General features: G+C 40.6%; 1 protein-coding gene across 4 annotated transcripts; it reads right to left on the bottom strand.

Annotated features, from left to right (window-relative positions):
- Positions 1-3,444: 3,444 nt before the first annotated feature.
- slc41a3.L (solute carrier family 41 member 3 L homeolog) lies at positions 3,445-56,044 on the bottom strand. 4 transcript variants are annotated; one of them, XM_018256688.2, is made up of 11 exons: positions 55,932-56,044; positions 46,181-46,506; positions 24,176-24,283; positions 20,704-20,775; positions 19,642-19,786; positions 16,661-16,807; positions 13,889-14,033; positions 13,087-13,166; positions 7,381-7,515; positions 4,432-4,580; positions 3,445-3,884 (listed from the first exon to the last, which is right to left on the bottom strand). In XM_018256688.2, the coding sequence occupies exons 2-11, from the start codon at positions 46,472-46,474 to the stop codon at positions 3,699-3,701; spliced, it is 1,461 nt and encodes a 486-aa protein (XP_018112177.1). In that variant the 5' UTR covers positions 46,475-46,506; positions 55,932-56,044; the 3' UTR covers positions 3,445-3,698.
- Between the last annotated feature and the right edge of the window lie 2,679 nt (positions 56,045-58,723).

The raw sequence follows: 58,723 nt of genomic DNA, 5'->3' as shown, positions 1-58,723 counted from the left end.
GTTTAATAGTGGATAACAGATAACACCATTATGTTCTACAGAGCTTATCTGCTGTGTAACCTGAGCCTTTTCTCCTTTGAATGGCTGCCCCATTGCTACACAGCAGCTTATTTATATAAACAATAGTAGTGTTTCTGAAGCAAACACACCAGTTTTACCAGTGCAGGGCAACACTGCATTATATTTTTATTACTTTAAAACAATTACATTTTTTGATGTTACTGTTACTTTAATGTAAGAAAACCATGGCAGCCGCTCTGGTCAATCTTAACCTTGTCAATTGGCAAGCCGCCATTGGCATTTCCAGGGCACTTTCTTAACATTATCCCTTTTACATTCCTTTATCTAAAGGTGCAGTTGTTTCTGTAGCTTTTAGTTGGATGGTAGCGACTGGCATTGATATGGTGGATAAAGTACCCCCTCTTGTAAAATATAAGGATATTATAAGTTAACGAGGAGTTTCATGACCATATAAAAACACAAGGCCGAAGGCCGAGTGTTTTTATACAGGTCATGGAACTCAGAGGTAACTTCTAATATCCTCATATTTTGCAGCAGGGGTACTTTATTTATTATAATACACAAGTTTCAGTGAGTCATGTGACGAAATGACATCAGAACTCACCGTTTATAAGGATATAATATACAAGATATTCATGGCTTTTGTGTATTATATTGTTATTAAGCAGGCTGGTCAACCTAATAACTCTCCAGAACATCCTCATCCCCCCTTATTACATGCCAGCAATGCTCCATCTAAGAATGGAGAGCAAAGACTTGCACGTTCCCCTATGAATGTGGTGTAGTTTGTATGAGGGCAAAGGCTGGGGTGGCACTTAAGGTGGCCATAGATGCACCAATAATATCATACAATATTCAGTGCGTGTATGGTGAGAGACAAGCTGACCGATATTGGCAGAAAACTTTGATATCGGTCGGCATGTCAGTTCGGCTGGCTGGAAAATTTTGAATGGACGTCTTTATTGGGAATCCGAACATCGGCCATTGTTAGTGCTGAATCGGCAGATACATAGAATTTCTACCTGTATATCTGACGATTCAGCTCTACACTTGTGTATTGAAACGAACGATCTTTCCTGGAAAGACCTTTTCCAGGAAAGATCTTAATTGTTAGGTCTATGGTCACCTAGTCGCCCTCAGGTCCGGACTGGCAATCTGTGAGTTCTGGCAAATGCCAGAGGGGCTGCTATAAGATCCCATAGAAAGTCAGTATTTAGTGGGCTGGTGGGGGCTGTTTGGGCCTCTATGTGGGCTGATTGGGCCTCTGTGTACCTGAAATGCCAGGGCCTATTTTAATTCTCACACCAGACCTGAGTCGTCCCCCCATCTCACACTCTAACTGGAACATCATTCAGACATGCAAGTTAGGGAGCGCTGGCAGGCACAGGCTGTAAAGGATCCAAGTGGTAGGGACAGGGCTGCCTGGCATTACTACCCTCTGCTCCATAGCTGTGCCCCCAATGCAAGTGCTTGGTGAATGAACAGTTATTTGCCCCTCAGTGATTTTGCACGAACACCCAAGGTAATGCAAGTAATGATCCTTAATGTCTTTTGCTGCAACATCCCTCTAATTCTAATGCCTGTACAGTTGTTCTGCTTTATTGTTTGAGTGAGACGCTGCATTGGCTACAAGGACTGTCCGTGATTTTGCACTCATTAGTCTCGTATCTGCCCTGTCCATGAAAGTGATATAAATATTGTTTTTGAAACCCATTATATGACATTGATACAGTATGAGAAGCATTTTTCTTTGCATTTAGAGCCCACTCTTCCCAACCCCACTTTCCCTTGCTGAGCTGCCCGTCTCTCGATGCTAAGTGTCTGCAATGTGTAATAAGTTCTCTGCCAACCAGGAGTACAGTAAATAGGCGCGAGTGAGGAATAAGTCTCTATTGAGACTGGAACAGATACGTCTCTTCTTCTGAGCGCTGCCTGTCCGGCCAGTGTTTACCTGCGAGAAATCGTGCAGAAATGTTGCCAAGAGTCTCAAAGGGACAGTGGTACAGTTGCTCAGAAATGATAATGGGTTTTGCAGGATCAATAGGGGCTCACAGCTCCAAAATCCTGCTGGAACGGCACTACTTGTATATCCTTTCATACATACTGGATGTCTGCGCTCACTGGGTGCCTACGCTCACACATACTGGGTGCCTATGCTCACACATACTGGGTGCCTACACTCACACATACTATATGCCTACACTCACACGTACTATATGCCTATGCTCACACGTACTATATGCCTATGCTCACACGTACTATATGCCTATGCTCACACAGACTAGGTGCTTACACTCTTGCATACTGGGTGCCTGGGCTCACACAGACTGAGCTGGGAGTGAGCTGGATCCGGGCCCAGTGTAGGACAGTTCATGATTCAGTGTGGCGCTGCTGCTGCCAGACATTGTGGCTGTTAGTGACTGGGCACTTGTGGGAGTACAGAGGTGCTGCTGGAGAAGGGGGAGCTGGATTCTACAGGGACCAGAGAAATTCCAGTCTCACGATGGAGGGAGAAAAAGTAAATAAGAATTGATGCCAAAGCTAATTGGGAACTGCGGTGAAATTCTGCCCCGTGGGGTCATTTACCTCTGCAGTGATTAAAATGTGATGTGTTTTTGCCCAGTGCTTTCACCAGAATTTCAGCCAGGGAAGCGGAGCCTGACACAGTTGCAGCGATGCATCAACATTTATGCAACTGCACTCACACTTTGACACAAATCGCATGCAATTGTGCGCTGCACCTGTTATTCTCTAGTACTCAACGTACTAGTGATTCACCCTCCTCCCCGTGCCCTGCTCCGGAGCTCGGAAAGGTAAGCGCCGATTGCGATGGGAGCAGCATCAGAAAGGCCACCTCAGGGCGCCAAGGACCCTGGAACAGCCCTGCATATGCAAAGAAGATGGGACACACAGGGCCTGATTTACATAGCGGCACCCCTAGGCCCTCTGTCACTAATCACCCCATCGCCTCCTCAAACTTTTATCACTGGGACTGGAGCTATGGGGATTGGCTCTCAGGAAGTTTAAAAAACGATTGTATCTCCAGCGCATCCCCAGTGTTTCTGAACCAATGTGAGTATGTTTGGGCAGCATGCCGCCCCCTAAAATCCTGCCGCCCTAGGCCCGGGCCTTGGTGGCCTTTCCACAAACGCGGGCCTACGGACACAGTCCTACCAATATTGATGTTATCAGGTCCGGACTGAGAATTAAAATAGGCCCTGGCATTTCAGGTACACAGAGGCCCAATCAGCCCAAAAAGAGGCCCAAACAGCTCCCACCAGCCCACTAAATACTGACTTTCTATAGGACCTTATAGCAGCCCCTCTGGCATTTGCCAGAACCCACAGATTGCCAGTCCGGGCCTGGATGTTATATATCTATTTCACACAGAATGTAGAGTCACTCCAGCACTGACGTCACACCTTCAGAATTCCTGGTATTTTATTGTAAACAAACGGCATTAGATTTATATACAAATATAATCTTTTCATCATAAATCCAGTGCAGTTTCCCTGTTTGCTGAGACTTGATTCTACTGATAAATATTCTTAAGTAAAAATCAGATGTGTTATTCATCGTGGCTGATAGAGTGCAGCTCATAGAACAAGCTGGGTCTATCCAGTTAAAACCCATGGATCAAAGTGCTGGTACGGTTCTGCCCAACCTTCAATTGTCCCTTAGTTTCCGAGCTCGCTCTCTGTGCCGGTCAGGAGCCAGACCATACGGAAACACACGGCCAGGAAGCCGGTCCCCAGCAGGTCCCCAAGAGCGGTGAGGTAGGGGATGGAGAAATTGTCAGGGTCCAGTCCTCTTCTCCACATGAAGCGCACAATGAGATCTGCAATGTACAACAGGATACACACCTGCAATGGGACGGACGTGTTAGTGGCAGAAAGAATCCAACAATGGGCAGCGTCATATCTCAGTTCTTGGGTGCCACAGGGGGTAACACTATGGGGGTTATTTATTAAACTCTGAATGCCAAAAACAGGAAAAAGATCTTGTTTTTTAGTAGAAAATCTGAATTTTTAGTGGGAAAAAACCCCACAAATTTTGTCCTGTTTCATTTAATCTTTCTCTGCATCAGGGCTGGGCTGGGTGCTGTTTGGATGTTACTATACAGACCTTGGGATTTGTTTGTGAAGCTTGTTTCACAGTCATTCCAAGAAACATTATTTCATTTTCTGTAAAGACTCCAAGTACTTAATTGTATTAGACAGCCAGGTCTGCAAAGGAAATCCAAACTGCTGCCCAGTGCAGGGACGGCACCAAAGGGCATTACTGGCAATCCACGAGACTTTCCTCTTTTCTACAAAACTGTCCGTGCTTATGGGAAACTAAGATTTGGGCTATTGTGGCCTTCACATTCACCCCTTTGCTATTATTCATTCACACAGAGACCACTGTTACCTGTAGCAGAGCAGCAGTCAAGTAAAAGGTGATGAAGAAAACGTTGAGAGAAGCGTGGCCTCCCTGTAAGAGGTGGATTGCGTAGAGGAAAACCAGGTGGCCGGGCACTACCAGTAGGAAGAGAACTCGGGCAGACTTGGAATTAATACCTGTAACAAACATAAGGGTTAAGCAAGTCGTGTAGAAGACAACAGTGTAAAGGTTAACCAGCCCGAGATAAGAAGACAAGGAATACTGCAAGCTAGCAAGAAAATGAAAGCAGGGCTGGAAAATGTTTTTTCCAAAAAAGTGAATGTGAGAACTAAACCCTAAAATGAATATGGCTAAAAAATGCCATATTTTATATACTGAACTTATTGCACGAGGCTAAAGTTTCAGCTTGTCAATAGCAGCAATGATCCAGGACTTCAAACTTGTCACAGGGGGTCACCATCTTGGAAAGTGTCTGTGACACTCACATGCTCAGTGGGCTCTGAGCAGCTGTTGAGAAGCTAAGCTTAGGGGTCGTCACTAATTATCCAGCAGAAAATGAGGTTGTTCTGTAATATAAGCTGATGCTACAGGGCTGATTATTAAATTCTGATGCTAATTGCACTGGTTTCTTTACATACCAATTTATAATGAGTTTCAATGGGTGCATTTCCCTGATTTTAAGTAAAGTTTTCCGGGATCAAAACTTTGTCCTGATGTACCCAAAAACTGCTTTTTTTTCCTCTATGAATGTTATTATTTGTGAAATAAAGAGGTTTAAAATACTAACCAGATGTATATTCTGCCATGGTTCTGCCTGTAAATAGTCATTTGCAATGAGTCTGCCCCTTATACAGTCCTGCACCAATCACTTATTGCTTTAGGTTGTGTATGTGACTGACTTGCCCACGCCCCCCATAGTGTAACATTAACACTGCAATGCTTAACCCTTGTTATTCACACAGTAAATATTGTATCTCACAGTAAATGGATTCCTGTGCTTATATCCTTTCAGCACTTAAAGAAAAAGTTACTTTAACACATTTCCCTGATTTTACATTTTCCCGGATTTTACATAATTTTTTCCTGGTCCCCTGAAAAAGATAAAATGGGGGTTATACTGTTTATGCTTTATTCCTGATAATTTTTATTTAATTTGACTTACAAGTGTACTAGATGGGGCTGGGACACAGAGGTCCTGGTGTACAGTAAAGCTGACGTTTCCTTATTACTTGGAGGCAGGTACTATAGCTTTGGCCAAGACTATTAGCAGTTGGGTGATTTTTGAGAAATGCTAACTGCCCAGTGATTTCTCTGCTCTCTCATATGGTTTTTAAAGAAGCAAGGGATATCCCCAGCATCTGTAGGACCGAACCTTACCGACATCCCTAGCTGAAATAAATCCCCACTCAAAAAAAAAAAGAAAAAGAGAACTGCGAGTGGGTTCTGTTCCACTGAAGCAGATCTCACTTCCTTTTTTATCCTTTGCATTTGAACGGCAACATGACAGTTACAATAAAGGAAGGTGCACAACAGAGACTTACTAATAGCAAAACTTCAGCTACAGGCTAGATGGGCTCCCTACTATTAATGCCACATAAGTGGCTTCCTCCTAGGTTATTACTCAAGGTCAGACAGGCAGCTAAAAAATACATTTTAGCTCATATCCTAGTGCTTATATTGGCCTCTTGTGCTGCAACCATAATAGTGTAGGGACCCTGAGTTTTAGGTATAGTAACTCAGTCTTCCTTTGTATTTGAACACCTAGGTAGCCCTTTAAGTGTACCCAGGCAGCTATGTCTCCCCTTCCTGGGCCTGCTGGGATTTACTTTAGGCACTAGGTGGCGGCATGGAAAAGTATAAAGGGGTTTAGCACCATGTGCTCGGGGGTCTTCCTGGGACCTCACCTCTCTGTGACGTTGACACAGGTCCAGAGTTGAGACCTAAGCTGTGTGCCAAGACACAAGACCCCAGGCTGAGAATCCTTCTGAGCAGTACTTAAATCTCAAGAGAGAATTACCCAGGACTGTGGAAATTTGTATGCTGTTTATTTACCCTTGAGAGGTATTGTGATTTCTGCGTTTGACTTTGTGGTGCCTGAAGCGACTGAGAATATTTCTACTATATTGTTCCGGTTAATACACCTGCTAATTTGCTGCAAGAATTAGATTAGATTGGATTCTTTCTACCTGGAACAACCCATGGTACTGGGAGTTGCTGGGAGTCACTTAAGTACCAGTAGGTCAGTGGCACAGTACTGGCAGCCATAGCCTGGTCACACACTGCAACAATACACAGCTAAAGCACACTCAAGGGTGGGCTACAAGAGCAATCAGCTGTAATGCTCATATTCTGTAGCTAGACATTAGCTTGGAGCATGGTGTAGAGTCCTGCGCGGGTCCTACCTGCAATCCGCAACACGGACCCACAACCCGCATTCTTACCCGCTTGGAACTGCTACCCGACCCTACCCGCAAGTACCTTATCCGCAACCCGGACCCGCGACCCGCTGATCAACAAGAATCAGGAAGTGCTGTCATTGTAAACCGGAAGTGACATCATCGGAAGTAGACGTGATTAGAAAAAAAAGGAGTAAATCAGGAAGTGCTGTCATTGTAAACCGGAAGTGACATTTTCGGAAGTAGACGTGACCAGAAGAAAGGAGTGAATATCGATAGTGAGAAGACCCGCGGCCCGACCCGCAACCCGCAGAACCGCGGGTATACCCGCACCTGGAACTTCTAAACGCAACCCGCAGGGTACCGCAAGTTTTTGCAGGTAACCCACGGGTACCCGACCCACTGCAGGACTCTAGCATGGTGGACACTGATTTGCTGGCCACACACACTCCAACCTAAGTCTTCAAACTGACACTTTAGTCTTATTTGCAGGGTCCTGCGCCTTGCCTATGGCTCAGCTATTAGACAAATGCAGGTTTTTATACATCTCAGTTACTGCCTGGATCTACATGAATCTTACCTGAAGAGAAGAAGGTGGTACATGGGTTGGGCCAGTGCTGCCTCATTTTGTAGGGCAGAACACCTGGCATACTCCAGAAGTGCAGAAAGGTGGAGATCCGGCTTGCCTGTATAGCTACCAGGTTTCCAGCCACACCTGTGGGTTCCAAGATCAGAGTTAAAATACATTTGAAATAATAATAATAGTAATAATAATGTAGAGAGAACAGAATTGATCCAGTAGAGTATGGCAAGTGCACAATTGTATGTTTGTGTGTATGTGTTGCCTCTATCATCTTTAGCATTTAGCACAGTTCTAGCAGTATACAGGTACACTAGGGAGACACAGCAAGGGTATTTTGCTTATTTTCATTTTGCTTACTTATTTTCTTTATTTTTTAGCTGATTCCCATTTATACACTTTTCTTTTCCATTTCAATATCCACTTCTGCCATCCAAGTCACACATGTACAGACATATTTAGGCTCAACCAAACAAATACACCTGGAGAAATGATTCTCTCTTCTCAGACACTAAGCCATCATTGTATCATCAGAGCCCAGCTGTCTCCTATAATATAAGGCTTGCGAGCCAACTTACGCTAATTTTTTAATAACGGCTCTCATTTAAAGGGATAGACATCCTACTTACCCTATGTTTAAATCAGTTTCTAACCAGCTGATAAAATGATTTTATAGGAATTGTTCAGTATAAAAGTAAAACTGGGTAAATAGATAGGCTGTGCAAAATAAGAAATTTTTTAAATATAGTTAGTGAGACAAAAATGTAATGTATAAAGGCTGGAGTGACTGGATGTGTAACATAATAGCCAGAACACTACTTCCTGCTTTTCAGCTCTCTTGGTTTGCACTGATTGGTTACTTTCTTTTTCTGACTTGAGTTTTTTCTTGGTTTTAAAAACCATTATAATCACTAAATATGACCGTTACTAAATGGGCCTCTATGACTGCCCATATTGTGTATAATTTATATAGTAGATTTCTTTATTAAAAACCAAAATGGTAAAATGGCGAGGTGAAAATGGTAATGTCAGACTACTTAGTGGGGGGCACCAACTGAAGCATTTGCCTAGGGTGCCAAAATATCTTGGCCCGGCCCTGATTAGAAATATTGTTTATTTTGCACAGCCTATCTATGAATCCAGTTTTTATTTTTACACTGAAATATGTTTGGGAAGATTCTCATTCATCCATGGTCCAAGTTCCAATCTGGCTAATACAATCAACACCTAACTTCATGCCATCCTTGCGGATTGTGATTAACAGATTGTGTTGATTGGAGCAACATTCCAGAGGATATATTCCCGAAAAAAGATCCTATTTACAAGTTATTCGAAATTGAAAAAGCCAGTTGGATGACTGGTGAAATGTCTCCAAGAAAAAAACACAGCAAGTCTACGTGATTTGACTTATTTCTACAGATTTACACTGAAATGTTCCTAAAACATAACATAAAACATAAACATATAATATTTTAACAATGTGACCCAGTAACGGCCCAAAAAACAATTTTTCTTCAGCACACCATTTACTGTTTCATGCACCTGAGGAAGGGGTTTTCCCCCGAAAGCTTGTGTGTGAATTCCGCTGGAATAAAATGTTTTAAAGGCAAAGCCTGAGGTTGGTGTGCTACATATCCTATTATTCAAGAACCCAGTAACGGCCTACATTGTGCCCCAGATATTTGGACCCAATGAGACAGAGATAAGCCTTGCTAGTGCCAACAACCCAAAAATAAAACGTATAATATAACATGTGTTGGCGACCAGGCCTGATGTACCAGGGAAGCTAAAAGAGCAGAACAGAAGAAAGTAATTATTGGGAAGGCAATAAAACCCGGTGATAGAAAAGAGAAATAAATTAGAATACAAACTGCATATTTAGTAGTGTAATATTTGCATCTATAACTACCACAAAGGGTGCACAAGGGACAAATCATGCGGAAATCATCCACCCTGAGCTCTTTGCACAATTATATGAATATACAGAGAGACACCTTTAAATCTAGAAAGTATTTGCACATCCATTTATGATACAGAATTTACACACGAGGAATGTATCCTGAAGCTAGGAATTATGGGAGGTGCTATATAGGTATGGGACCTGTTATCCAGAATGCTTGGGACCTGGGATTTTCTGGATATCTTCATACCTTAAGTCTACTAGAAAATCATGTAAATACTAAATTAAGCCAATAGGCAGGTTTTGCTTCCAATAAGGATGAATAATATCTTAGTTTGGATCAAGTACAGGCTACTGTTTTATTATTACAGTGAGAATTGATAATTATTTGCTTTTAATGGAGTCTATGGGAGACAGCCTTCCCTTAATTCTGAGCTTTCTGGATAACCGGTTTCCAGATAACGGATTCCATACCTGTACTACTATGTTCATACAGTTTTATGAAGTGCTACTTGTATACGCAGCACTGTACATTCTTACAATACAATGAGAGAACAGGCAGGGAGGAAAAAACAATGCTATAATGAAGAATGAATGTATATAGTGAATAAAGTACCCCCTTGTGTAAAATATAAGGATATTACAGAGGAGTTTCATGACCATATAAAAACACGAAGCCGAATGCCGAGTGATTTTATACAGGTCATGGAACTCCGAGGTGACTTCTAATATCCTCATATTTTGCAACAAGGGGCACTTTATTTATTATAATACACAAAAAATTACATCAGAACTCACCGTTTATAAGGATATAATTAACAGGAAATTCGTGGCTTTTCACAAAAGCCATGGATTTCCTGTAAATTATATCCTTATAAACGGTGAGTTCTGATGTCATTTCTGTCACATGACTCACTAAAACTTTTGAATTATAATAAATAAAGTGCCCCCTATTGCAAAATATGAGGATATTAGAAGTAACTTCGGAGTTCCATGACCTGTATAAAAACACTCCGCCTTCGGCCTTGTGCTTTTATATGGTCATGAAACTCCTCTGTAACTTATAATATCCTTATATTTTACAAGAGGGGGTACTTTATTCACTATATAATACACAAAAGCCATGAATATCTTGTAAATCATATCCTTATAAATGGTGACTAGTGATGTCATCAGTTATAAACGGTGAGTAGTGATGTCATTTTCATCACATGACTTACTGAAATTTGTGTATAATAATAAATAAAGTACCCCTTTTTGGAAAATATGAGGATATTAGAAGTAACCTCGGAGTTCCATGACCTGTATAAAAACACTCTGCCTTCGGCCTTGTACTTATATGGTCATAAAACTCCTTGGTGACTTATAATATCCTTATATTTTACAATAGGGGGTACTTTATTCACTATATAATACACAAAAGCCATGAATATCTTGTAAATTATATCCTTATAAACGGTGAGTTCTGATGTCATCAGTTATAAACGGTGAGTTCTGATGTCATTTCTGTCACATGATTAACCAAAATGTGTGTATTATAATAAATAAAGTACCCCAGTTGCAAAATATGAGGATATTAGAAGTTACCTCGGAGTTCCATGACCTATATAAAAACACTCGGCCTTCGGCCTCGTGTTTTTATATGGTCATGAAACTCCTCGGTAACTTATAATATCCTTATATTTTACAAGAGGGGGTACTTTATTCACTATATATTACTCGTGGTTCTACTAAGGACTCAATGGCTTACTCAGGGATGTAATTATGACCCAATTACTTACTCACGGCTCTACAAATTCCTTCCTTATTGCTCGACTCTCCATCATATTGCATATTAGTTATTTTGCAGATTATACCAGCAGATTATACCAGATTTGCTTCCTGCAGAAGCGTGGGGCAGCCGTGTGATCCAGTGATTCTCCCACCCACTAGGGGAACTTCAGAACGACCTCCAGGCTGATGCTGGTTTCTGGGTCCCCATGCATACAGAGCAGACTAAAGAGGTGCATTAGCGTTTGCTAGGAGCGTGTCCGGCTTTCATTAATAAGCACTGAGCAGTTTGTGAGCATTTTATTTACCGAGTATGAAGAAGTAAGCACATGAAGTAATGTGTTAATAATACACAAGAGCCATGATTATCCTGTAAATTATATCTTTATAAACGGTGCTTAGTGATGTCATCGGTTATAATCGGAGCTTAGTGATGTCATTTTTGTCACATGACTCACTGAAATTTGTGTATTATAGTAAATAAATTACCCCCTGTTGCATATTAGAAGTCACCGGAGTTCCATGACTTGTATACAGTAAAAGCACTCAGCCTTTGGTCTTGTGTTTTTATATGGTCATGGAACTCCCTGGTAACTTATAATTACGGATGCACCGAATCCACTATTTTGGATTCGGCCAAACCCCCCAAATCCTTTGTGAAAGATTCGGGCGAATACCGAACCGAATCCGAACCCTAATTTGCATATGCAAATTAGGGGTGGGAATTTTTTTACCTCCTTGTTTTGTGACAAAAAGTCATGCAATTTCCCTCCCCACCCCTAATTTGCATATGCAAATTAGGATTTGGTCGGCCAGGAAGAAGGATTCGGCCGAATCCGAATCCTGCTGAAAAAGGCCCAATCCTGGCCAGATCCTGGATTCAGTGCATCCGTACTTATAATATCCTTTTTTAATATTAATATTTTACAAGAGGGGGTACTTTAATCACTATATACTGCATGCTTCTGAGTGTGTGTGCTACTCTGTATTAATGTATGCGGTGCATATTCCCATGTTACTGTTACTCTTCCTAAGGTCAGTGGTGTATACAATTTTGGATGTCACTTCCTGACACTTTCCTCCCTTCTTCTGGGTGTTCTGAGTATTCTGAATAAATATCACACATAACTTACTGCCACTATATAAACAAAAGATGGCGATGAAGTAATGGAAGTACACTAACTTCTATTCAACATCTGGTTCAAGTTTTGTCACTTTTTTTCTTTACCTTTTTTTTTTTTTACCAATTAATAACATCATATTCAAGTACAGGTGTGGGACCTGTTATCCAGAATGCTCTGGACTGGGGGTTTTCCAGATAAGGGATCTTTCTGGAATTTGAATCTTCATACCTTAAGTCTACTAGAAAATCATGTAAACATTAAATAAACCCAATAGGCTGCTTTTGCTTCCAATAAGGATAAATTATATCTTAGTTGGGATCAAGTACAAGGTACTGTTTTATTATTACAGAGAAAAAGGAAATCATTTTAAAAAATATGGATTATTTGGATAAAATGGAGTCTATGCGGCCTTTCTGTAATTCAGAGCTTTCTGGAAAGGGTTTTCGGATAACGGATCCCATACCTGTACAATTCCAGGGTGGGCCCTAGTGCATCTGTATCTGCTGCATCAAAGCTAGTTCCCCCTAGAGGTTAGAATTATTACTGCAGTTTGCTCTGCGTCACTACTTACAGCACATACTACAGGTATTTTCATCCTAATGTAAAAATATAAAAGCACAGGGCAATGCCACATTGTTAGGGGAAGAAAACAGACCTCTAAACTGAGGCACTAACAACAGGGAGATGCCAAAGTTCTTCTTTGTGGTTTTTTTTTCACTTGTAATTTGTTCTGCTTTGCCCTACAGTTCAAATTCTTGGTGCAACGTCACATAAAATTATACAGCCTATATGGCCTATGCAGATAAAGTATAATGAGAACCTGTCTGACTCATGTAATTGCCACTTAGATAGTTTGAAAATAACATGCCTTAATGCCTGTTTATATAAATAGATAAAAAGAGAAGAACCCACCATTAATCACAGGGGTGAATACAGCCATCCCTTCAAATTTGGGGTCCGTGACTGTCTTGTCCAAAATGAGACCACCAATGCTACAAAGGAATGTACAAGAAAAGATACAAGCTTTTAAATCTGGAGTCAGTGAAAGGAGAATGAGTGTATGGAAACAATTCATGCCTTAAAGGAGAACTAAAGCCTAACTAAAGAAGTAGCTAGAAATGTTGTACATTATGTTTTGTGCTTCTGTACAAGCCCAAGGCAATCGCAGTCATTTAGCAGTAAAGATCTGTGTCTCCAAAGATGCCCCAGTAGTTCCCCATCTTCTTTTCTGCTGATTCACTGCACATGCTCTGTGCTGCTGTCACTTACTGAGCTTAGGGACCCACTCACAATATACAGTACACATAGAATATAAATGTCACAATATAAGGCTGATTAGTAATTAATACAGATAATTACTACATGGCAGCACAGAAACCAGTGCAATTAGCATCAGAATTTAATAATCAGCCCTGTAGCATCAGCTTATATTACAGGCCAAACTTATTTTCTGCTGGATAATTAGTGACGACCCCTAAGCTTAGCTTCTCAACAGCTGCTCAGAGCCCACTGAGCATGTGAGTGTCACAGACACTTTCCAAGATGGTGACCCCCTGTGACAAGTTTGAAGTCCTGGATCATTGCTGCTATTGACAACCTGAAACTTCAGGCTGGTGCAATAAGTTCAGTATATGAAATATATAATTTTTAGCCATATTCATATGGTTTAGTTCTCCTTTAAAGGAAAAGCAAGTTAGAACGTCAGAGGCATTACCTGCTGATAGACATGGCCACAATTACCGGCTGCCAGCCAGATTTTAGTACCTCGGCAATGGACGGACTCTGCTTAGCCATAGCAACCCACAGAGGGATGAGGATGAGGAAGACAGCACAGATAAGCGGGGAAAGATACTGAATATCTGGAAAGGATTTGAAAAAAATAAATAAAGAACATATATATTAATAGACTTAAAGGGGTTGTTCACCTTTAAATTAACTTTTAGTATGATGTAGAGAGTGATATTCTGAGACAATTTGCAATTGCTTTTCATTTTTCTCTTAAAATGCTCCGTGTAACTTCACTCTTAAGGAGACTTTGGCAGTACACCTGCTTTTTTGAAACCAAAACTTGCCTCCAAGCCAGGAATTCAAAACACTTTGTTGCACCCTAGGCCTCTTCTGCTTAGCCCTAGTTCCAGCCCTGTTGGGGATCACTGCTTTAAGGTGTACAAATTAAGAGCTCCCCCCTCTTTTAGACATGTACATTTAAAGGGGTTGTTCACCTTTACTTTAACTTTCAGTATGATGTAGAGAGTGATATTCTGAGACAATTCGCAATTGGTTTTCATTTTTTATTATTTGTGTTTTTTGAGTTATTTAGCTTTTTATTCAGCATCTCTCCAGTTTGCAATTTCAACAATGTGGATACTAGGGTCCATATTACCCTAGCAACCATGCATTGATTTGAATAAGAGACTGGAATATGAATAGGAGAGGCCCGAATAGAAGCTGGGAAGCTGGTAAGAGTCAGAAGAAGAAGGCAAATAATTCATATACTATGCCAGCATGGTTTTATGCATAATAGATCTTGCCAGACTAACTTTATTTCTTTTTATGAGAAGGTAAGTGAAGGGTTAACATGCCTGCATGTTAACCCTTCAGTAAGTAGGGACCTTGATTCTGGCATGGCAGTGGATGTGATTTACTTAGACTTTGCTAAAGCATTTGATACAGTGCCACACAAAAGGTTACTGGTTAAAGTAAGGAATGTTGGCCTGGAACATAGTATTTGTACCTGGATAGAGAACTGGCTAAAAGATAGACTACAAAGAGTGGTGATAAATGGAACATTTTCTAATTGGACCAGTGTTGTTAGTGGAGTACCGCAGGGCTCTGTACTAGGTCCCTTGCTTTTCAACTTGTTTATTAATGACCTGGAGGTGGGCATTGAAAGCACTGTTTCTATTTTTGCAGATGATACTAAATTGTGCAGAACTATAGGTTCCATGCAGGATGCTGCCACTTTTCAGAGTGATTTGTCAAAGTTGGGAAACTGGGCAGCAAACTGGAAAATGAGGTTCAATGTTGATAAATGCAGGTTATGCACTTTGGCAAAAATAATATAAATGCAAGTTATACACTAAATGACAGTGTCATTCTGTGGCTACTAAAGCAAATAAAGTTCTGTCTTGTATAAAAAAGGGCATTAACTCAAGGGATGAAAACATAATTATGCCTCTTTATAGGTCCCTGGTGAGGCCTCATCTGGAGTATGCAGTGCAGTTTTGGACTCCAGTCCTTAAGAGGGATATAAATGAGCTGGAGAGAGTGCAGAGACTAAGTGCAACTAAACTGGTTAGAGGGAGGGAAGAGTTAAATTATGAGGGGAGACTGTCAAGGTTGGGGTTGTTTTCTTTGGAAAAAAGGCGATTGCGAGGGGACATGATTACACTTTACAAGTACATTAGAGGACATTATAGACAAATAGCAGGGGACCTTTTTAACCATAAAGTGGATCACCGTACCAGAGGCCACCCCTTCAGACTAGAAGAAAAGAACTTTCATTTGAAGCAACGTAGGGGGTTCTTCACAGTCAGGACAGTGAGGTTGTGGAATGCACTGCCGGGTGATGTTGTGATGCTGATTCAGTTAATGACTATAAGAATGGCTTGGATGATTTTTTGGACAGACATAATATCAAAGGCTATTGTGATACTAAACTCTATAGTTAGTATAGATATGGGTATATAAAATTTATGTGAAAGTAGGGAGGGGTGTGTGTATATGGATGCTGGGTTTTCATTTGGAGGGGTTGAACTTGATGGACTTGATGGAACCCAATTCAACTATGCAACTATATATATAAAAATAAGAAATTATGAAATTGAAAAGTTGCTTAGAATTGGCCATTCTATAACATATTAAAGGGTAACTTAAAGGCGACCCACCCCTTTAACTAGATGGTAATATCACCCTTTTTTACAGAAAAGAATTACAATTCCCAGAATTCTCGCGTGTGGATGCTGAGAGTGTTTAATCACTAACGGTGTCGGCTGGCATACTCTACCACAGACTTACTGTATATGGCATATCTTAATCTCTCTGGCACCAGACATTTCTGCACTGTTTTTATGGCTCATTCACACTGGAATATAAAGATTAACACAGAGCTGCACACACTTATGCAGTTGGGAAGCTCATTCCATTTATTGTGATCACCGGTGCATCAACATTTTGGGGACCACAACCCTCCCTTTGTATTAGATCAAATACTTGGGAGTTAATTACAGCTCAGTAAGTGCATTACTGACCTGCTATTGAGCCAGCTTCTGTAATATAAAGTGAACAAGCCCTAAAATTTCATGTGCTTTCCCTCTTATTCCCCTTACTAGAAATTCACAGAGACTCTGAGGTTTTGAAGGTGCAACATCCCCTAGAGCACATGCTTAGATACATACTTCCTTAAATGTGGGTGTTATTATATGGACAGCCATAGCATCACAGCAGTGACCCTCTTTCCACAGACATTTCTGCAGATTTCTCGTACCTTTATATCGGAACAGTGTACTGCTAATGCCCGCCAGTAATGATAATGTGATCAGATCTCCGAGGCTGGCAGCGATAGGGGTCGCAACGTTGTCAGGATTGATTCCAACTTTTCTGGAAACGATAATGACTCCAATCATCACCAGACCTAAAAAACAGAATTTCAGGAACTTAAATTAATATTATATATGGATATACATATAGAAATACATTAAATCATATATTTTTGGATGGTTATGTCCTTTAAAGGCATGGTGAAAGATGGAATGTGCTAAAAATTCCAAGTTGTAACCCCTTTTATTAATCTGTTTGAATTTTGCTACCTTAAAGGCGAAAGAAAGGCTAAAATGAAGAATCAGAAAGGTCTATGTAAATACACCAGTAAACCCTCTGCTGCTCTGAGTCCTCTGAGTCAAAAGAAACACAGCATTTCTGTCCTTCTATTGTGTACACGTGCTTCTGTATCAGACTTCCTTCTTTTGGTTTAAACCTCCAAGGCTTGGGCTTGAGCATGCTCAGTTTGCTCCTCTCTCCCTCCCTTTTCCCCTCTTCCTTCCTCCCCTCCCTGCTGTCATCTGAGCCCAGAGCTATGAGTGAGCAGGGAGAGACTCAGACAGGAAGTGATGTCACACCAAGCTAATATGGCAGCTGCTATCCTAAACAAACAGAGAGAGCTTCTAGAGCTGTTTACTCAGGTATGGTAAAGCATTCTGCAGAATAAATATAGTGTTATAGCTTGCACTATTACACTATTAGCAATAAACTACCTTGGTAGCTTTCCTTCTCCTTTAGGAAATGAGCGCACATTTAATACTGGGTGAGCTTGAGCATATTCATTATATCTGTAAATATTAAAAAGTAAACAGGAAAGCAAACTGAACTGCTAGAGTGATTTAAGTATATTCCTGGAAACGTACATTTATTAAAAGGTGTTGTCAGCTGAACCACACTGCCACCCAGTGTTCACCAGGGAATATACACCTTCTAAAGATGCCGGCCCTGTAGCACAGATGCCAGCAAAAAGTAATTGATTCTCCCAGTGCGAAATAAGATAATAATGTTATTTTATATAAAATTACAATAATATTGTCCAAGGGATCTCCATAACCATGTAGTCAGGCGTCCCGAGACAAAGTGGTTTGTGAAGGAATTCCAGAAAAAATCAGGAATGTATGAAGGTCGACCCACCACAAAAGCAAGTTAAGTCACAACATCCCCTGTCCCAGGCCAGTTTATAAGGTGCGTATCTCATTAACCCTGACCTGCATGATGGATTCCTTTCAAGCACATAAATGTCCCAGCAGTGAGGCTTCCTGGAAGCTTTAGTAAAGCACTGAGCTCAAGCAATATATACACAGGGATAGGGTTCAGTCTATCATCATGATCCACAACATATGGACATTCTCTTATGTCCTGCAGTTATTTCCTAGTAATCAGAGCACCGTTGTCCCTGGCTGTAGCCAATGACATCAATGATGCAGAATCATTCCCTCTAGAATATTCTGCCAACAGACATTCACATTCCAATACTGGCTCTTTGATCCACCAGACATGAATCTGAAATCAAAATCATTAACCCTATAATTCTACAGCCTGGCTGATGGTTTAGGAACAGCTTTAGTGCCCCGGGTCACCTATAACTCACTCACATATTCAGCCGTCTCTTTATGGCTGGTAGGAGACGCTGAGAGTTGCAGTTACGCAGCAGCTGGAGGCAGGCCAGGACTGGCAATCCGTGGGTTCTGGCAAATGCCAGATCAATATAAGATCAATATTACAAAACACTGAAGCGAGATGGATACTTGTAACTCAAAGTATTCATCAAACACTTCAAAGCAAACTAGTTCGGTGTATATTACATACAAAGTAGCTAATGGTTAAAACATAACCTTTAATTCAGTTACACTTAAAATGAGAACGCTCGATAGCCACACACTCACTGCTGTAACCTTCTGTCAGCAGTGCTGGACACGTGTCCTTAAAAAACTTGAAATTAAAAACAGCTTGGAACGGTGGTTCCAAGTGTATAATTATGTGCATCCCCAATGGGTTAATTCTAAATGCGCCAAAGGTTTGTGCTACCTGCTCCCACCCTTCCGTTTGTGCCCCCCGTAAGCCAAACCTGCCTATCTATGTAGGGACAGGGTAGGAGCTAGGCATCCCACCATCCACCTATGCCGCCCAACGCGTTTCGCTGAAGAAGCAGATTTAGTCGGCGAAACGTGTTGGGCGGCATAGGTGGACGGTGCATGTAACAATTAAGACATTAGCTCCATTTACAGGAGCTGCTATAAGGTCCCATAGAAAGTCATCATTTTGTGGGCTGTGCGGCTGTTTGGGCCTCTGTGTGGGCTGATTAGGCCTCTGGGTACCTGAAATGCCAGGGCCTATTTTGACTCTCAGTCCAGATCTGGCTGGAGGGACTCGTACAAGTTATTTCTGGTTTGACATAAGTATAAGTTCGTCACTGCCATTGGTTTCATATGACCCTTGATGGCTGTGATGACTGATTAAAGGAACAGTAACACACCTAAAATAAATATATATAATATAATGAAAATATAATGTACTGTTGCCCTGCACTGGTACAACTGATCTGTTTGCTTCACAAACTCTACTATAGTTCATATAAACAAGCTGCTGTGTAGCCATGGCAGATTGAAAAAAAGACTAAATGGCGCAGGTTAAATAGTGGATAACAGATAACACCATTCATTTCTACAGAGCTTATCTGCTGTGCAACCTGAGCCTTTTCTCCTTTGAATGGCTGCCCCCAGTGCTACACAGCAGCTTATTAATATAAACAATAGTAGTGTTTCTGAAGCAAACACAGCAGTTTTACCAGTGAAGGGCAACTCTGCATTATATTTGTATTACTTTAAAACACTTTCCTTTTTTGATGTTACTGTTCCTTTAATTACATTCTGGCCCAGATAATGATAAACCTGCTTTCCAGGGTAGGGATGGAGCCATGGAACTTACCCAAGGACAGAGCGGCAATGAATGCGGTGGTAACACTGCTGGCGCAGAGGACGGCGGCTTGGTCCAGTTCCACATAACCTTTAGACAAGGAACCCAGGATAACTGCAGCGATGGCTGCCAGGAGCCCAACTACTGTGGCCTGAACCTGCAATGTGTACACAAAAACTGGGTAATACTGTTCTGTGCTGAATGACTGCACAAAGCAGCCTATAGATAGTGTATGGAGCTGCACAAGCTGAACAGCACAGGGAGTTGCACAGTAACCTAGGTTAAATCCTATCCAGTTTCCAGGGTCAGTGACTCTAGCAACCAGAATGGCCGGGGTTGGACTGGTGGGTGTAGGGCCCACCGGGGCTGCTGACCCAGGGGCTCCCACACCCCCCATGGGCCCCCGCAGCCCTGCCCGCACTCCCATGGGGCCCCACCCGCACCCCCCTACAGGTCTGAAACCACCCGCTTTACCCCACCCCTGAGCACATTTGAAGTACCATCAGCGCAGCAGGTGAGGGAGATCAACAGGACCCACAAGGGTCGGGGAATGGGTATGAATATTCAATGGTACAGGTATGGGATCCATTATCTGGAAACCTGTTATCCAGAAAGTGCCGAATTATGGGAAGGTCGTCTCCTGTAGACTCCGTTATAAGTAAATAATTCTAATTTTTAATATTTCCTTATTCTCTGTAATAATAAAACAGTCCCTTGTACTTGATCCTAAGATGTAATTAATCCTTATTGCAGGGAAAAAAACCAATCCTATTGGGTTTAACGTTTCAATTATTTTTTAGTAGACAATGTACGGAGATCCAAATTACGGAAAGATCCCTTATCCGGCCTGAGCATTCTGGATAACAGGTCCCTTACCTGTATGATTATTTTTCGATGATTTGTCTTTCTGTTCAGACCCTTTCTATGAACTTAGCAATCAGAATAATAGCAAATGAAAAGACATTTGCCAACTATCTTATCTTAATACCACTGTCTGTAGTAAACTATGACTGTACTAAACGTTTATTTTAATATCATCAGCCACATGAATAACAACTTGCTTGTAGCACTCACCTGTATTAAAGCCAGGTTGCTGACTGCCATTGTCCACCTTTCTTTGGGGTCATCCATTTGTCCTGTGTTTGCCTGGAACAAGAGAGGGTACATAACTAAGTGCATGCTTACACAGCAGTGGCTCTCCCAGGGCCAGCCCAGAATATATATATCTATATATATATATAGTTTTATAAATAGTTTTGCTAGCAATATGCTTTTCCCATAGCTTAAAGGGGTTGTTCGCTTTTGATATAACTTTTAGTATGATATAGAGAGTCATATTCTGAGACAATTTGCAATTGGTTTTCATTTTTTATTATTGAAGGTTTTTGAGTTATTTAGCTTTTTATTCAGCAGCTCTTCAATTTGCATCTTAACCAATCTGGTAACTAGGGTCCAAGTTACCCTAGCAACCATGCATTGATTTAAATAAGAGAATGGAATATGAATAGGAGAGGCCTGAATAGAAGGAACAGTAATAAAAAGGACACAATAACAATACATTTGTAGCCTTAGGGTCAGTCCACACGTGCAGAAAAAGGCAAATAACTATAAAACTATAAAAAAAAAAAAATAATGAAAACCCAAATGAAAAGTTGCTTAGAATTGGCCATTCTATATCATAATAAAAGTTACCTTAAAGGTGAACCACCCCTTTAAAGGGCATGTAAAGGAAAAAAAATAATAAAATCCCATTTTTACTTTCTTTAATGAAAAAGAAACCTATCTCCAATATACTTTAATTAAAAAATGTGTACCGTTTTTATAAGAAACCTGACTGTATGCAGTGAAATTCTCCCTTCATTTACTGCTATGGATAGGAATTGTCAGACGGTCCCTAACTGCTGAGCAGGGAAACAATCATACTTATGTACAGCAGGGGGAGCCCCCGCCTTACTTCCCAGCCATGCAGAACTCAAGCAGCTTTGTTTATGACTATCCCTAAGCAGCCCAGACCACACTGAGCATGTGCACAGTCTTAGTCTTGCAAAGATGTTTAACAAAGTTACAAGATGGTGACCCCCTGTAGCCAACTTTGAAAGCATAAATTATTTGTTTGATTAGACTTGTGGTGCAGTAAGTTCATCTTTATATTTCGTATACAAAATACAGCATTTCTAGCCTTATTCTATTTTAGACTTTACATGCCCTTTAAACGTAAACCCAGAAGTTCCAGAACTGTAGATTTGATGTTGTTGGCAGGGAAAGGGTTAAGAAACATCTGTTTCCCAGGGATACTTCCCCATGATATATGGTGGCATGTGTATGCTTCCCCCATTTTTATATTTAGCCGTATGAAATTTCACAGTTGAAAAGAACAGGTGCCCTTAAAGCAAAGCCTGTAAAGGGAATGCAGCATGTATGGCAGGGACAGCCAATCAGGGCTTCTCCATCTGTTGCTGTGGTGCAGCTTCCAGCCCAGAATGCCTGTAGATGTAGTTCAGCAACAGCTGGCTATCCTTAAAGGGTCGCTGTACATTTATTATTTTTCTAGCTGGATTTGTGTCACCTCAAATTGGCCTCCTTGCAGAATGGAATCTGAACTGCTAAAAATCACAATCTGTAGCATTTGGGAACAAAAATATAATTTTTCCAGTGGTGCATTGCTTTAAAGTCACAGGACGTTAAAGGGTAGAGGACGTGGGATGATTTCCAGATGCAACGCTCTTACGTTGATGAGCAAATGCAGCTAAACTGCTGTAGAATGGAATAGGGGGTGGGGGGGACAGGGTTCAGTGTTTTGTCTGAGCCACCCAAGCTGTAGCTGGTGACAAATACTGAATATGGAGCAGCAACAATTAAGGGTAAGGCCACACGAGGAGATTCAGGGAGATTTTTATCGTCTGGCGACTAATCGCCTCGTCTTTTGAGCAACTATCTCCCCGAACTGTCACTGAGGCAACTTCGGGCGACTATAGAAAACGCATTGACACGTGTGCATTAGCGCAGGCGACTTTGCATTGTAGCCTATGTGGAAAAACGCTGAGGCAGTTCGGGGAGATAGTCGCTCAAAAGACGAGGCGATTAGTCGCCAGGCGACAAAATCTCCCCGAATCTCCTTGTGTGGACTAGCCCTAAAACAGATCAATCCTGCCGCATGGAATTAATTTTAGCATAAGTATGTGGACTGCCAAATGAAATGAGAAATAAATATACACCTAGAAATCCCATAATAATACCCCTTAGCAATAGCACATACGTATATGGACATAATCAGGGCCAGAATCAGGGCCAGAAAGAAGAGGTCACTGAGAAATAACTGTTTGTGCAGTAGGTATGTATGCGTAAGTATGCAAAAAAGGAATGCCAAGTTTTTCCAAACTACAAATCCCATAATCCCCACAATAGATCAGAATAGCTGGCATTTTTACATACATTCTGGCATAGTGTCTTCCTACATGAGGCTGACATCAGAAATCTCTTCACACGGAGCAACAGCGGAGCCATTAGGGCAGAGACACACGGTCAGATTTGATTATTCAAATCCTCTTTGTGTGCGCTTCATGTTATTTTAAGATAAATATAATATATAAATAATTAAATATTTATAAGGCAGAGACACACAGTCAGACTCGGGGAGATTAATCGCCCAGCGACAAATCTCCTCTTCTTCGGGGCGATTCATCTCCCCGAACTGCCTTCCCGCTGGCTAGAATTTAAATCGCCGGCGGGATGGCACTCGGAGCGCTTCGATTTCCGAAGTCACGGAAAATTCGGGCGACTTCGGAAAATGAAGCGATCCGAGAGCCACCCCACTAGCGATTTACATTCTAGCCGGCGGGAAGGCAGTTCGGAGAGATCAGTCACCACGAAGAAGAGGAGATTTGTCGCTGGGCGACTAATCTCCCTGAATCTGACCGTGTGTCTCTGCCCTTAAAAATACTTAATTATTTATATTTTATATTTATCTTAAAATAACTTGAAGCACACACAAAGACTACGCTTGGCGCGTTTCGTGGCTAATGCCACTTCCTCATGAGCCCCGATAGCCGGAAACGCGCCAAGTGTAGTCTTTGTGTGTGCTTCAAGTTATTTTAAGATAATGAAATAAAGAAATATTGTTTGGTCTCCGTGTGAAGAGATTTTCTGATGATGGATTACCCTTCTGGCGGCAGATGCACGTTTAATAGCACAGCAGATGAGCCTACAGATCCAGAGTGCTCCCCTCTTTTCTTTGCTACATGCGGCGGAATTGAATGGCTGCAGCTAGAATAGGGCAAAAAAGCAGTAATTTCCCTGGGTTCTGGAGGAAGTTTCCCAATCACCCCTAAATTGGGGTAAAATCACCCTTGTGTATCAGCTCTAACTGTATTGCACTACAGTTCCGGATCAGATCTATAATAAAGAACAGTATATGCAGCCTCCTAGATTTGGATCTTGAGTCCAATAGAAAGAAGTTTTCTCACCTACTGCCAGCTAGAGAAGAGTTTGTATACAATAGAGTGAATACAACTGCCAACTTTTAGAGATAAGACATTTATAATGTTACCGCAGTGGAAAGCCGGGATGCCAGGGTCATTTCCAGGTTGCCTTTAAGACCCACCAAAGCCGGGACCAGAATGAAGACCTCTGTGATTGTTCTGAAGACATCCCAGTGCTGAAAGAGAAGAAAAGAAGTCCATTGATATGGATACATATATTTATCTCTTTGAGATTAAGTTATCTACCTGGCAGTTTTGGATTAAAAGGCCATTTATCCCTTCTACCTGCCTTTCTTCTGCTCAGGGTTGGACCCATTGTGATCAAAATATGTTGACCCATGATGCAGCTGAAATGGGAAGTGGAGAAATGGTATAGAATCCAAGAGGAATGAAGGAGAAACTTGCATGTGCTCTTTCATGACCCTTTAAATATTCTCTCAATAGCAGTCCCGTTTTTTTGGCCCATTCTAAGCAACTTTCCAATTGGTCTTCATTTTTTTCTTTTTTATAGTTTTTTAATTATTTGCCTTCTTTTTCTGACTCTTTCCAGTTTTCAAATGGGGGTCACTGACCCCATCTAAATGCTCTGTAAGGCTACACATTTGTTGTTTTTGGTACTTAGTCATCTTTCTATTTAGGCCCTCTCCAATTCATATTCCATCTCGATTGGAAATCAGTGCATGGTTGCAAAGGTAATTTGGACCCTAGCAACCAGATTGCGGCAATTGCAAACTGGAAAACTGCTGAGTAAGAAGCTAAATAACACAAAAACCACAAATAACAAAAAATGAAAATCAATTGCAAATTGTCTCAGAATATCACTCTCTACATCAGTGATGCCCAACCAATAGCTGGTGAGCAACACGTTGCTCTCCAACCCCTTGGATGTTGCTCTCAGTGTCCTCAAAGCAGGGGCTCATTTTTGAATTCCCGGCTTGGAAGCAAGTTTTAATTGCATTAAAACTAAGTATAGTGCCAAGTAGAGCCCCCTGTAGGCTGCCAGTCCATATAGGGGCTACCAAATAGCCAAGCACAGCTCTTATTTGGCACCCCAAGGTACTTTTTTATGCTTGTGTTGCTCCCCAACTCTTTTTACATTTGAATGTGGCTCACAAGTAAAAAAGGTTGGGGACCCCTGCTCTACATCATACTGAAAGTTAATGTAAAGGTGAACAACCCCACATGTCTAAAAGGGGGGGGCTCTTAAATTGTACACCTTAAAGCAGTGATCCCCAACAGGGCTGGAACTAGGGGTAAGCAGAAGAGTCCTAGGGTGCAACAAAGTGTTTTGAATTCCTGGCTTGGAGGCAAGTTTTGGTTGCAAATCCTAGGGCGACAGCGCAGGAGATGCAATCGTTTTTTAAATTTTCTGTGCACCAATCCCCATTGCTCCAGTCCCAATGATGAAAATTTGAGCGAATAAAAGGGAGGGAATGGGACAATGAACGACAGCGGGCCTAGGGGCTCCCACTATGTAAATCCGGCCCTGACAGAGTCTCCTTAAAAGCAAAGTCACACGGAGCATTTTTAAAGCCGAGTATTCAAGAGTAAATACGCAAAAAATGAAGCCCTATGGAATGGAATGCGCACTATAGCAATGCGATGCCAGTTTTTGGGGTTTTTTTTAGCAGAAACACCAATACGCCAAGGAAACACCATATTGTTGAACTCTACAGGATCTCTATGGGTTAGCTGAAATATGCTGCGTATTTTCAATATGGCGGGCAAACTTTTGCGAGATGGATTCTGCGTATTTGCTCTGTTGTATGTTGGTGACCTAATTACGTTTCGTATTGATGATCAGTCCGGCTACATTTTGCATGTAAATTGCATTTTTTTTTTTTTTACAAACGTTTACTAGAATTCTTCCGAGGGTAACTGTGGGGAAGGAGAAAAGCCAGAAATGCATGTTGGGAAAAGAAAATGTCAGGCTGAAAAACGCATATTATCATGCGCATGTGGTTTCATTGGTGGATTTATACTCAACGGCATATGTTTAAATACAACGTGACCTCATCCTTAGCCAGTCACAGCCCTTGTTTGCTCCCCACAGAAACTTTTTTCATGCTTTTGTTGCTCCCCAACTCTTGAAACATTTGAATGTGGCTCAGAAAAAAGGTTGGGGATCACTGCCCTAAAGCTTCTGCACTTGCAGCAGGTGCAGTAAATAAATGAGCCCTCAGTAAGTTCTTCTGCTGCAGAAAGTCAGAACCGGCTCATACAAATATCGTGCACCCTCTACCCCCATGTTGCACTACGTACGAACTTCTGCCTCAAAGTTTGCTTTCATGGAAGGCCTAGCAAAGTCATGTACACCAGCAACGCTTTTATCAGCCACGATCCGAATCCCTGCGTGGGTGCGCTGAGAGAAATTGCCAGCAGATTAGATGGTTTCATACCAAACTAAATACATTCTAAATGATTCCAGATGGGAGACATCACCAGGGAGTTCCATCCTAGTCCACTAATCACATTATAACTTGGTTATCGTAAATTAAATATGTAAACACTAAGGGGCACATTTATCAAAGGTCGAGGTGCAGTTTCGAAGTCAAAAACTTAGAATTCCGAGCTATTTTTTGTGTACTTGGGAATAGTCATACTTTGATGCGAAGTTGAAAAAAACTTTGACATTCGAAGGTTGAATTTTTTTGAAGTACTGTCTCTTTAAAACTTCGACTTCGATCATTCGGCACCTAAAAGCTGCCGAAGTGCTGTTTCAGCCTATGGGGGACCTCCTAGAACCCGTATAGAGGCAATTGGGGGAGTTTTAGAGATCGAAGGTTGAAGTTAAAAAAACTTTGAATCGAAGTACGATCGTACGATTTGAAGTAGGCCAAATTCGGCCCACTTCGACCTCCATTCGATTGGTCTTTTTGAATTCGAATTTTGAAGTTTTTTTAACTTTAACCTTCGACCTTTGACAAATCTGCCCCTAAAGGTCGAGGTGAATTTTCAAATGAAAAAAATTAGAATTTCGAGCCATTTTATGTGTAATTAGCCTAGGGAATAGTCCAAATTCGATTTGAATTTGAAAAAAATTAGAATATCGAAATTTATCATGTACTGTCTCTTTAAAAATTCGGCTTCGACCATTCGCCATCTAAAACCTTCTGAATTGCTGTTTTAGCCTATGGGAGACCTCCTAGAACCTATTTGGAGTCAATTGGTGGACTTTGAAAACTTTTTTTGGGAAAAAGTTCGAATCAAATTCGTTCAAATGCGCTATTCCTTCGATTCGTTTGATTCTAATTTGACCGAATACGGACCTATTTGATCGAAAAAAGACATATTCGACCAAAAAAAACTGAGACTTAATTTAGGTTGGTCTTTTTGAAATCGAAGTTTTTCCTTTAAGTGTGAGAAAGCCTAAGCTTCCTGGGGGAAAAGACACTATCGGGGGAATGTAATAAAAGTCGGTAATGGAAAAACTATTCGCAATGTGAAAACTTATGCCTTTTGCGCGAACAAATTTTGCTTTGCGTGAATTTAATATAGCTTTTGCGAACCCGGAAACTGTTTAGCGACCACTTCTGACAGTGGAAGACCGTTTGCGAATTTTAAAGTTTGCTCCAATGCGCAGTAAATTAAACTTTTTCCTGAAAAAGTCTTTATGTTTGCTCCAAAAGATTACGACACCTTCAAGCACTTCTTAAGAGTGCGCAATTAAAATTCGCAATGTAATAACAGTTTAAGGAACAATATTATATTGCGAGATGTAGATTTGAATTGTTTTTCTCTTTGCGACTTTAATTACATTCTCCCCTATATGTCGCTCTGCTCGGGGGGATTTAAAAGGTGAAACAGCTCTGAAAAATGCCTTAGGAACAGGAACACAATGCACTTTTATGCTGTTCTGCACTACTAACAATTATTTGCTCCGACGCCCAAAATACTTGAACACTACAACTCCAAAATGTAACTACAACTCCCATAACGATACACTACAACTCCCAACATATTTATGCACTAAAACTTCCAATATAACCACACACTACAAATCCAATCATTAACTACACACTACCATCCCCAACATAACCATGGTGTAAAGCTGCCAAAAATAATCCAGAAAACTTTGAATTATGGGACGGCAGGTGCCCATAGAAATAATTCAAATTTGTACAAATTATTTCCTTTTTTCTTTGCAATAATAAAACAGTACCTTGTACATGATCCCAACTAAGATGTAATTAATCCTTATTGGAGGCAAAACCAGCCTAATGGATTTAATGAATGTTTAAATTGTTTTTAGTAGACTTATGGTATGGAGATCCAAATAACCCCTTATCCGGAAAACTGCTGGCCCGAGCATTCTGGATAACAGGTCCCATGCCTGTACTACAAATTCAAACAAAATTGTTCACTCCAACAATTATTATAGCCTACAACTCCCAATACAGGTGTTGGATCTGTTATCTGGAAACCCGTTCCCTAGAAAGATTCGAATTACAGTAAGGCCATCACCCATAGACATTTTAATAAAACTATTCAAATCTTAAAAAATTATTTCCTTTTTCTCTGTAATAATAAAACAGTAACATGTCCTTGAACCCAACTAAAATATAATTAATTCCATATTGGTTTAAATTCATGTATAAATGTTATTTTAGTAGACTTAAGGTATGGAGATCCAAATTATCCCTTATCCGGAAAACCACAGGTCCCGAGCATTCTGGATAACTATGCATTACTACTGTCATCATGATCTGTGCACTACACATCCCAACAGAATTCTGCACTACAATACCTAACAATGATCATATGCTACAAATTCAAATATAATTGTGCACTACTAGTAATAAATTTGTGAAATGTTTGATGCCGGCGACAGTTTCGACGCCGGCGACAATTAAACGTATGCCTATTGACTTTGATGCGCATCAAATGTTGTGGGTATCAGAATTGTCGTTGGTGTCGATTTTGATGCCCGTGAATCGACGCTGGCGTCAAAGTTTGTGTTTTGTGAATTTTTTTTCAAATTCGCCCATCACTATGTACTACAACTAATACTATGAACCATGCTCTACCACTCGCAACATAACTGCGCACTACAATGCCAGTTATGATCCACTACAACGCCCAGCTCTACAGTACAATACAATAACCATGCACAACAACAATCATAAACTACATCTTCAAACAAAATTGTGTACTACAACTCCCAGCATAATCATTCACCACAACTCACAATATGAACCAAAGTCTACGTCTCCCAACACATACCTCCCAACTGTTCCATTTTTCATGGGACAGTCCCGATTTTGACAGCTCAACCCACAGTCCTGGATTGTTACTGAAATGTCCTGACTTTCTCTTTGATCTCCTGTACTGAACATCAAGAAAAAGATACAAAGTTTCTAAAACTTATTTGGCAGAGAGCCCAGAATACGTGGCAGGTATACTTGGATACATCTGTAATAATTTAAGATAAGCAAAGAAACAATTGTAACAGTTTAAGATAAGCAGGTCTCTTGGGGAAACTGTGACTTACAGCTTAATGGGCAATTCGCCATCATTAGCAAAAATACCACATACAACCTGAACCATAAAACCCCCAGAAATGTGTTCAAACTTTCATAATCTGCCATATTTTGTAAAACGAACATGGTAATTAGGGAGTGTGGCTACAAAAAGGGAAGTGGTCAAAAAATTGCCGCACTCCATGCAGCAAATATTTTTGTCCCTTTTTCTATTTCCAAAATGTTGGGAGGTATGCCAACATAATTGTGAACTAAAACTTCCAGCGGGACTGGGAATGGGACATGACCTGCACATTGGGAGACAAAGTGCAAAGCAGCTGGAAAGATGTGAGTGTAAGCATTCACAGACAAACAACATATCTACTATCTGAAAAGACAACACAGCAGAATTGGACAGAAGATATCTTTATCTGCTAAATGATGACTGGCTTCCTTGCATAGGTATTTAGGCTGCTGCTTATCTACTGACAGAGTAAGGGCTCATTCATTTATGCCATGTGCCGTGTTGTTATTTTTGCAAATTAAATTGTCTGCATTCATTGATTAAACCTTGTTTCATGTAAGCTTTTCAGAAAGGCATTGGACATGAGAGCATATTAGGTAGGGATGCACCGAATCCAGGATTCGGGTTCAGGATTCGGCCTTTTTCAGCAGGATTCGGATTCGAGCGAATCCTTCTGCCCAGCCAAACCAAATCCGAATCCTAATTTGCACATGCAAATTAGGGGCGAGAGGGACATTGCGTGACTTTTTGTCACAAAACAAGGAAGTAAAAATGTTTCCCCCTTCCCAAACCTAATTTGCATTTGCAAATTAGGATTCTGATTCGGTTTGGTATTCTGCCGAATCTTTTGCGAAGGATTCGGCGGTTTGCCCGAATCCAAAATAGTGGATTCGGTGTATCCCCAGAATAAGGGACAGAATATCCAAATGCACCAACTATTTTGTACAATATAGAATTTATTTATAGTAGGGATGCACCGAATCCAGGATTCAGTTCGGGATTCGGCCAGGATTCGGCCTTTTTCAGCAGGATTCGGATTTGGCCAAATCCTTCTGAAAAAGGCAGAATCCTGGCCGAATCCTAATTTGCACATGCAAATGAGGGGTGGAGAGGTAAATCGCGTGACAAAACAAGGAAGTAAAAAAATTTTTCCCTTCCCACCCCATATTTGCATTTGGGGGTTCGGCCGTATCCAAAATAGTGGATTCGGTGCATCCCTAATTTATAGTGACTTTGCATGCCAACAAAAGACTCAAGGACACAAGCCCAGAGAAGGAAATGAAGGCACAATTCCCTGCAGGTGCTCGAGTGTAGAAATGGAGAACAAGAACAATTTCTTGCAGATTCAAGGGTGTTCAAGGACAGGAGTCCATAAAGCACTGAATGAATATTTTATCCAAACTGAAGTCTTCCCCAGGGCCTGAGTCCATAATGCAGGAAAAGGTAGAATTAATTCAAATACAATGTGACTTAATGTTAACCCATAAAGTATTGTGTCAGGCAAATGCATTTGATACAAATGTGACCCAGCATAGAAGCCAAAACTGAAAAAAATAGGCAACAAAATAGCACAGGAGCCCTTTCATTAGATTGGATTCCACCCCCTCTCCCCAGTATCCCCTCCTGTGAAAATCAACAGAAATCATATTGTATTGGGGATTTTTCCCTATATTGCAGAATGCAAATTTGCCAATGTATTATATGTATGTTTTGTAAACCCCTTGCTTTACCCCCAAAATATTGCAAGTTGTTTTATTGCCAACTAGCAGGGAAAAATGGAATGGGGAGTTGCATTGAAATACCTTATTTTGCTGAGAGTTGTAGTAGACAACCGTGTGATTACAGGTATAGGATCTGTTACCCATAGACTCCATTTTAATCAAATAATTCAATTTTTTAAAAAAAATGATTTCCTTTTTCTCTGTAATAATAAAATGGTATGGGCATGGTATCCGTTATCCAGAGATCCAAATCACAGAAAGATTCCTTATCTGGAAAACTCTGGGTCCTGAGCATTCTGGATAACAGGTCCCATACTTGTATTTGTATCACAGGGTGTGTTAAAAGATACTTTTATATGGAAGAAAATTACTATATTTTATTATTTGTTTCTTGAGTAACTCAAGTGCACCTTGACAATGGGAAATGAGCCTCATTAAGGAAGAAGTAAAGTTTAGCTAAAGAAGTAGCTAGAAGTATTGTACATTATGGGGCATATTTATCAAGGGTCTAATTTCGAATTGAAAAAACTCCGAAATTCGAATTCAAAAAGACCAACCGAGATAGAATCAAAGTTTTTTTTTTGGTCGAATAGGCCTGTTTCCAATTGAATAGGTCTGTATTTGGCTGAATTTGAATTGTTTGAATCGAAGGAATAGCGCATTCGATCGAATTCAATTCGAAGTTGAAACATTTGATTTTTCAAAGTCCACCAATTCACTCCAAACAGGTTCTAGGAGGTCCCCCATATGCTAAAACAACAATTTGGCAGGTTTTAGATGGCGAATGGCCGAAGTTGAATTTTTAAAGAGACAGTACATTATAAATTTCGATATTCAAATTTTTTATAAATTCAAATCGAATTTGGACTATTCCCTAGTTGAAGTACACAAAAAATAGCTTGAAACTCGCAATTTTAATTCAAAAATTCACCTCAACCTTTGATAAATCTGCCCTTGTGTTTCTGTAGCAGCCCAAGGCAACCACGGCCCTTTAGCAGCAAAGATCTGTGTCTCCAAAGATGCCCCAGTAGCTCCCCATATTCTTTTCTGCTGATTCACTGCACATGCTCTGTGCTGCTGTCACTTACTGAGCTTAGGGACCCACTCACAATATACAGTACACATAGAATAAAAATGTCACAATAAAAGGCTGATTAGTAATTAATACAGATAATTACTACATGGCAGCATAGAAACCAGTGCAATTAGCATCAGAATTTAATTATCAGCCCTGTAGCATCAGCTTATATTACAGAACAACCTAATTTTCTGCTGGATAATTAGTGACGAGCCCTAAGCTTAGCTTCTCAACAGTAGGGATGTAGCGAACGTCGGAAAAAAAGTTCGCGAACATATTCGCGAACTTGCGCAAAAACGCGAGCGGTTCGCGAACGGTTCGCGAACCCCATAGACTTCAATGGGAAGGCGAACTTTAACATCTAGAAAAGACATTTCTGGCCAGAAAAATGATTTTAAAGTTGTTTAAAGGGTGCAACGACCTGGACAGTGGCATGCCAGAGGGGGATCAAGGGCAAAAATGTATCTGAAAAATCTGCCTGTGTGTGCTTGGAAGAGATAGTGTAGGGGGAGAGCTGTTAGTGATTTCAGGGACAGATGATAGTAAGTTTGCTGGCTAGTAATCTGCTTGATACTGCTCTGTATTGGAGGGACAGAAGTCTGCAGGGATTTGAGGGACATTTTAGCTTAGGTAGCTTTGCTGGCTAGTAATCTACTGTTCTCTTTAAACAACTGCCATACGTTGACCTTGTAGGCATTGTTTGCCCAGTTTTTTTGGACGCAGCCACTGAAGCACAGTTGCCAGAAAAAATATGCCATATAAATGCTGAAAATAGTCATTTTTCGCCATTACGTAAAATATATTATGGCTGCTTGAAAAAAGTGACTCCGGTGTTTTTTCTGGAGACGGTAATATTATGGATATTTAGACAGAATGTGAACAAGGTCACACAGCTCGATGGCGGGTTGAAGAAAACAGTGTGCAAATAATGCCTACAGGGCAAATAATGCCTAAAAGGTCAACTTATACACTACTACAGCGGTAGTAAAATAAAAAAAAGTAAAATAAAAAAAAAATGAATATTAAAAAAAAAAATTAAAGTTGGTGCTGCTGAACTACTAGGAGCAGCAGATTAGCACACCAGTCCCACTCCCCAACACTGCTAGACTAATAGCACTGGGCTCTTATAGTAGTAGTAGTAGTAGTAGTAGTAAAACAACAAAAAAATAAATAAAAGCAGTCCTTACAAGGACTACTGTTATTGCAGCAGTCAGCAGATGAGATCAGAAGCAGGACAGCTGCCCACTGCAGCTACATACAGAGCACTGCAGTAGAAGGTAGATTACTAGCCAGCAAAGCTACCTAAGCTTAAATGTCCCTCAAACCCCTGCAGACTTCTGTCCCTCCAATAACAGAGCAGTATCAAAACGATTACTAGCCAGCAAACTTTCAACTGTCCCTGAAATCACTAACAGGCAGCAGCTCTCTCCCTACACTATCTCTTCAGCACACACAGGCAGAGTGAAAAAACGCTGCAGGGCTTCGGTTTTTATAGGGAAGGGGAGTGGTCCAGGGGAGAGCTTCCTGATTGGCTGCCATGTACCTGCTGGTCTGGGGTGAGAGGGCAAAAAAAAGCGCCAACAATGGCGAACCCAAAATGGCGAACGTCGCGCGACGTTCGCGAACTTCCGGCGAGCGCGAACACCCGATGTTCGCGCGAACAAGTTCGCCGGCGAACAGTTCGCGACATCTCTACTCAACAGCTGCTCAGAGCCCACTGAGCATGTGAGTGTCACAGACACTTTCCAAGATGGTGACCCCCTGTGACAAGTTTGAAGTCCTGGATCATTGCTGCTATTGAAAAGCTGAAACTTTAGGCTGGTGCAATAAGTTCAATATATAAAATAGGGCATTTTTAGCCATATTCATTTTTAGAGTTTAGTTCTCCTTTAAGTCTGGCTGCACTAACCCCTTCCCGCCCAGTGCAAAGCCCCACTTAAAGAACTGACACACTACCTTTATGATACAGATAGATAATCTGTGACACTGGGAAGAGCATAAAGCAATACAAGAAGTTTATGGCCCCCTATAAAACCAAGGAACATTATAGTTACTTTGTAACCGAGCTGAGCTGTTCATGTATTAGGTAATATTCTGAAGACATGGTCTAATAAATCAATGGCATTGGGTTCACTTAGCTGTACATACTTGAACATGGTCCATCAGCAGTCCAGCTGCCACCATGCCCAGTCCTGCCAAAAGGAAAGGCACAAACACCTGGGTAGCAATAGAAAAGTTGGTTTCTGGGAGAAAGCCATTGGGCGATCTGGTCAGTTTACACTTAAATCCTCTCAGCTTCTTCCCATGATAACAGAACTCCAGCTCCAACTGAGTAATCACCATGTTTCCCCTTTAACCCATAATCCTCAGTTCAGAATAGGGGTCAAACTGTCCAACTACAAAATATTTCCCTTTTCAAAGATGCCAGTTTTCTTTCCAAAGTGAAGGCGTCTCTTTCCAAGAAGATTTCAGAGCCTTATCCGGGGGGAAACCAGTGAATGAATGAGCAGCAGGCAATCTGGCAGGACGAGTAAATAAAAACGGACAAGTCTTGGCTTCTTTGTCGCAGATGGTCAGGCCGGCCTGCAGAAAAGCAAGCTTATAAAAGAAAGAAACAAGAAAGACCTGCTCCGTGTTAAAAACTTCCACTCCTCGGGGTAAAGCACTTAAGAATGAATTCTCTCTTCTAAGACAGACTTGCCATGTGGTTTAACCAGATAAAACAGCTGCAAACAGGACCTGTACAAAGACCCATATCTCTTCCCCCACAAGGTCTTATTGTCTGCAAAAACTTCAAGTGCCTGCCCCTTACTGATCCACCTCTCTCTCTGCTTCTTGTCACCTCTTCAGGGCTATAAGTTTGAGGGTAGAGAGACCAAGCAGGCGTGAGTGTGTCCCTCTCCTCTCCCAAAGCTGGCCTCTGCTGAAGGTGATTATTCCCCAGCGTCCTGAGCAATAACTAGGTCCTGAGCTGACAAGGGAAATGTTCCCTGGATCCAGTCCATCATCCAATAAGCCAATCAGACTCTTATCAGCTGTCATCACTAGCTTGCAAAGAGACAGATAAGGTTCACAGTCGCACGAGTTTCTTTAAGGTAACTACATGATAAAAGGAGGTGCGCCCATTGCCATCGCTTCTCATTAAAGGGATACTGTCATGGAAACATTTTTTTTTTTCAAAACACAGCAGTTAATAGTGCTGCTCTAGCAGAATTCTGCAATGAAATATGTTTCTCAAAAGAGCAAGATTTTTTTACATTTAATTTTGAAATCTGACATTGGGCTAGACATAGTTAGTTTCCCAGCTGCCCCCAGTCATGTGACTTGTGCTCTGATAAACTTCAGTTACTCTTTACTGCAAGTTGGAGTGATATCACCCCCTCCCTCCCCCCCCCCCCCACCAGCAGCCTAACAACAAAACAATGGAAAGGTAACCAGAAAACAGCTCCCTAACACAAGATAACAGCTGCCTGGCAGATCTAAGAATAGCACTCAATAGTAAAATCCAGGTCCCACTGCGACACATTCAGTTACATTGAGTAGGAGAAACAACAGCCTTCCAGAAAGCAGTTCCATCCTAAAGTGCTGGCTCTTTCTGAAAGCACATGACCAGACAAAATGACCTCAGATGGCGCCTATACACCAATATTACACAGTGTCGGACTGGCCCACAGGGATACCAGGAAAAGTCCCGGTGGGCCCAGGTGTCAGTGGGCCCTCATGCTGCTAAATATTTGGCCTATTTAATGGCCATTCCCTATTTCTATGAGAACAAAGAGGCTAAATAGATGAATAATAGAGTATAGTATGTAAAGAAAAGAGAATAAAGGTTGAGTGAGGATAGGAAGAAAAATCATATTAAAAATGGGCCCCTGGTCTGAGATTAATTGGTGGGCCCCTGGTCAAAGGTTTTTGGGTGGGCCCCTGGTGTCCTAGTCCGACACTGATATTACAACTAAAAAAAATACACTTGCTGGTTAGAAACTACATTTTATATTGTAGAGTGAATTCTTTGCAGTGTAAACAGTGTAATTTAGAAATAAAAACAACATCATAAAAATCATGACAAGATCCCTTTAACTTGGCACAGCACAGACAGTCACAGAAGTAGCTGCTGCTTCTGAGAAGAAAGTGTCTCTTCAAATAAAACAGTAATTAGTGGAAGGAAAGAGAGCTGCTGTACAGCACACATGCAATTCTGCATTCACAGCAGTAATGGGAACCTGTACACAATAAGTCAATGATGCTAGTTACCTCAAACAAATGCAAACCAAACTTTCGATCGAAACCTTGTGATGCACCTCCGCAGTGCGTGCGACTGTATCAATCCACAAAATAAAGTTTTCCAAGGAACGATCCAGACTGCAGGATTAACTGCTCAATTAGGGGAAAAAACACCTAATTGAGCAGTTAATCCTGCAGTCTGGATCGTTCCTTGGAAAACTTTATTTTGTGACTTTCTTAAAGTGGAAGCTCACCTTTAAATTAACTTTTACTATGATTTAGACCACAATATTCTGAGACAATTTACATCTGGTCATTTAACTTTCTCTTTCATTTAGATTTTTGTTCAGCAGATTTCCAGCTTGGAATTTCAGCAGCTATCTGGTTGCTAAGGTCCAGTTTACCCTAGTCACCAGGCAGCGGTTTGAATGAGAGACTGGAATATAGTTATTATAAAATTATCCTGAGCAACCTTTTTGGGCTGCCAGGGTCAGTGACCCCCATTTTAAAGTTGGAAGAAGGCAGAAGAGGAAGATAACTAAAGGTGGTCATCCATGAGCAGATTTAAAGGATAAGTAAACCTTGAAAATAAGTTAATGTAAAATTGATGAGGGTGCTATTCTAAGCACCTTTGCAATGTACATTCATTTTTTTTTTAATTCCAAGATATTAAAGGTTACTTGTATTGTTAACATCAATGAATTTTGTTACAGCAGCGCCACCTGCTGGTTGGAGAAAGAAAGAGGCTGCTCTGATGTTCTTTTGGTTAGGAAAAAAATGAGAAACCTTTCTCAAATCTTTCCTAACCAGAAAAACATCAGAGCAGCTTCTTTATTTTTCAACAACTTCCTTGACTACTTGGTGGTCAGAAAATGACCAGCAGGTGGCGCTGCAGTAACAAAATTCATTGATGTTAACAGTACATGTATCCTTTAATATCTTGGAATTAAAAATAAATAAATCAATAATAAATCTATAAATAAAATAAATAATGAATGTACATTGCAAAAGTGCTTAGAATAGCACTCTCATAAATGTTATATTCACTTATTTTTAAGGTTTTCTTATCCTTTAAGTTGCAGATTTGGCCCATTTAGACTGCGTTGGCAGCTTATCTGTATATGTATGACTCCTGCCCAACTGTCTCTCCAAAAGATATCTGGCTGAAAATCGGATCAGCCCGATTGACATCACTGTACTAAGCTACTACACGAAATTCTGACTTGTGAATAAAAAATAAACTGTTAGGAAGAAATTAACCGCATGGTAAAAACCCACTGTTTACTGAAAATATACAAAGGGCCCTTGCCTAAAGGCCCCCTATGTTAGGGCAAATATAAGCTGCCAACAGTTTAAGTTTGCAGCTTATTGCCCAGTGTATGTGGCCCTCCGACAAGCTTCCCAGATCGATATCTGTCCGAAAGCTTTAGGTTTCAGAACTAATAAGACATTTAAATAAAAAAAAGTTTATATTTGTCTTTTCATTTAAGACCTACTTTGGACTCTCTGCATCACAGCAAGCAATTTAGCCAAGCGTCACTCACCCCATATGATACCTTTATGGTGCCTTGGAGCATCGTTGTTGTGCAATGTTATAAACCCACACACACACACAATGTTTCATTGCTCCGTTGAGAGTCAAAAGGCCCAACAGCTACACAAATGACATACAACAACACAAAAGCGAAGAATTATGAGACACATGAGAAAGGAGAAAGACTAAAATAAACTTCTAATCCTACTATCTGCTCTTGCACATTTGTTGTACAAAGTAGGAAGCAAAGTAGGAGGCTGAGTGTCTTACCATCTATCAACATGTTGAGAACAATCTTTACATCCAAAATATATTTGAAATACACAATGCTTAGTGATGTCATCAGTTATAATAGGTGGTCATTTATGTCACATGACCCACTGATACCTATGAATTTGACATAATAAAATATCTAAGTATATGGGACGTCACCCACACATGCCATTGGAACCTCTAATATCATGGGGGGCCTTATTTATCAAAATCCAACATTTTTTGATTATTTTAGTTTAAGTCTGATCAAACTAGAATCCACAATTGTACCTTATGTTTTATTAAAAAAGCATGATTTAATTGCATCAGGGACAAAATCGAAAAAAATTAGCTAAAATCCGAATTACTAGATTTTTTCAGATTTTTGCCCGAAAAGTCAGAAATTCCAGCGCAGACCACAGAAACTTCCAAATAGGAGAGGGACCTCTCCCATTGACTCTCTCCCTACCACGGTAGGTCTGAGATGCCAGATTTTTGGATTCTGACTTTTTTCACCCTTGGGGTATAATAAATCTCGAAAAATTTGAGGTTTTTTCCCATCAAAAAATTCTGATTTTATAGTAAAAAAAAAATTATAATTTTTCGAGTTTTTGGCATTAGGACTTTAAAAATATAACCCCCCTAAATGTTACAACAGGGAGGCATTAATGCCTGAATACTGGTACAGTGGCCATATGTGCATTGAAGTAATAAGCACAGAATGTACTGCAAAACCACAACAAAAATAAGAACAAGTATATGTGGCACAAAACTGGTATTTGAAGATGTAGTTACGGTATGTACTGTAGTCCATATATATCAACTATAAGAGGTTGATTGTATTGGTACTACATACAAACTGCACCTCCCCCCCCCCCCAAATCCCTACTTTTGTGTTCAAACATATTATCTTATTACTAGTTACAGCTAATAAGTGTCCTATGCCATTCGGTCACCTTGATATGTGTATGTAGAATCAGTGTTCTGGAGATACAGCATTACAGGCAATTAAACAATTTGCGGTATTTTCTCTCACATTGAAGTCTGGTTGAAATGGCCCTAAATTCCACCCTCAGGAATTCCTTACCTGCTGGCTCCCTTGTGAAAAACTGGTTCTTCTGTCCTTGTATAAATGCTGCTTTCCGTGTGCAAAGACCGTTTTCTACTACATGGCTAACAATACTCCAGGGGGATGCCATTCCCAGTTCACAGAGTTTTGTATCTGTACAATGTCAATTTACAGAATACCTGTCTGATTGTAAAAGCAAGTAGGGATGCACCGAATCCAGGATTCGGTTCAGGATTCGGCCAATATTCGGCCTTTTTCAGCAGGATTCGGCGAATCCTTGTGCCTGGCCGAACTGAATCCAAATCCTAATTTGCATATGCAAATTGTGGGGAGGGCGGGATTTCACGTGACTTTTTGTTACAAAACAAGGAAGTAAAACCAATTTTTTCCACTTTTTCCTTCCCCGCCCCTAATTTGCATATGCAAATTAGGATTCTGTTCGGTATTCGGCCGAATCTTCCAAGATGAATTCGGGGATTCGGCCTAATCCAAAATAGTGGATTCGGTGCATCCCTAAAAACAAGTATTATAAACACTCTCTTTTATTTATATAAATAAAATATCAATGATGTATAAATATGTTGATATTGGCTCATACCATGTAAAGGGTGAGAATATGAAAAGTCATAGGAGTCAAGGAGTTCCATGACTATATACAGTAAAGGCATAAAACACATCTTACATAAAGGTGGCCATACAGAGGCAGATAAAAGCTGCTGACAGACCAAGTCGGCAGATTATTGGCCAGTGTATGGGGCTTTCCAGTGGGCTTCCCCGATCAATAACTGACTGAAAATTGTCCAGGTGTTGATCGGGAAGTTTTTAAAATCCTACCGGATCAAGGACCAAATTGATTCATTGATGCAGTTCTCGCTCCAATCACCTGCATTCCCTGCGATGTGCTATAAATGTTGAGCCCTAGGACCCACGATCAGATCAGCCTGATATTTCCCACTCAAGGTGGGCATACTGGGGAAAGATCAACTAGTTTAGCGACCTTTCCAAGCAAGCTAATCTGCCCATGTATGGCCACCTTGAGTGACAAATCCTCAAGGTGACTTCTAATATCCACCTATTTAAAGGGATACTGTCATGGGAAAAAAAAAATTTTTCAAAATGAATCAGTTAATAGTGCTGCTCCAGCAGAATTCTGCACTGAAATCCATTTCTCAAAAGAGCAAACAGATTTTTTTATATTCAATTTTGAAATCTCACATGGGGCTAGACATTTTGTCAATTTCCCAGCTGCCCCAAGTCATGTGACTTGTGCTCTGATAAACCTCAATTACTCTTTACTGCTGTACTGCAAGTTGGAGTGATATCACCCCCCTCCCTTTCCCCCCCCCCCCAGCAGCCAAACAAAAGAACAATGGGAAGGTAACCAGATAGCATCTCCCTAACACAAGATAATAGCTCCCTGGTAGATCTAAGAACAACACTCAATAGTAAAAACCCATGTCTCACTGAGACACATTCAGTTACATTGAGAAGGAAAAACAGCAGCCTGCCAGAAAGCATTTCTCTCCTAAAGTGCAGGCACAAGTCACATGACCAGGGGCAGCTGGGAAATTGACAAAATGTCTATCCCCATGTCAGATTTCAAAATTGAATATAAAAAAAATCTGTTTGCTCTTTTGAGAAATGGATTTCAGTGCAGAATTCTGCTGGAGCAGCACTATTAACTGATTGATTTTGAAAAAAAAAAAAAATTCTCATGACAGTATCCCTTTAACATTAGAGAGTATGTTATCTTGTAAAATGCAAAGGATATGGCTACAAATGCCACAGAAGTAAAAAAAAAAAACAAACAAAAAAAAAACAATTACGTGACAATGGAAAGAAAGTTTGCTTTGCTGTTGGTAACTTGTTGGTTATTTAAGTTTCCACAAGCTGTGAAGATCCTCTGTTGTGACAAGACATCTAAAACTACTTGTTTATTGGATTATAATGCTTCTGGTGCAGAGCCTCGGGCACTTACAAAGAGAGAGCCTGCTGGGAGGGCAAAACAGGGGGGTCGGGTCTAATTTGAAAGCTTATATAAAAATGTATTTTGGAGGAGTCTCTATGTGCAAGATAAGAATACTACCTAGGTGCAAAAACTGTCATGTATGTATGTCATGTCTTGGCCCATGTGAAATATTTTGTTTATAAGTAAAAAGTTTATGATTTGGGTTAAACTGGTCTCCTATTCAAAATCCGTCACTTCCATAAGTTTGTCACCTATACAGAAGCCCTTAGCATGGTGCTACCTTGTTGACTTCTTAAATAAAGATTTTGTAGTAAAGATGTACATGATCCCTTATGTAGATGTCAGATTATTGGTAATGGAGTATGAGATTCGGAAAAGAAAAGTCTGTTATGCATCACATGCAACCAAACTGATGCTGACACGCTCAAGTGGCAAAAATACTCTCTGTTATTCAATTCAAGGATGTTTCCATCCCAGGCCATGTACTGGTCACAAGGATACAACTTGCTTGTGCCAAAAGGCCTACTGCATTTTAACATTTCTAAGTGGAGAGAGGCAAAAACCACAAAAAAAATAAATAAATGCCAAAAATGAAGACCAATTGCAAATGGTCTCTGAATGCTACTGGCTACATCACTGGCTACTAATCTTCTCCAAATACAATAATCGGCAGGGGAAAACATATGCGGCATTTAACTTATTCACTTTGGTAGAAATAATATTAATGTGAGTTATGCACTGTGTATCTGCGTATGTACATATGTGCACTGGGGGTTGAACTTGTTGGACTTTGGTCTTTTTTCAACCCAGCTTAACTATGTAACTATGTACTAGAGATGCTGAACTTTTAGGCTGATGCAATAAGTTCTGTATATCAATTATGGCATTTCTAGCCATATCAATTTTTAGGGTTTAGTTCCTAACTGTAAAAATCTAAGCATTGATGTCTTAAAGGACAAAGCAACAAAGATGTACTGTGGGTGCCAATGTGTTAGGCACCCCCAGTAATCATAGTCACTTACCTTAGACTCAACAACCCTAGTTTTAAGCACCAACATAAGGATCAGCAGAATTCTGTTTATCTGTAGTGAGCTAACAAGTCCTTGATGTAAGGCCAACCTGTCCAATGTGTCATAAGCAGTTTGTCAGGACAGGCTGACCTGGGCTCGTGCAATGTTAAAGTGACACAGACCCCATAGAGGTTTAGCAAAAATAATCCACATGGAAGTGTTGCCAAGTAAATGTATTAAATCAGCAGAATTTTTAAATCACCGTAGTATCGTTTTGTGAAAAAAAGCATGTGACCTGAGTATGTCTTCTTTCCTTCTTATATAGAAAAGAGTGTAAATTAAAAACTGCAATTTACTCAGCATTTAGTATTACAGGGGCTGCAGGTAAAGTCCGAGGATGATTGGGACAACACAAGGTAGTATAAGATGATGCATTGTGTGGGCAAGTCATTTTTAAAGGGTACAGCAAAGCATGTAGACAAATGTAGTTTTGTGCAAATGTGCACTCATTCATATCAAAGCAGCTGTCATATTTATTCTTATTGTACAGAAAGAGAAACAAAAGCTTTCTATTTTCTATTTGTGGTCGTTTTTCTAATATTAAAGTGTAAAGTTTCATTTTTCAGCTTTTTATGTCTTTATAAAGCAGCTCTGGGAGGATGGGGGGGGGGTCACTGACTCTGTAACTGCTTTAAATTGATACATTTCTTATCTTTGTCCCTGCTGAGCAGAATCTCTGGGTTCCATTACAGGCAGCTGTTAGAATTGATACAATAGTTGCTAATACTCCAGAGATGCTGCTGAGAAATGTAACAACTAAACTAAATGTATCAACTAATGCAGCAAATTGTAACAGTTCAGATTGCAGCCATCACTAAGCTGCCAGACACTAGAGACAGGAACATTTTGGGAATTCTTTACTAAACTCAGAATGCAAATAAAATCGGACTGTTAAAAAAAATATTTTGGAATTTATTAAACCCAGAGAATGGAAAAGTCAGAATAAAAAAACCCGGCATCTCAGACCTGTCGAGGTTGCATATAAGTCAATAGGAGAAGTCCCAATGATTTTTTGATGTGCGCTAGGTTTCGTGCAAAACCCCAAAGTTTTCTGAGTTTTCAGGCAAAAATCTGAGTTATCGGGTGAAAAATCCGAAAAATCGTGAAAATCTGATTTATTCCCACAAAGCAAATTTTCAGGAAAATTTAATAATAAATGAGAATAAAAAAAACAGAGGGGATTTGATCGGAGTTTGTAGCAGAAAATATTGAGATAATTTCGGACTTTGATAAATAACCCCTTTATTTCTGGTGAACAATCTAAAAACAACTCAACTGACAAAAAGTGTTTGGAAGATGAACAGGGGTTGTTTAGCAGCTCTTTGGTTTGCAATTTCACCAATCTGGTTGCTAGGGTCCAAATTACCCTAGCAACCATGCATTGATTTGAATAAGAGACTGGAATATGAATAGGAGAGGAGCTGAATAGAAAGATGAGTAATAAAAAGAAGCAATAGCAATACATTTTTGTTTTTTAAATGGGGTCAGTGACCCCCATTTGAAAGCTGGAAAGAGTCATAAGAAGACGGCGAATAATTTAAAAATGTTAAAAACAAATAAATAATGAAGACCAATTGAACAGTTGCTTAGAATTGGCCATTCTATAACATGCAAAAAGTAAACTTCAAGGTGAACCACCCCTTTAAAGCTTCCTTCAGAAAAACTCAGAGGGGAAAAGGGTACAGTGGTCCTTTAACAGCTGCTGCGTCTGAGTTACAGATAGCCAACACTTTGCAGTGTACATACATGTGAAGTTTACTTATACAAACACTGTGTTTTTCCAGGATTTCTTGGTTTTGCTACTGTATTTTCTTTTTACCAACTTCTATGTGTAAAGTAAGTGAGAAGCAGAAGGTGAGAGTGATGGGGAACATTGTTTTGGTGAAAAAGTGTATGTGCCTGTTTTTTATACAGATATGTGTGTTTGTGAAGCATATTAGGAATCCCAACATGTGGTTCTTTGGCTACTGAACAACTTACAGCGAGGTCCAGAGGGGAGGGAAGCACATGCAGCAGATCCATCTTACCATAAAGGCATGAAATATATGTACTACAGAACTGTGTTCAGGATTGTGTGCCTTTAAATACACAATGTAATGTTTTGGAGTGCTTACTCAGTAAAGATAGCCATGCATGTTGTTACATACACGGTTTTACACTGCTAATATCATTAATTTGAAACAGCAGCGCCCCCTGCTGTTCTGTTTTGCCAACCAGACAGCCCTCAGACAATTTAGCTACTGAACAGAGAAGCGTCTGTCGAGAGTTTTCTGCTCCGCCCTATCACTCATCTAAATAACAGAACTGGATCAAAAATGCAATGGGACACATAGTAGTATAGTTGTCTGAGGGCTGGCTTGTGAGCCAAACAGAATAGTAGGGGGCTATAATTACACTAGCAGTGAAAAAAACTGCTAATATATTAAAACCTTGGAAAACAAATAATATATATTTTGAACGTGCTCAGAAAAGCAATCTAAGCAATTAGCTTTGGGGGTGTTTAGTTCCACTTTAATATGTTACAAATCTCTAAGCTGAACAACCAACCTTTATTACACAAAAATATCTCTTAATTTATGGCCACCCTGAAAACAAAAAATACTGGCAAATATTATTAGCTACAAAAAAATAAATGGCCTGCAGCATGAATGAACAAATATTCAAGTGGCCATACACAGCATCATTAGGTCCCAAGTATTCTGGATTTTAGATCCTACATCTGTACATATTTTAGGTAATTAGATATTATACTAGAATTATACTTTATTCAAAATGTTTGCACTTACAAGATTATTGTCCACCAATGATCTGATGTTGCCTTCACATATAATTTCAAAAGGAGATTACACCCTTATTTTATTTTGTTTTTTAGACATGTTTCGAATTGACCCTCTGGTTTCCTGAAGAGGCAGCGCTCAGTGAATTGAGAGACTTTAATGAGAGTATACCTATTGGGATTATTGGATTCCTAATTGAACTATAAATTGAGTACTTTGAGTTGTACAAGACTGTTGTTTCAGTGACTCATTTTTAGCTAAGCCTTTGCGCCCCCTAATTATTGAATAATGCTGAATCATCTTTAACTTGAAGATTCTGTGATATTTCCTTGTGTTTAGAGTAGGGATGCCCCGAATCCACTATTTTGGATTCGGCCGAACCCCCGAATCCGTGGGAAAAGATTTGGCCGAATACTGAACCGAATCCTAATTTGCATATGCAAATCAGGGTGGGAAAGAGAAAAAATGTTTTACTTCCTTGTTTTGTGACAAAAAGTCACGCAATGTCCCTCCCCGCCCCTAATTTGCATATGCAAATTAGGATTCAGTTTGGCCGGGCTGAATCCGAATCCTGCTGAAAAAGGCACAATCCTGGTCGAATCCCGAACCAAATCCTGGATTCGGTGCATCCCTAGTTTAAAAGCAGCAGATAAAATTACTGCTAAGATTCTACATCTGAGTATTCTAAGCATCAGCCACAACTGTACTTGTAAATTAATAGTAAATTAATAGTAGTGATACGTTTTAGGAAGTATTGGGTCTGTTGGCGGAGGATTCTGGAAATTGAGTGTAACCATGTTAGTACCTAGTACTCTTACTGGGTAATATCAATGCATGGCACGGAACAGTTTGTTGACATAATGGAAAATGACACCACGTAATGTTTTTCTCTTACCTGTACCACATCCAGTACCATGCCAGCAAACACCATGCCCAATCCTGCCAACAGGTAAGGGAACAGCACCTGCAGGGTGATGGCAATAGATGACTCCTCTGTTATCTTGGGTATGTGGGGCTTTTTCTCTGTTGGGCGCTTTTCTGGGATGAGAGGAAGTTCTTCCTCCACTATCTCCCGGTTGCCAGTTCTCTTCTCATTCTGCTTGCTCCTGTTCTTTGCTTTTTGCTTGGAGCGTTCCCCATTTTTGGCACGAGGTGCCTTTTGCCTCTGTCGGGTATCCTCACCCTTCATTTTGACCTCAGTGTTTAAAGACCTGTGCCAGACTGAGGAGATAATCACATTATTTACACACACAGATTTTAGTATCTCACAATGTGTATTGAAATACAGGAGAACACAAATAATAGTAGAATGGTAAGTACTTTCTGTTTAACCAGGCATGACCACTAGATGTCACTTTTTGCCAACAACTTTCATTAAAGGGGTTGTTCACCTTTAAATTAACTTTTGTTATGATGCAGAGAGTGATATTCTAAGACAATTTGCCAATGGTTTTGTTTTTTTTATTATTTGTGTTTTTTGTTATTTTGCATTTTATTCAGCAGCTCTCCAGTTAGCAATATGTTAGCAATCTGGTTGCTAGGGTCTAATTAATATTAGACTAATATCAACTATACAATTATTTGAATAAGAAACTAGAATATAAATAAAGAGGCCTGAATAGAAAGATGAGTGATAAAAAGAAGCAATAACAATACATTTGTAGCCTTACAAATGTTTTCAGATGGAATCGGTGACCCTGGTCTGAAATATGGAAAGAGTCATAAGACGAAAGCAAATAACTCAAAAACTATTAGAAATAAAACATGAAGACCAATTGAAATGTTGCTTAGAATTAGCCATGCATAAAGTTAACTTAAAGGTGTATGGCTGCATTTAGACTACCCAAACAAAAAAATCCCCCTGCGCCTATGTGCATGGTCACCTTAAAGGGATACTGTCATGGGAAAACATGTTTTTTCAAAACGCATCAGTTAATAGAGCTGCTCCAGCAGACTACTGCACTGAAATCTGTTTTTTCAAAAGAGCAAACTGATTTTTTTTATATTTAATTCTGACATGGGCTCGACATATTGTCAGTTTTCCAGGTGCCACCAGTCATGTGACTTGTGCTCTAAGCTAACATTACTTCTGCGCTGCAAGTTGGAGTGATATCACCCACTCACTTTCCCTCCTAGTAGCCCATCAGCAGAACAATGGGAAGGTAACCAGATAACAGCTGCCTGGTAGATATGAGAACAACACCCAATAGTAAAAACCCATGTCCCACTGCGACTCCTTCAGTTAGGAGAAACAATAGCCTGCCAGAAAGCAGTTCCATACTAAAGTGCTGGCTCATTCTGAAAGCACATGACCAGGCAAAATAACCCGGGATGGCGCCTACACACCAATACTCTTGTTGGGTCAGGAATGACATTTTATATGGTACAGTGAATTATTTGTAGTGTAAACAGTGTAATTTAGAAATAAACTGCACCATAAAAATCATGACAGAATCCCTTTAAAACAGTTACCTAAAGAGGCAAGGCCAATGGAAAGCTGCAGACAGAAGGGGCAGGAGTGGAGAAATATGAGGATAGTGATAGAGTGATTAGATCTCATCCTCCCAAGGCTTCTGCACCAATAAACCTGTTCTGCATCACTTTACCCCATGCATCACCCTATGACACCCTACAGGGGCCACACGCATATCATGTTTGTGACATATGGTTTCTCCATTATGAATTGCTCAGATGACATAACCAGTTACTCTGCACAGTGGCCAGTGTCCCATTCCACACACAGTGGGAACAGATGATGATTTCACAGGATAAAAATACCTGAACACCTGTTCCTCCCCAGCCACACGCGCTTTGCACCTCACTGGGTGTATAAACCACTCACGCCTGTAATGTAATGCCCAGAAAATAATGCAATAAAAGCACTTTTAACTTTTAAGATATAAAGTTGTGCTGTTCCATATTGAATCCTGCATGTAGCACTCATGCCTTCTAAATATATATATTACATAGAAACTGCAGGATTACATTGTATATATTTTATCTCAGTTTGCAGGTTTCCTATAAAGGAGTTGTTCACTTTTGAATTAACTTTTAGTATGATGTAGAAAGTGATATTCTGAGACAATTTGCAGTTAGATTTCATTTTTAATTATTTGTGGTTTTTGAGTTATTTAGCTTTTTATTCAGCAGCAATCCAGCAAATGCAGTTGCTAGGGTCATATTCCCATAGCAACCATTTGAATAAGAGACTGGAATATAATTAGGGGCAGTGCCGGATTTGCTTCCGTGGCGCCCCAAGGCCTCGCGGTTCTAGTTCAAATTGACGCTGGGGAACGGTGTGTTCCTAATGCGACTGGGCGGCTAGCCGCCCCTAAAATTTCACCACCCGGGCCTAGGAGAGGGCCTAAATAAAAAGATGAGTAATAGAAAATGTAGATAGTGTTATTCTGAGACAATTTGCAATTGGATTTTGTTTTTTTATTATTTGTGTTTTTTGAGTTATTTCATTTTTTATTTAGTAGCTCTCTGGTTTGCAATTTCACCAATCTGGTTGCTAGGGTCCAATTTATCTTAGCAACAATGTATTGATTTAAATAAGAGACTGGAAAATGAACAGGAGAGGGGCTGGATAGAAAGATGAGTAATAAAAAGAAGCAATAGCAATACATTTGTAGCCTTACAAAACATTTGTTTTTTTAGAGGGGGTCAGTGACCCCCATTTGAAAGCTGGAAAGAGTCAGAAGAAACAGCTAAATAAATTAAAAACCATAAAGAGGAAAAAATTAAAGGCAATTGAAAAGTTCCTTAAAATGAGCCATTCTATAATATACTAAAAGTGAACCACTCCTTTCATTCCTCAGGTTAAATTTAAATATGCTGCAACCATTCAACTACAATCCACTCACCAGGGGCATGGCTAAGCCATACCTCCCAACTGTCCCGTTTTTAGAGGGACAGTCCCTCTTTTGACAGATCAACTCGCAGTCCCTCATTTGTACTGGAAACTCCCGTTTTTCTCTGCACTGAACAGCCAGGAAAAGAAACAAAGTTTCAAACTTAATTGGCTTTTGGCAGAAAGAACAGAACAGCTACAACAGAAGATAGGATACATTTGTAACAATTCAAATGTATCTAGATAATCAATCTAAATAAGCAAATAGGTCCCTTGGTAAAAGTTGCTGAAAGGGCAATTCAACTTCATTAGCAAAACTGTAATAACTGAAAAAAACCCCCACAGAAATATGTTCAAACTTTTATAACCTGTGAAATTTTGTAAAATGAACGAAGTAATTAGAGGGTGTGGCCAAAAAAACGGGCGTGATCAAAAAAGGTTACCACGCTACGCGCAGCATCTCTTTTGTCCCTCTTTTTTTTGAAAATTCTTTTTTTTTATTGCTTTTTCAACAAACATACATCCACATCCTGAGTACATCAGTTTTAACAGCATCCATTCGCTAACAGTTATGCAAAATCGACAGAGAATATCAAGTTCAAAGCATATGTCAGAAATATACCGTAGACACAAATTGAACCGTAAGCCTTTACATAGAATGGAGAAATGCAGAATACCTGGATGTCAACTATCATACAAAGAAAATAAAATAACATAATACCCATCAGTATTGTTTGAGTTATTATTCCACCATTACTTCCCTGGCTAACTTGGGGTGGGGGTGGGGTAAATTAGGGAGGAAGGGGGTTGTGGGTTCCCTGGGAATTAGTTAAATGACAGTCTAGGGCAGGTAGGTGCTCAGTGATCCAGGGTGACCAGATTTTCTTAAATTTGTTTGGGCAACCTCTCTGTAAATATAATAGCTGGTATGGAGGGACAGCATCATTGACCATCTGTATCCAATGGAGTTTTTGAGGGGGGTGGGCTGATTTCCACCTCATAGCAATGAGTCTTTTTGCCTGTATAAACAGGAAATGAAGGAGAGTCTGCTCAGCAATTGTAGGGGCAGTGTCCTCAACTTGGTTTAATAGTACAGTTTCAGGGTTGAAAGGGACAATAAGTGCTAGGACGAGACTTATTTCCTCTATCACTTTTCCCCAAAACCTCCTTATTTTTGGGCAGAGCCACACCATGTGTATGAAATTCGCTGGGGACTGGGAGCACTTAGGACAAACGTCATGTACATTAGGGTTCATGAAATGGAGTCTATGGGGTGTCAAATAGGTCCTATGAAGGTATCGAAACTGAATCATTTTATCTTTAGAGCTAACAAGCTTTGAACTATGTGTTTCTAGAATATCCGCCCACATATCTGTGGTGAGCTGCGGAACGTCCTGTAGCCATTTGTTATACAATTTGTTAAGTATAGGCTCTTTAGGGGTATTCAAAAGAGCATAAAATTGGGAAACTGGTTTAGTAAGGTCTGGATTAAATGCTAGGACTTCAATTTTTTGGGGTGAAGTGTCTGGGTGAACTAGTCCGAACTGTGTTTTTATGGGCTGGCGCAATTGCAAAAATCGGAAAAACATCTTATTAGGCATGTTGAAGGTAAGTTTTAGCTCGTCAAAAGTCAGCAATTCGCCCCGTGCCATGACTTGCCCTAGGTATTTAATGTTATACCGGGCCCAGATTGTAGGGTCTGGTATAGTCCGTAATTGAGGGAGTTGTGGGTTAAACCAAAGAGGCTGGTTAGGCGAGTATTGATTTTCCTGTTTGGGAAAAAGTTGTAAGGCAATTTTCCAAGTTCGGACCGTGGCTGTCATTAGTTGTGTGGGAGACTCATAGTCTTTGGTGCCCCGGTACAACATATTTTTAAGAGCTTCATAAGAGCCAGCTATTTGTGCCTCTAGATTAGTAGTGGCATTTTGAGTGGAGGGGACTATCCACCACCAGGCAGTAACCAGTTTAGTGGCAAGGTAGTAGTAATATAAGTTGGGTGCTGCCAGTCCTCCCGAATCCACGGGGAGTTGCAGTGAGTGCATTGCGATTCGGGGAGTCGCTGCTGCCCAATACAAGGAAGTAGTTAATGAGTTTAATTTTCGAAAGAAGCTCTTAGGTATCACAATAGGGGCCTGCCTGAAAAGGTATGTGAATTTCGGGAGCATGATCATTTTAAATAGATTCACTCTACCTAATAGAGTTAAAGGGAGAGTATTCCAAATCTTGGATTTGTTTTCCAGCTTTAGCAGTAGGGGGGTTAAGTTTAACTCAATAAATTTATCTAACTTTTGTCCCTCTTTTTATTTCCAAAATGTTGGGAGGTATGGCTAAAGGACAAAGCGCCCCAGTGCAGGAATAGGTGCCCACCCCATGGTCAACCTATAGTTTGTGCAAATTTTGGAGGGGTAGTTAACCTTTAAATGTATTTTTAGTATGCTATAGAAACTATTTTCAGCAATTTCATTAATTGGTTGTTTTTATTGTATTTTCTTTTTGATGCTGCCTCTTTTTGGGTTAAATTAAAATGCTATCTGTTTCTCGGGGGTCACAGACCCCTGCAGGGTCGATCTGGGCCGGCAGAACACCGGGGAAAAAACCCGGTGGGCCCAGACCTGCTCCCCCAGAGAAGTTAACGCCGGGGCACGTCTTCTGCGTATTTGCTGCATGTTCTTGGAAGCTGCCCCAGAAAAGAAAGGTAACGCCGCGGTGCTGCGAGTCTTCTGGGCAGGGGGCTGGAGTTCAGGAGGGGGGCCCAGTGACAGCAGCACCGATGGGCCCCCAAGTCCGACCCTGGCCCCCCAGACAACCCAAAATGTTGCTATGTGAGGCTACAGGCTGTGGCTGTGGCCCAGAAGGTATAAGGGGCCCCATGAGGCCCAAATAAAGAGCCATTTCAACATATATTGGTAAAACAGCACATCCTCTTGATATGTTGGGGGCCCTAAAATGTATTTGCTGTGGGGCCCAGACATCTAGTTACACCAGTGGTGACTTTACTTATATTTCTATTTAGACCACTCCTACTGGTTTTCCAGTCGGTCCTAGACCACACCCTGGTTGCTAGGGTAATGTGACTGACCCTAACAACCAGACCCTCGTCCTAGTGTAAATGGGATAAACCATAGAGTTATTCAGAGTGTAAGTCACCATGGCTGATAGGAGAGTACAGGCAGATACTGGTACCCAAAGCGACAACACGTGATGTAAAGTGATGTATATTCGGTACAGAGAGCGGGAAAGTAAGTGTACAAATTGCTAGTGTGGCCCAGCTCTAAATACTACGTGTGTTCCACACCCCAGTGGGTCTGTATGCTCCCGTCCTGCTGGCGCGTCCCTCCCTTTATCCCCTTTCTATCCTATTGCCACCGCCCACGCCCCGCCTCTACTTACCCGCCCGCCAAATTGAGGTGTTCCCGTGAGGGGGGGGTCAGGCGCATGGTCAGGTCAGAGCGCGGATGGTGCCGTGCGGGCCCGAGCTGTTAGTCTTGCCCACCGCTGACCCCCAGTATCCACACTGTGTAGCCTATACACCCAAACAACAGGGCGGAGCCGGGGAGGGACAATCCTGGAAGGAGACTCCTCCCACCTCCTGTAGCCCTGACACTACTCTTGTGTGTAGAAGGCCACTCTTTTAGTAAAACTGCAGCTTGTGGGTAGGGACTAGGGAGGCGAGGGAGTATGAACATCCCCGAACTGTCAAATACATGTATTACATCTTAAAGGCATTCTGACATTATTTATATGGAGTCTTTTTTACTTCTAAATGACACTAAGTCTGTAAATAATTCACCCTGCCATATAAAATGTCATATACAAGTGTATATTTTAATTGTAATATTGGTGTGTAGGCTCAATCTCAGGTCATTTTGCCTGGTCATGTGCTTTCAGAAAGAGTCAGCACTTTAGGATGGAACTGCTTTCTGGCAGGCTGTTTTTTCTCCTACTCAATGTAACTGAATGTGTTGCAGTGGGACCTGGATTTTACTATTGAGTGCTGAGGCAGAAATGGTGCCTATAGTAACAGTGGGATAATAGTCTCTGGGAAGGGAGTGTGACTGTGGGATAGCAGGTATAGTAGGGAGAGATGGTGCCTATAGTAACAGTGGGATAATAGTCTCTGGGAAGGGAGTGTGACTGTGGGATAGCAGGTATAGTAGGGAGAGATGGTGTCTATAGTAACAGTGGGATAATAGTCTCTGGGAAGGGAGTGTGACTGTGGGATAGCAGGTATAGTAGGGAGAGATGGTGCCTATAGTAACAGTGGGATAATAGTCCTCTGGGAAGGGAGTGTGACTGTGGGATAGCAGGTATAGTAGGGAGAGATGGTGCCTATAGTAACAGTGGATAATAGTCTCTGGGAAGGGAGTGTGACTGTGGGATAGCAGGTATAGTAGGGAGAGATGGTGTCTATAGTAACAGTGGGATAATAGTCTCTGGGAAGGGAGTGTGACTGTGGGATAGCAGGTATAGTAGGGAGAGATGGTGCCTATAGTAACAGTGGATAATAGTCTCTGGGAAGGGAGTGTGACTGTGGGATAGCAGGTATAGTAGGGAGAGATGGTGCCTATAGTAACAGTGGGATAATAGTCTCTGGGAAGGGAGTGTGGCTGTGGGATAGCAGGTATAGTAGGGAGAGATGGTGCCTATAGTAACAGTGGATAATAGTCTCTGGGAAGGGAGTGTGACTGTGGGATAGCAGGTATAGTAGGGAGAGATGGTGCCTATAGTAACAGTGGGATAATAGTCTCTGGGAAGGGAGTGTGACTGTGGGATAGCAGGTATAGTAGGGAGAGATGGTGCCTATAGTAACAATGGGATAATAGTCTCTGGGAAGGGAGTGTGACTGTGGGATAGCAGGTATAGTAGGGAGAGATGGTGCCTATAGTAACAGTGGGATAATAGTCTCTGGGAAGGGAGTGTGACTGTGGGATAGCAGGTATAGTAGGGAGAGATGGTGTCTATAGTAACAGTGGGATAATAGTCTCTGGGAAGGGAGTGTGACTGTGGGATAGCAGGTATAGTAGGGAGAGATGGTGCCTATAGTAACAGTGGGATAATAGTCTCTGGGAAGGGAGTGTGACTGTGGGATAGCAGGTATAGTAGGGAGAGATGGTGCCTATAGTAACAGTGGATAATAGTCTCTGGGAAGGGAGTGTGACTGTGGGATAGCAGGTATAGTAGGGAGAGATGGTGCCTATAGTAACAGTGGATAATAGTCTCTGGGAAGGGAGTGTGACTGTGGGATAGCAGGTATAGTAGGGAGAGATGGTGCCTATAGTAACAGTGGATAATAGTCTCTGGGAAGGGAGTGTGACTGTGGGATAGCAGGTATAGTAGGGAGAGATGGTGCCTATAGTAACAGTGGGATAATAGTCTCTGGGAAGGGAGTGTGACTGTGGGATGTCATTTTTAGCCATATTCAATTTTAGGGTTTAGTTCTTTCCTTTAACTCATAACAAACAGAATAATTAAAATAATGGTCCAATTGGCGAGACTGGGTGGAGGACCAGTTCATAGTGCAGTCCCAGAACTGATCATGGATTCTTCATTGAAATATGGTGGATACATTCAAACTGCAGCTGGAACAAAGCAAAACATGTATTTTGCTTTGTTTTTTTACCTAATATGCCGTCCCCTTTCAGGTATTTTACATTTACTTGACTGGAGAAATTAGAAAGAAAAAAGGCAAACATATAGATACTAAAAAGTATAAAGAATAAGGGAAAAACAAACAAATATGTACTGAATATATGTTGTTTAAGCACACAAATAACCTGAAAGCTTGAGAAACAGACTAGTAGAACTAAGTTCCATGAGCCTGAGGATGGGAAGAAGCACCGCTGATCTCACAAGATGGTACATATACATAAAATCAACCATTCTTATTCAATGAATATCTAGTACAGCTAATAAGTGTTCATTCCACAAAGGTTACTCTAAATGCCCTTAAAGCTGGGCTTCCATTGGTACCTAGGAGTGGAAATAAACATTCTACCCAAATCTTAATCCAAATGACTTTTAGGATGGGCGACCCCGGCTGCTGCTTTGGGGCCCTATAGGGGGAACAGCCCCACCGTTCAGAACCACTGCTGTATACGATTACAGACAGAGTTTATTTTAACATTAGCACACAGCAGATTATTGCATCGTATGATACTGGTTTCTCTGCAATAAGTCACATGACCATTTCAGATAAACTGTTTTGTTTGGAATATTAGACTTAGAGATTTCCTCAATTCTGCCTAAAATATTCTGTATAAGTTTTATCTTAAAATGTAAAATTGACAAAGACACAAATCAATTACTTGTGACTGACAGTTAAATGTTAAACTGTTTTAGGCCCTTACGATTGCTTGATTCTGACTCTTTCCAGCTTTCAAATGGGTCACTGACCCCAACTAAAAAATGAAATGCTCTGTAAGGCTACAAATGTATTGCTACTGCTACTTTTATTAATCATCTTTTTTTTTTTTAGGCCATCGAAAACCCGTTGCAAATTGTCTCAGAATATCACTCTCTACGCATCATACTAAAGGTTAATTTAAAGGTGAGCAACCCTTTTAATAATAGACGTAACTGCACATTGTAACACAAGTGAAACAATGTATTATCCAGCCTTTTTTTTCACATAAGAACACTTTATTCTGCAAGCGTCCCACTTATATTGTCAACTGTTCTTTTTGTTCTTTAATAAATCCAAAACATTTTTTTAAAAAAGATAAATGTTTAAGAAGTAAATAAGCAAGAAAAATCTTTGTATTCATTGTGCTATAAGTAGGAATAGCTACCTTACCTGGGTACCCAGTTATTCATTGCAGTCTCATGCAGTCCAGAGAGGTCTAATTTGCCTGCACAGACTCCTCTGATGAAAAGGCAGCTCTGGGCGAGGGACTGTCAGGGTATCAGTGACAGTAACAAGCATGTACAGCTGCTTTGGCCACATTTTCCATGTCTAGCTAAGACCAATGGGGCTCAATTTCTGCCAGCTAAGCACTATCTCAATTCCACAACTGAGTATAACATGAATGGGGGGTGTACAAGCACAGGGTTGGTGATCCGCAAAGTACCAAAGTAGGAATGGGCCATGTAGAACCCAAAAAAACAAATGTTTCCCCCAAGTTAAAATAAAATGTTACAAACAGAAATACTGTGGTTTAAAGTTCTGCTCAGAGTGCATTACGACCTACTCAAATTTGTTCCTCAATAAATATGAGGTTCCTTCTTGCTTTTTGTTGTTGACCTATTTACCATAGAACTACAATAAAGCAAAAGGTGCAACCAACTTGTATAAGCACTACTAAAGTAATAACAATTTTATAAATCAAATATGAAAAAGGGAGGACATACTCACAGTTCAGCTGAGTCCAAAGACACGTACTGTATACATAGAGTAGAGACCAAAAGATGAGTTCCTCCAAAAATTAAATAGACAGTAATTAAAAAAATACAAAAAAGTTTATTAGTACATATTAGGACAAGGCCTAACGCCTTTCGTGCCTATACGGGCACTCATAGGTTAATGTCACACCCCTGTACAAGGGGTTATGTCCAATCAAGATATCACATGTATTAGCCAATCACAATCAGTGAAGACAAAATGCCTATTGATTGGTCATAACCCCTATATATTCATTGTACAGGGGTGTGCCACTTAGCCTATGAGTAAGTGCCCGTCTAGGCACAAAACATTTTAGGCCTTTTCCTAATATGGCCTAATAAACTTTTTTTGTATTTTTTAAATTACTGTCTATTTAATTTTTGGAGGAACTCACATCTTTTGGTCTCTGATCTATTTACCATAGACATAAATTGCTGGCCTCTTGCACTACAGAATAGTGCAGCAGCGAGTGCTCAGTTTTAAATTCCAACTTTCAAGTCCTGCAAGTTCAGAACAAACACACTAAGGGATCTATGACATCCCACCTTTCATTTGCCTCCAGTTACTGGACCAGTTCGAGTCCTTACTTCTATTATTAGGTGATGTAAGGATTCCATTAAAGGAAAAGGAAAAGCTTGCAGCACTTGGGTGTGCCAAATGTTAGGCACACCCAAGTGAATGTATTTACTTACCTGAAACCCCAGGCCTGTGCTCTTATCAGCAGAAAACTGCACCGGCCCAGGGTTATTCCAGTGAGCGGCAGTGAGAGTGAGAGCCCATGACTAAGTGCCCCAAGTGGGTGCAAAACGCGTAGGGCGGATGGAGATGCAAATATAAATTTTTTAACTTGTACAAATAAAATATATATTTTTTAACTAATTTTCTCGGGTCCTGTGGATCCAGTCCCTACTACGGGTCAGTAATACCCTGGGATCTTAATCCCACTAATATCCTCGGCAGAGCCTTGAGCTGCTCAACTATATAACCTCTCTATCACTCCTAGAGTGATCTATAAAAGAGTATGCTATCTAATTACTAGGGCCAATGCGCCTAGGGTCAACATGTACCCATTCCCTTCCAGCCTGTTTGGTTTGGCTAAAGCAATGGACCCAGACCTCATGGTTCCGAAGACTTTTATACTACTGCACAGTGCCATCTGGTGTACACTGTGAGAACTACAGGGGTTACATAAGCATAAGGTCCCCATAAGGACCCACTTGTGTAAGGGTAATTTTCACATCCCTACACACTGATAACTAGACATGCTAAGGAACCCTAATAAAGTCAATTGAGTTGTTATAATGCCCTACATAAAAGCCCAGTGTAAAATAATGTTCCCATGTGTTATAGAATGTATGGGGGAAACTGGTTACACAAAATTTTAAACACTTTTGCAGCCCATAACCGTGAAAAAAGGAAAAACTCCAGCGTTTTTTGGACTTAGAAGTTTTCCCACTCAAAATATATGATGTAAGTAACTGAAGATTGATGAATTTCGATACACTCCCTTGGCGTGATAGTATCTAACAACTAACTGATATGCAATGCTAAAACTATAGAAGCTAGAGAATCCTAGGTGCATTACAAGAAGTACATTGTATTAAGGCATAGCATGGCCAGGGATGTTTTTTGACATAACAGGACATTTTCAGGGCAACTAATGACTGAGAAACAATTAGGGTAGACATAAAGTATGCAATACTCTGTAAGCAAGTCCAGCTTCACAGCAGCCCGATAGCAGTAAAGCGCTAATTTGTTAATTTTGGTGAAAATTCAGATCAGTGCATTTACTAAAAGCACCCAATAAAAAAATGAAAGAAAAGATATGATTGGTTACTGTGGGTAATTACACTGGTGACATTGAACATATGTATTAAGTTGGTCACATAAGAGCTACAGACGGACTGAGATGGCAGCATATCCGCCCATGCATGGCGTCCTCCAACCAATACCTGGCTCAAAATTGTCCAGATGTTGAGGTTTGAATCTTGGCAGAACTAGAGCCACATAAATTTGTGGTGGTCCTTGCTCCAACAGCCTGTATAGTTTGGTCCGATTGCCAAATGATGGGATCATCCTGATATTGTCCTACCTTAAGGTTAGCAAATTGGGAAAAGGTCCACTTGTTTGGTGACCGGATGAAATGAGCGGTGCTTTCAATGTTTGACCAGCTTTAGTCCCTTCTCTATACCTATGGCACTGCAGAT

The sequence above is a fragment of the Xenopus laevis genome, chromosome 4L (assembly GCF_017654675.1).
Source record: "Xenopus laevis strain J_2021 chromosome 4L, Xenopus_laevis_v10.1, whole genome shotgun sequence".
NCBI lineage: Eukaryota > Metazoa > Chordata > Amphibia > Anura > Pipidae > Xenopus > Xenopus laevis.
Note: the sequence above shows the minus strand (reverse complement) of the source record. Positions and strands in the feature narration are given on the sequence as shown.

Bases quoted from the DNA above. Each gene is read 5' to 3' on its own strand.
- slc41a3.L (XM_018256688.2), bottom strand. From the start codon at position 46,474: ATGAAGGGTGAGGATACCCGACAGAGGCAAAAGGCACCTCGTGCCAAA. The intron at 24,284-46,180 runs GTAAGAGAAAAA...CTTCTCTTTCAG, and splicing joins TGGTACTGGATGTGGTACAG to CACTGGGATGTCTTCAGAAC. The intron at 4,581-7,380 runs GTAAGATTCATG...TGTTTGTTACAG, and splicing joins TACCACCTTCTTCTCTTCAG to GTATTAATTCCAAGTCTGCC.